Raw genomic sequence first — 72,089 nt, 5'->3', positions numbered from 1 at the left:
TCCCTTGTTTCTGAATATCAGTTAAAATAAATTTAATTTTTATATAATTAAGATTTTAATAATTTGATCTCTTTGATTAGCACATGAATTTATGAAATAATTTCAGACTTATCAATTTAAAAAATGATGAGAGATTTAATTAATTTTAGCTTTTGAGAAATTTAAGAAAAGAAAACAATAATCCAGCGCTGCAAAAAGCCGAAAATTGGATATTGAAAATTGAAATAATTTGCCGCTTGATTTATGTTTTTGGGAAAAAGATTACCTACTTTACTTATTTAATTAATTAAAGATTATTTGTTTCGCGGATTGAGTCTTTGTTTGATTGGTGTCGATATTGTTATTTGTGCATGAGGACATAGGTTAGAGTGTGTTGAAGCATATTATCCTCCTATTTAAGGATTAAGGAAAATCTATGGGTAATTCTAGATATTGTATAAAAAATTATAATTTAGTCCTTTTAATATCCTCAAGCTCATTCATATACTATAATTTGATCCCTCAATTTTTGTAATGTTTTAGACTAATTTAAATAATTATCATGGTTAATTGATTCAATTAAAAAGATAATGCAATTTTTGTCTTAAAATATTCTTTTCAACTCAATACACTGACATGATTTATTTTAGCCAAAAGTATAACAGTGTTAATTATTTGGTCCAACTAAAGATATTATAAACACGAAATATCAAATTATGTTAAATTTAAGCATAATAAAAATATCGAAATTTAATTTTTTTACAATAAAATATAACATATTTCAGTAGTTGTTTGGAAAATCAAAGTCCCAAAAGAAATTTATAAAAGATATTCTAATTTTGTACATTATTGACTTATTTGGGTGGACTTTATAGTATGGAATCAATATGCTATTTTTTTCCTTATATATAATTAAATTTATATATATTTATATATGGTAGTTAGTGAAAGATTTGCCTAACTTTTGTTTGATATTTTAATTCCCATTATAGTAAAAAAATCCCAAGTTGCCTTTACAAAACATTAAAAAGAATTATACTTAATAAGCATTTAGCTTTTGTTTGACATAGGCATAATATATTCTTACTAATTATTCAAATTCACAATCACTTTCTTTTACTTTATGTTAATCATTGGATTAATAATTTTTATTTTGCAATTAATAATCAATACAATAATATTATTTAAATAGTTATCAACATCGAATTTAAATAAAAAATTGGATAAATTTAAATAACATGTATTGGTTTGATGATTAGGGTGTTCACCATTTCAAGTGTAGTTTGAATTTGAGTCGCATTGATCACATTACTATTAAAGATTTACCATCTTCCTATAATAAAAAAAAAAAAAAGACAAATTTTACATGTTTAGTGCCCTATCTAACTAAGCCCCATGTGATTAAAGGCAAAAAACAAAAAGGAGTTGCAAGGCTTTGATATATGTTGTCGGGACACCATAAATTTTGCTAAAAATATCAACTTAATTTGTGGTTGTTAGTAGAGAATTGGGTAATATGGGAAAGTTGAATGTAGGGTAGTTTGATTTTATTTTATTTTTTTAAAGAAATTTTTGAAGAATAGTATATTGGGAATGAATCAGTTTTATTTGTAATTGGAGTTTTATTTTTCGATTTTTTGGAGAACTTGAGTGCTTAAGGCAATAGCATATTTTGCTCATTGTTGTTGTTTATGGGGCATAGGTCAAATCCTATCAAGCACGAATGCTCATATTATTTTGGTAGGTGATTGTGCACCACAGATGATTCGATCTAATGAAACACTCTTGTTTTATTGAACATGTCACCTCTTCAAATAGCCTCAGGCATTTGGGCTCTCCCAAAGTTAGGAGACAAAACCCCAATCGAAGACAATACCAACCTAATGAGGAGTTCGTTGGCTCACAATAGACGCCACTTTGAAAACTTCTCTAGAAAAAGTCGGTCTTCCCTCAATATACTTATACGTACCAATGTCTTATATTCAAATTTTTATGTATAAACCGCAAGTGTCCTCATCCATTTTAGTATAGTCTTATTTGAGCCGAAGGTGATATTCAGATAAAACTCTCTCTACAATGTAAAATAAGATACAACATAGTTTAATGTTTTGCTATGGCTAGACAAGGCACCAAATGAAAGGAAGAGAAAGAAGAAAAAAATAAAGCTAAAGATAGAGTAGTAGTAGTAGTAGAAAATATATGTATATGGGAGGGATCTACCTACATTAGTATAAAACTAATTGTATAGTTAATACCTTAATGAATCAACCACTGAATTTATCAATATAATTGTATTTGTCATCGATGTAAAATTTTAAATCATTCGATATTTCTATCATATCGATCTAAAATATTGCATATATTAATATTTATTGAATAGTTGATTTTTTTACGTTAACAAATAATTAATTATTTTAACTTTATATTAAATTTGGCATACATGATTTATATGAACGGATTATGAAATATAACAATTGAATAGTTAAATATTAATTATATAAAAATATATAAAAAATATAAAATTATTTTAATTTTAGACCAATGTAAATGAATCCCGATGAATAGTAGTAAAATGTATATTGCTATTCCCATGATAAAGCTTTCATTACATTAAAGTACAATGTTGATCGCATAATAGGGTATATAGACAAAACTAGGAAAACAAACAACTCAAGCTTGTCTTAAATGGTGGAGTAAAATAAGGTGAATTTCAATTCAGACCAGACATTGCTAGGCTCCAACAACACCATTATAGGTTTTCTAATTTTCACAATCAATGTCCTTGATTTTTGCAAATTATTACCATTTAAAAAGATGAAATATTGATGCAATAATATCAATTACTTCAACATGCCAAAAAACCAAGAACAAATCAACATTAAAAGCTTCCTACAAGAAAAAGAAAACATTAAATGATTGATTTGAAAATCAACAGCATTTTATATGGACGGTGAATTAGCAAAAATTAATAGCTCAACTCCTCGATCTTTGAAAAGTAGGGGACAAAATCACAATTAAACCAACAAAAAGAATTCAATTTATATGCAACAAATTAATTGGATTAGCTTCTTAGTTTTCGTAAAGTAAAAGACAAACCAAAGTAAAGTAGAGGGACTAAATCATAATTAAACCAAACTACCAAAAAAGCTTTTGATCTTTAATTTCTGTAGTAGGCATAACATGTATTATATACTGTCCTCAACAATACATAGATAAAGAAAAGAAGCAAAGATTGTACTAAGATTGTTAATGTTCACTGCTATAGAATCTATGAACATATATCTCCAAGAAAATTTATCTTAAAATTTTCCACTCAGATCCATTTTTTTTTCTCTATAAGTTCCATGGCATCATTGAAAGAAAAAATCTCAGCCCAGAAAAAGAAAATTATTGTTGAAAAAAACATATACTAATCATAATTTTTTAAGATTCTAAAGCAAAGGGTGTTTGTAGCAGATCATAAGGAGCCCATAAAGCATCTAAAGGACATGGTCGATTAGCATCAAGTCTCACCCATGGCTTCCCTTTACCACTCCAATGTAATAAACTAACCCGACCCGGATGTAAATTTCTGCATAATCCTCTATAATTGTCACCTCCAAGCCCGTGTTGGTTCCATCTATGATCAACAGGTGCTATGGTGCCTGCAAAGACGAGTAAAAATGGTGGCAATGAACCTAACTCGTAGATCCTTATTCTTTTTTGAAGCTCCATCCATTCGATGATTTTGGTGGTGTAATCACCCTCACGCCATTTTTGTAAGTCTATGACCATTACACCGGTGTTGAAGTAACAAGGTTTCCGGCCTGCGAAGGTTAGGGAAAGTGTGGGGTTGGACCAGAAGGTTGGGGTGAAGTATGAAGTGAAGTTGGCGTTGCAATATTCCGGGGCGGCGAGAACGGTGTTTTCGTCCAGTGGGGTGGCGGCGAGTTTGGCTATGTCGTCGACTAGGACGAGGTCGGAGTCTAGGTAAACGATGCGGTGTATGCAATGAGGGAGGAGGTCGGCGAGGTAGTTCCGGGCGTAGTTGAGTGGGGAGTCGAGTGCTGACCGGATGGATGTTGAGATAAGGCCGGACACGACGGAGGAGTCGTATGGGTAGATTTGGAACTTAAGGGAAGGGAAAGAGTGGGTGATTGTAAGGCGGAGGTGACGGTGGTCGGCGGTGGAGGTGGAGACGAAGTGGAAAAGGATGTTTTGAGGGCAAGAAGAGTGTTGCAGGATGGAAAAAATAGCTGCCATTGAACCACGCGAATAGGCGGCATCGAGGGTCATTGCTACATGAACAGCTTCATGGGAACACATTTCATTGGTGGTGCCATTAATGGAAGGACAAGTGGGTGCGTTATAAAATTGTGGAGCTTCTTTGAACTTTTGGTCATTATTAGTGGTGGTTGAAGCCAAGGAAGGGGCGGCATTTACGGCGGAGATGAGGAGGAAAAGGAGGAAGAGGTGGTGACGGTGGTGGTGGTGGTGGTGTCGGTGGAGTTGATTTGCTGGGATTACTAATGCAAATTTGGACATCTTTTGTTGGTGGGAGTTTAGATTTTTGGTTTTCTAAGCTTTTAATATAGGGGAAAAGGGAACACATCAATGATTTCTAATTTCTTTTGTGTTTTCAACTTTGAACCCAAAATAAAAAACCCCACGTTTGGGTTTAAAATTAAAAAAAACAGGTACTTCTAGGGACCAATGGTCAAGCTATTTTCGGGTGTGGACACTGAGAATTAATTACTGTAATGATAAAATTTAAAAAAATCGATGATGAATATGTATAGATATGTTAAAAATATTAAATTAAAATTATTAGAAATAAGTAAAATTGTAATTTTATAAATAATAATATTTTTATTGTTGTTCTTTATTATTGATTAATTTAAGCGTATTGATAATTACATTTTATGTATTTTAATGATATTCAACAAACAATTATGGAAATCCAAAAATTATGGGTTTGATATTCGTTTTTTTTTTCCCACTCAGTTGATACAAATTTATTAATAAGAGAAAGACATTGATAAAAAAATAAAAAAGATTATAAAAACTCTCAGAATAATTGTTCAAATTGAAACACTTTCGATCTGAGACTTCTAACTAGTTGAAAGATAGAATTCAGCCATCACCCTTTAACACAACATATAAACGCATAAGAGTGAAACAGGATAGAAAAACACTCATCACCAAGCAAAAATCATTTCACCACCAAGTTTTAAATAACGCAAGTCTCTTCACCTCTGCATTAGCAAGAGCATTAATCATTTCATTACCATGCCTATAAACAAATACGAAGTGTCGAACAAGTTGATTAATACTTAAATGTAAATCAAATCATTTATTAGCTTTTTATTTCTATCGCAACACAATAAACTTTACGTAAGTTAAGAATTGACTAATTATTAAATCTTGGGCGAAAATTTCTTTTACTTATTTCTTTTAATAGTCTTTTTTATTATTATAATTACAACAGTGTCAATTCATCTAAGATTTGATCGAAAATTTTAATATTTATTTAATTATTGTTTTAAAATTTTCTTTTTTTCTCTTTTTCTAACATGATCCATATCTTCCGTAGAACATTTAATGCAAGGGGCGTTGGTGTCTCGAAAATTTATGTGAAGGTATTTTAAAGAAAGAAAACCAAAATTTGTGTAAACGTGAATTGAAGGGTGACATTGACAAAATGAAAGTTGCCACATGGCTTCGACGAGTGGGACCATGAAGTGCCACGTAAGCTAGACATAAATAAGGAAGAAAAGTTGGGTCCCATTGGTGGAAAGTTTATTGTCCTAATAAAAGAGATAGAGACATGGAAAACAAGAAAATGGTGGGAGCTGCATCTTTAACTACACATTCGGTAAAATATGCCATAAACCCCTCTAATTTTATCAAATTTAAAATTTAATCCTCACAATTAAAAAAGTTGTAAAAGTAATTACTTTTACTCTTCTTTTTTTCGATGTTAAAATTTTAGTCCAATTAATCAGTGGCAGTGTTAGTATTTTTTATAAACATTTTCTTATTATCAAGTATGTTTACTGAATTTATAATAATTTACTTTCGACGATAAATTTTGAGAAAAATCATAATTGCATCAATGATTGGATTAATATTTTTAAATTGAACTAAAGGCAAAATTTGACCTCTTGAATTTTGATTATTCCACTGGCTCTTCATGGATATGGATCAAAATCGAATAATCAAAATTTTAATCCATTTTAATTTAATTTAAATTTCATTTGGGTTGGTATGAAATTCATCAATTAAATCATAATTTGATCTGAGCTGGATGAATATAAATTACAAATCTAAACTTGACATAATTCAAGCCATAATTCACTCTCTTGTCAATATGTTTAATTATAGTATAAAATTAATAAGTATTACTTTCATAATCATTTAGTCAAAACCATTGCTTTAATTAAAAATATCTTTTTTTAGACTCTCTACTATTCAGTAATCACATTTTTTTCTTAATTAAATCTCGAAATAAGCTGAATTTAACCCGAAGGCAAAACTTTTTCAGAACTATTTTCTATATTCACAATACTTAAACCCGAAATCTTATTTATAGAATATCAAACTTTTTATCACTTGATCTTACAGGCATCAGTGAAAATAACTAAATTTATGGATTAGTTAATTATAATCAAATTATATAACATCTTATATCTCAAAGAGTGGACTACACATGTTAAAAATGGGCACTTTAATATCATTATGATTTTAATTTCTCTTACAACATGCACGTTTTTTACTAGAATAAATCATTATCACATACACATCACAAATGGATAATTCCTGTAACTAGAATCCATGACATAAGTTGTGTGATGAACATCCAAGATCAATGCATATGTTTACTTGCATAATTATGTTTTACTCTTTCCAATATATATATATGTGTGCGTGTGTGTCATGGATTACTTAAGAGATTTTTAAAAAGTACTATTTTAAGTTTATTTTATGGTTCATGTTTGAAGTTTAGGATTGTTTTTCATATTCAACTTTTGAATATTCATCAAGTTTAAGAATTTTTTATTATCTTAAATTACAATTTTTATATAAAAATAATAAAAACGAATTATGAAAAAATAAATAGAGAAAACCATATTCAACCATATCATTGAATAACATGCACATAGAGAGACACATCACATGGTTCTCCAAGAAGTGATGTATGCTTACTAACTAAAATGATGGAGAAATGAAAGTATCCCTCTCTTTCCATTATTAGAGTTTGATTCAAGCAAAAATATGTTTAAACCAAAGGCATAAATGCATGTGCCACACTTGCCAAAAACTCCCCACACACACACCCTTTACCCTTTCAATTATAATACTTTTATTTTTTTTTTCAGTATACTCAATGCTCATTTTATGATTTATATTCAAGATTCGTAACTATTCATCTTAACAATATCATTCCTTCCTATTATGATTCTTTTCTTTTTCTTTTTTTAGTATGCTTCATATTCATTTCATGGTCCATGTTCGGAGTTTGTAGTTGTCCTTCTCAACAACGTCATCTCTAATGTTCGAATCTGTGTTTTATTATTAAGAATATGATGTCTCTTACCGATACACCCAAAACTTGTTGATATACTTTTTTTATTCAATAATCTCATTTTATTTTATTTTCTCTTTCTAAATTTTTATCATAGAAAAAATTATATAAACAAGAATTTGTATAAATTTATACCCTAATAATGAACTATAGCCGAGAGAGGTGAAGGCGAAGGAGACAAATAGAATTACATCATGAGTTTTCTAAAATAATTTTCTGACTTCATTCTTTGTAATTGACATCTATAATCTATACTATTTTTTTGAATTATGTGTAATTTTCATTTTTCAAATTTATTTTGATTAATTATTTTATAATACTAATAATTTCTTATATTGAAATTTATTTTACAATAAAATTTTAATATTTTATCAATAAATCACTTCGTTATCGACCAATTTCATTGATACTAATATCAAAGAAAGAACAACAAAACTCCATTATTAATCTTTTTTTTCCAACTCTTTTTCTCTTTTATTACTGACTTGGAACATGTTAACATGACTATAAAAAATTTTATAGGGTAAATTGCAGTCATGGTTACTCAATAGTTAGTGATTTTGTACTTTGGTCATCTAATTTTGATCACTTGAGTCACCATTTGTTAACTTGTGAATAGATGTCAACATGGACCATTAAGTCACTATTCTTCAAATATATTTGGGTAAGCTCCACTGTTAGTCACCCAATTATCAATAAGTTTTTGTTTTGGTCTCACTACCATGAAAACTTACAAAATGATCACTAATGGATTGAAGAAATGACATATTAACTTATAGTCTTAATAGCCAATTATTAGTAATCATTTTGAAACTTTTCATAGGCAGGTGATCACAACGAAAACATACTAATAATTAAGTGACTAACAATGTATTTGAGGAATAGTGACTTAACCATCCACGTTGACATCCATTAGCAAGTTAAGAGAGGAGTGACTTAAATGACCAATTTCGAATAATTAATGATCAGATCGTAACTTTTCATAATTAGTTGACCAAAGTGCAAACTTATTAATATTTGAGTGACCACGAGTGCAATTCACCCAAATTTTTTACCACCAACATCAGATAATAGGTAAAAACAGAACGAGTTGTAAAAGAAAAATCAAATTATTTGCTAGTTATTGACACTGCAAATTTCATATAGGCGGTATTCAAGATTTGTACAAGTTCAGATTTTGCATGTATATTATAGTTTGAGTGAGCTTCCATTCGAAAACATTGTTGCAGATAGCAGGAAACTTAATGCAACAATAATAAATTCAGCTAGGTCCCTCCTTTTTTGGAACTTATGTATCAGAAAATTATTAACAACCCTTTACAATCTAATAAAGATACATGCAGATACGACATTACATGGAAAGATATAATGTCTTGTTCCAATGTGAACCAGTTTACTCTTCTGGTCAAGAATTGTGACAGAACACGTAGTTATTGAAGCTTCATAGAAGCTTACCACAACAATGAAATTAGTTCAAAACAATAAATGCGAAGGGTCCAAATTGATTAAACTACTAAACCAACATCATCTATTATAAAATTTACAAGTGGAAGGAAGGTTGAGTGCTGAGCATTAAGGTGTGCATATTATCTTGTTAGAATTAGATCGAATCAGTTGGATCAGAAACAGGTCAGTATATCAATTCGGTTAAAGAATTGTTTAAAATGAGTTTTGAGTGAATTGCTCAAAAACAGTTGAGTTGAACTAAAAAAACTGGTTGAATAAGTGTTTAATTGGTTTTCTCTTCTTCTTATTTTACACAATGATAAATTGAACCATCAATGTTTATATATTTTGTTAATTTAACTCTTTCTTAGCTAAATTTTGTCATTAATATTTTGAAAAGAATCAAATCTCTTTTTTTACGAAAATATTGACTAAAACATTAATTTTTTAATGATATTAGTGTGACAATTCATGTGGCAATACATGTGTACTTCATGTTGACATACACTATTTGTCTTATATGCCATATTAAAATGTATAAAATTATTCAAAAAAGATTTTTAAAAATTCAAAGCCCAAAATTAAAAAAAAATCATAAAAATTCAAAAAAAAAAACATAAATTATATGTAGATTGTCATGTAAGTTGCCATGTTTAAAATTTTAATGTTTTATTCGATATGTCTGTTAAAAACATCAATTCAACTCTTCTCTAAAAACTAACAAATCACGACAACAAGATTACCGCCACTTGTTACTCAAACATCCAACAATCACATCCGTTTACGTGGCATTTCCAACCTCGATGAACCAATCATGCCCTTCGACTCTTGTCCTTGTCTGCAGCTCTTTTACTTCAAACCCTCATTTTACGACTCTCAACCCACTGAGTGAACTGTCTTACAAGTCCCCATCCTCCTCAATCCATCAACTCTTTTACTTCAAACCCTCACTTTATGGCTCTCAACCCACCGAGTGAATTATCTTACAATCCCCATCCTCCTCAGTCCATATGTCAGTTAGCTGAGGAGGAAAAGAATCAAGGGTTGCCTTGTTCTAAAGTTAAGAAAGATTAATCTAAAAAAAAAAAGAAAAAGGAAATAGTAAGACATTTTTCAGTTGAAAACATATGGTCCAAGAAAGCATATAACCCTTTGATGAAGGCAATTGAGACCTAAAACGCAGGGTACAAAATTCATTCATATTCCATCATGAGGTAGGAGCAATTACTTTTCTTGAGTTTAGTTGCATGATCAAACCAGAAGTACCCTATGACCAAGTTTCCATGGTATGATTAATGAATTCCCTACCCTACCATGTGGAACAAAACAAAAGGCATTATCTTTCCCATATGTTAACATCAGAACCATCCAACCAATGTAATTGATTCAACAAATAATGTGGTAAAAGTATCATAGAAACTCCTATAATAGGAGTAAGATTGTATTTTGACACCTCTATTTAAAAATGAGTAAATTAGTCCCTAACTCCCTATATATTCGATCAAAGAACAAATTAATCTTTCTATTAAAAATTCCATCTATTTCTACTGCTAAAAACTAATCCCTAAATATTAACATAAAGTACACGTAGCACACTAAGCATTACTGTCTAGTTATTCTATCAGCCACACCAATTTTTAACAATACAAAAAGATGAAATTTTTAATAGAAAGGACCAATCTTTTCTTTGATTTAAGATACAGGGACTAATTTGCTCATTTTTCAGTAGAGAGGGTAAAATACAATTTGATTCCTAGTTCAATGACCTCTATGGTATTTTCACCCAAATAGTGTTCAAAACTATCATTCGATAGCATGTTCCTATAGACAAAGCACCAAATGGAGCCTATATATGAATTTGTGTTTGTATATCAAACTCATGTTCCATATGGTTATGTAATAAAAATCCAAAGATGTTCAATAATTTAGCTTATGGGAGACGTATATAGCTATTACCACCATGATTGGATCACCAAGAAAAAGCAAAGAAATAAGAAAACAGCTGTTCTCTTTTTATGGTTCTAACATGATTGACACCAAATGACCATTCAAGAATCAACACAATGTTTCGATGTATAGGGGGGAAACGAGCTAATTCCTTTTTTTATTTTGAAAAGAACGAATTAAGACGAGTGTAAGTTGTTCCTGAAGCTACAAATGGCAAAGTATTATATTGACAACTTCTTCTCGAGCCAAAACAGAATCATCGATTCGGCTATAAGCATATATATACAGACACTAGATAACCAAGCTTTGTCTGAGCTTAAGCGGTTATACCTATTTCACCAATATAGCAGAGCAAGGACTACGAAGACCCCGATCAACAAAAGAAGATTCTTCAACACATTATCTGCTTGCTGTCCTCGAGTGGTTGGTGGCTGGGGAAACCCATGAGGATGACTGCCATGAACTGTATTGTATCCGAAAGGGAACCCCGAAGTTGTTCCGTAAACAGTAGCATCTGGGAATCCATGGGACTGGATGTTAAACAATGATGGCAATAAGCCTCCAAACCCCATTGTGAAGTTACCGATCCTGGTGGTTGCCATTGGAACGAAACCTCCCATTAGTCCAAACCTGTAATTGCCAAATGGATTGGCTTCTGGGGGAGGAGGAGGAGCGGTTGCCGGTCTTTGCCCTGTGGGACGGTTAGGGATTTCCATGCCGGGATACAATTTTGAACGTGGATCGGTATGGTTTTTGCCCCTACCATAAAGAGGAACGAGTTTTTCCTCTTGTATGAGGGCTTTGCAAACAGGGCATTCATGGCAATGACAGTGATGGTGTAACCATCTGTATAGACACGGCCAACAAAAGAGGTGACCGCAAAGTGTGACGATCGGGTCTTGAGCTAACTCGAAGCAGATATTGCATTCAAAACCACCGGCATCGTTAGCATTATCAGTACTACCCGAGCAAGGCGGACTTGGGGGTAGTCTGCTTGTTGATTCCCCAAAACCGCTCCCCATTCCTTAATTCACCCAACACAATAAATCAAAACAATCAAAATTCAAAAACATAATTTAAAGGGGAAAATAAGAAATCTAAAATTCAATGGAATCAAAGATTACAACTTTCAAATTCAATCAACCAAACACAAACCCAATTCCCAATTTTTTACCCAAAAATAAAAACCCAGAAAACTCGAAATGAAACTAACACCATAACGATTAAAATCCAAAAAAAAAAATTGAATCTATTTTAACAATAGTTCATCAAATTGTGCCATAAACGACATTAATTATAAACCAAACAACACCATTTTATTAATCCAACAAAAGAAAAGAAACCCTAACCTAAAATCAGAAGAAGACAACAAATTCAAATCATAATCAATTAAACCCAGTAAAAAAAAATCTAAAAACAAGATCTTAGACGTAATACATAATCCAAATTGGATAAAAATAAAACTAACCTGGGTATTGAAGGAACTGATTGGATCAATTTTTGTTAATTATTTCTGTTTATTTTTTTAGGGAGTCGAGGAAAGAGAGTTATTATTAATGGGAAGTTGGGCAAATTTAGGGAAGAATCGAGGGTTTTCAAATTTCTACATAATTTATTATTTATATATATTTTTAATAAATTGTAAATTGCAAAGCAGAAAATAAGTAATTGAGCAGTGGGGAAAACGTTGATTCTCACCTACCTTCCGCTTGGATTTAGTATTTGACTAATTACTTTGACATGCGAATATACAAGTCCCTGTATTTTGGATATTCAATTTCTCTATTTTTTGGATTTAAAACTTTTAAGTCTAATTAATAACATTGTTAATTTTTTATTAATTTTTTAGTATGACATTTTGAAATTAAAAATTTATTTGATGGCTATGTAAATAAAAAATGGGTTATAGTGGATTTTATTTAACAAAAGAAATTTAATGTGTTGATGATTGAATTTGTATCTTTAAATATAAAAATAGATGGACTAAATTTTTAAAAATAAAAATAGAGAGACTAATTCTAAATTTATGAAGAGTACAAGGATTTATAGCATATTTTAACAAAAAGTATTCTGATTACATGACACAATATTAGAGTACTATACCATCACCTAATTTATTTTTTTTTAGAAAACTTGTAATTTTTATGTGACGACATGACAAAATTTTAGAATGTCATGTCATTACATAGACCAAAGCTGAGAAAAAAATTTTGGACCAAAAAAAAAGATAGGAACTAAGTTGAGGGACTATTCGAACATAAACTCTAATCAAATTCAAAAAGTTTTATTTAAGTCATTAGGTTATTAAGTTTTTTTTTTAAGTCCGACTAGCAAGCTGCAAGTGACAATTCGACGATTGGTATGGTGGACCAGTACCTATTAGAAGAAAGTTGTTTAAATTTCGATTTACGCATTCATGAAGTTCAAAGTTGTTTCATGAAAAAAAATTAATTGTATAAAAGAACGGGAATAAGAGCTTTTGATTAGTACAGACATTGTGAACAAAAGAAACCATACAACAATAATTTTAACAGTCTAGTAAATTAAATGAAAATTTTCAAATACTTCAATAACCATTTTGCAATCTTTTGAAGTTGGGTGACCAAAGTATAAAATTACTAATAGTTCAGTGACTTTAGATATAATTTACCTTTTTATTTACTAACCGTGAGTTGGGCAAGATTGTTGGACTAGGAAACTCAAATGGGATTTAAGCTCATTTATATATAAAACCTAACAGGCAAAAGTTAGGCCAATTCTTGAGAGCCCATACTTAAGGCCCAACCCATGCAAATGAATCTCTTACACCAAGATAGCAATTCATCCAAGGTGGAATAGAGAATAATTAAAGTTTGAAATGACATAAAAAAGAAAAGAAAAGAAAAGAAAGTGACATGCACTATTTGAATGATTAAAATGCTTTTTAAAAGTAGGTTGAGTATTACTTCGATTATCATGAATATTATTATTAATATAAGAGGGTATGAGTTCGAGTGTCTAAAGCGTATTATCCTCCTATTTTTGAGTTGAAAAGGGATTATGCCTAGTTCTAGATATTGTATTAAAAAAAAGTAAATATATTGATCGAAAACTATCAGTTGACCTTGAGTTTTAATATTCAAGACTCGAGTTCTACTCAATCCAACCAATGTTTCCATTTTTAATATGTTAATTTTTATGTTATATAATTTATATCATATGAAAATTAAAAATATAATACTATAATGTAAAGGGTTATTATTATGTTCATTGTCGAAGAACATAAGATTAAATGAATGATGTGTATTTGTTTTAATTCTTTTTGAAGGCAATATGACAGTGATTTACCCCTGCAACTGGATCAAATAATTTTTCTAATATAAATATTAAAAAAAGTAATTATTCAATACATAATTTATGAAAATTTTGAACTTTATAAATTAAATTGACTAAAATTAAAATTTATATTTTACGTCCGACTAAAACAATTATATACAATATTAATATTATACTTAAACGCAATCCTACGTATCATAATTTATATTTTAGAAGCTAGCTAAATTACTTTATTGTTAAATTCTTATTATTGTCACATTATGGGTAGGTTTGGAAAAATTGATTGACTTCAAATGTAGAATAAATTATTTGGTCATAGACCTGTCCTATACTTATGCTTGTGTCATTACTTCCTTTTGATTTTTATTCAAAAATTTCAACATTCAAAATCTAAAGTAACAATTATAATTATAAAGTAAATTTGTTATAAAGTTTTTCCCTACTTAATTAAGTAGATAACATCTACCCTACTTAATTTTTTTATAAAGTTACATGTCGAGCAACGAATTATTCAAAAGTTACAATCACTAGTTTGTTAATTTGGTAACAGGCGTTTAAGTATGGAACAAGTAAATTTACAATTTGGTCATCTAATTATTTACAAGTTAATAATTTTACACTTTCGTCACTCAATCTTTGCACCATTACTCCTTAACTTTATAATCTAAATAGTATTAACAACAACTCAAACCCTAAACTCTAGCAAAACCATTATCAACCTCATGCCTCACCTCTAACCTAATTAACTTAGCTACCTTTCATTCTTAACCCACTCACTATTCTCCCTTCGGCCAAAATCATAATCCACAAAAATCCACACAATCAAACTATTCAACACACTCTTATCCCAAACCAGCACCTTTTTGAAAGCTGACAAGAATGGGAATAAGATGGCAGAGCCGTTGGCGGGTGCGAGTCTGAAAAGGCAGGGTATGTTCAAGTCATGGTAGTGATCTAAGGTGCATTTATTGTGTGGTGTTAGCAGGAGTTTTTTGTTGGCAGTATTGAGGTTTTCTAGGCATAGAGCAGGTTACTTTCTGTTTAGAGGTATGTTTATCAGATGGGATTAAGGGGGTTTATGGTAGATTGATTGTTATTTACTATCAGTGTTCGGGTTTTGTTTGGTTGGAACTGCTTGTACCTGCTATTTTGTTTCTGCCATGCAATAGTTATATGGCTGCTGTACTTTGATTAAGCGAAAAAAAAAAACAGCAACAAAATATCACCATAATCACAATAAAAGCAAACAAAAATACTGAAAAAGAAAGAAATAAAATAAGGAAGAACGTTGTTTAATTTTGCCAGTCTAAAACAAGATCTATAGAAGCAAAGGGACAATAAAATTAGAGAAAAGAGAATCAAAATGTAAAGAAGAAAAGGAAACTCAGGAAGAATAGATTCAATTAGGAGTTAGTTGAAGAGTTCCAGTAAGGAAGAAAGCCACTTAATTTTTGCGAGTCTTAGATAAAATCTATAAAAGCAAAGGGACAAAGAAGAAGAAGAATAAGAAGAAGAAAAGGAGACGCAAGAGGACTAGATTCAATTAGGAGTTAGTCATAAAGTTCCAGGCAAGAATGCTTAATTCAAAAGGTTAAGGAAAAAGTCTCATTAGGAAGAGAAACATATTGGAGTCAAGTGGTCATCCGATAGTGGATGGAGACTAAAGAGGTTCTTCGTTAGTGCTTCAAGTTTATATTAACAGAGTTTCGGGACATTTTAAGGAAAGTTAATCTATAAAGTTGAAAAAAGAGGAAAAAAGGTCTAGTTTGGCATGTTTCTTTGCCGGAGGAAGAGGCGAGGTGACAAGATTACTAGAATACAACTATGAAGGAGGTCCCTAAAACCCTAAAACTTTTAAATAATTTAGTGATAAACTTGTAATTTTTTTTAAATTGGATGACTAAAATGTAAATTTAATATCAAGCTCATTTTTCAGTCCATGATATTATCTCCAAAGTTTGAACTTAGATCTTCCCCTTAAGAGTCGAATATACCTTACCATTGCACTGAATCACTTATTGGTTATTTAATTTTTTTTAATAATATAGAGATTGAATTAATATATTTAATAGTATTCTCTTTCTATGCAATGAAGTTTCAGATCTGATTTGGTGATGGGTTGATATACGTTTTCAGTGATTTTATTTTGTGGTCCAAAGGCATTTAGTGACTATTTGTATTTGGGTACAAATTTGTAATTTTTAAAGTATTTAATATTTGTATAAATATATATTTAAATTTAAATTTAAAATATGATTTTATAAATTTATTTTTATTTAAAACTCTTGACAATATAAAATGGTTAAAACCACTATCTAAACTCAACTTGGCAACTATTTTCATATGATGATTGAGCTTTTCTTTTTTTGGGTTAATGTTAGTCTTTAAACTTGGTGAATATTCTCGTATTCGGGCCTAAATTAGATAATTGACATTGGGGCCTGGATTTTTTTTGTCCAAGTTAGTTTCTAAACTTGGCAATGTTCCCATAATAGTTCTAAACTTGGCAATTGTTTTCATGTTGGGAATTGAACTTTAGGGTTTTCAAGGAAATATCAAGAACTTAAAAAAAAAATTAGATCCAAATGTAGGAAAAATTGTCAAGTTCAAAAACTAACTTGGACCTAAAAAAAAAGTTTAAACTCCAATGTGGGAGTAGTTGTCAAGTTCAGGCCCCCAAAAGTGATTTAATCATATATAAAAATATTTATAACAAAACCCATTACAATAGGATTTAAATGTGGGAAAACACTCAAATCCGATCACCAACTCACTTCAATCTCCATCGAAACTTAGTACAAAAGTCTTTTCATTTTCGCGAAACTATCTAAACACATGTCTAAAGTATTAGCATTTTATAAAATAATTTACACCTAGAGGCATTCAAAATTTTTTTAGGGGATTGAGATTAAGTTCTATATTTTTATGAAAGTTAAAATGCAATTTCACCCTGACATTAACTTATATCTTTATAGTTTTCAAAATAATTAACTTAAAACTTTAACATTTTTGATGTGCTAAATTATAATTTTATCATATTTTAACTTAAAATTTTATAAATTTTGATTGACTAAAACAATAATTTTCCATTTTAGAAAGACCAGCGCGGTGCCTACACCACTCCCTTTGCCTCTACCTACACCATTCATCAATGATCAAACAACCCTTGGACCACATAATAAAACAAGGCAAAATCATCTCACCAAACAAAAAAACCATCAAAGAATAATCAATCAGCATCTCCTACAATCCAAAGGGCCACTCGACCTTTAATTTGAAATAGTTCAAATATTAAACTACGCATGCATACATACATACATATAGAAAGAGACATCGATCCGAATTTGTTAAGGAAAAATATTCCTTACTTGTAACCTTGTTCCTCTTCTATGATTTGCCTTTTAAATGTTGTAATTATAATTGGATTCCGATAATTCGATCATATTCGATCTTAAACTATAACAAATTTATAGTGATAATTTACAAATAATTTACACAAAATGAGATTAAAATCTAAAATATCAGAAATCTTAAAGTCTCAATCTTAACATTTATAAACATTATCTAAATTTACTCAGATTTATTTATCATATGTGAAACTTGTCCAAAATTATTATGGTTTAAATAAATTATATTCCAGGTTTAATTCTACCTCAAATAATTTAGATATAATAAATTTTTTCATCAATATAATTATAATTGTACCCATCTCAAACTTTGGATGAATACTCAAGATGATAAAATCTACAGCTAACCCATGATTCTAGCAAGAAATCAAAAGGTTAAAACAAAAAGAAAAAGAAAAGAAATTAGAATCATGGGTTACCTTTTGTTTTATATTTTAATTTCTAATTTTTACTTTTAATTAATTCAATTTTAATTTTAATTCATATTTTTAATTAATAACTCTATTATTTATGTAAATAAAATAATAAATATGTAATTATATAATTAATTATTATGTTAAATATATGTATAATTATATAATTAAAATTATATTTTAATATATATCATTATATTAAATATATTTTATTTTTAAAAACATCAACTAATTTTTAATATATTTTTATTTATAATTTTTATATGTCGACTATTTATAATTTTTAATATGTGTTTTAGGGCACATTGTTTTCTATTAAAATAGTGGTGGTTATTGTCCACTATGTTTTCTCTAAAAGTAATGGTAATTTTATTTTTAATTTTGGTTCTAGTTGTGTTTTGGCGTATACATGAAATTTATCAAGGTAAGGACATTACTAGATTCATTCGGAACCATTCTCAAAGGACTTTGTTATAATAAAGCACTATGATGGTGTTTGCAAAATTAACTTTAAGATAATCATGAATCGTTGATGTGATAGGTCTTTCAGGGTTATTGCCAATCATTTCTAGTTTAACCAAAAGTTCACTATCAAATTGATATAATAATGGTAGTATTAGAATGCAATTATCGATGATTTATCAAAAAAATACATTTTTTATTTGTTTCTAAATCCTTCTAATGTTATAATTACTATCGCTTTATCTTTCTCTTCCAAAAGACTCTTTTACAGATAACATTAATTTACACTATTTTATTTATAATTTATACTATCTTTCATATCTTTATATTCTTATGGTTGTTATTAATCACAATATCTTCCTTTAAAAAATATGTTGTTTTTAATTTACAATTATGTCATGCATGGACCGACTATAATATTTTTTAAAGTGTGGGTTGGCATGTAAAATATATAATTAAGTAAAACAAGAAAATGCAAATCATATTAGTAAAAAATGGAACACCAACATCATCAAACATAATAATTTATGTCAACATTTCTTACTTTCTAGGCTATGTTTAAAGCAAATTATTATTATTATTTTAATTATCTTTCTTTCTTTAAAAGTGGCACAATTGACTTTTAAAAGGTTGCCCAAGGCTCACTTCGTTATTTTGAAAATGTCATTTCAATTAAAAATTGGTATATATTCATTTAATTTTATATAATATTTAATATATTAAATTACTAATTGAATCGAGTTTCACTTTAAATAAATAAATAATTTTTCGATTAAGTCTTACCTCGATTAATATGAATATTGTTGTTAATGCAGGAGGATGTGGGTTCGAGTGCGTTAAAATGCATTATCCTCCTATTTATAAGTTAGAGAGGAACTATAAGTAGTTTTAGACATTATGTCAAAAAGAACAGATAATATTACGGATTATTAAAAAAAACCTTTAAAATTAAACTTTAAAAAGCATATGATAAATGTGCTAATTTATAATGGTCCATGTGAATTAAATTGAAAACTTTGAATTTAAACTTTAACAGAAGCATCATTATAATACTCAAGTAAAATTTGTACATGTGTTTACCTTTTTTTACTTTCTGCCTTTTTGACTGAGCAAATATGTCCATTGAAAATTCTAATTGAGCTAATTTCCCTTCAAATTATTATAAAAAATAGTTATTTATCACAATTAACATATGGGTTAATTGCATAAATGTCAACAAATTATTGCTCAAATTATAAACTCATATCTAAATTTTAAAACATTCTAACCGAGTCATCAAAATATCAATATTGTACCAATTAGGTTCTTTTGATAGTCTAGTGATTAATTTAAACGTCAAATGTTAGTTGGGATCTAACAGAAGGCATATTCAAAACATATTGATTAAATTATAAACATGTGTACCTGCCGTATGGGCAACTTGAATTTAATGTGTTTTAAAAAATAAAATAGTGTTAAATATTTTTTTCTCTAAACACATCAAATACAAGTTGTCCTTATGGTAGGGTAGCATCCGGTTTTCATGATCGATTTAGTTGTTTTTTTATTAAATCAACTTAAGTAACCATAATTTACGAAATCGACTCGATCAAATTATAGCTGAAGAACTTACATAATCGTATTAAATTTAGGTTGAACGGTTTGATAGGTTAACTGACTTAGTTGGTTCTTTATAATTGGGTTATTTTCAATTTAGGTATTACGCTTGAAAATTATCAAATTAAGTCTGTTTTTTTCTTTGGTTAGATTGATTTGGAAATTAAAAAACAGATATCTAATTGAAATAACCAACAAAACTAAAAATATTACCCAAATTGAAACCCACATCGATTTAACAAATTTAATCTATTTAAACTGAAAAATATTTTCTCTTACCTTACTGTAGACAACAAAACCTTTATAATTTAATCCATGTGTTTTAAACAGACTCTATTTCAAATTACGAAGTTCGAAAACCGATTTAAAACTCAAAACAATAATTTAATAATTAAACCTTAAAACAATTATTAAAATTAAAAAAAAACTATTTTTGTTTTTTCAACAACACATAGTGGTTAAGATAAAAAATCTTTTGACCAAGTAAAAAAAGTAGATTTTTTAATAATCACACGTGTAGGGAAAACAATTCACACGTGTAACAAATTGTTTCCCACCACCTCATCCAACAAAACAACCACCTTAATCTCCCAACATTGAGAACTATATGAGTATCAAAGTGTAATGGCAGCCAGACATTATAACGAACCCTTTCCCCTTTAATCTTTTAGCTTCTTCAAAACACATGTGGAAAAAAAATTAGAATTAAATTATCCATCACCGGAGCTCACGTCACCGTCGATCATAAGCCGTCGCCGTTGCTTTTCCATCGTCGTCGCTATGATCGCTGGCGTTACGTATTACCTTTCCCAACACCCATCAATTGTTGCTTTCCGTTGGAGTCATACTCAATCATGGGGTTCAACATGGTCGTTCCTAGTCACGTCTATAGCTTTTTACCTTATCGTCTCCGTCATGACGCATCTGTTTTTATGCCTCCTCGTCCGCCGTGGGAAACCGGTTTCTTTAGGTCCGATCCCGGCGTTGCATAGTTTGATGATGAGTGTTGTTTCGGCTATCATATTCGCCGGAATCCTCCTTTCCACCGCCGCAGAAATAAAAGAAACCAGATGGTTTTGGCGGAGAACAAAAACCCCATTTCAATGGCTTCTTTGTTTCCCACTCGGAACCCGTCCCTCTGGCCGTGTATTTTTCTGGTCATATATCTTTTACCTTTCTCGGTTCCTCCATATGTTCCGTACAATCTTCTCCATTTTTAAAACCAGAAAACTCACCTTCTTCCACCTTTTCAACAACTCCATTTTAACCATTATGTCTTTCATTTGGCTTGAATTCTCACAATCGTTTCAAGTATTGGCTATTTTATTCACCACCCTCGTTTACTCCGCCGTCTACGGCTACAGGTTCTGGACGGCGATCGGGCTGAGAAGTGCTTGTTTCCCTTTTGTCCTTAATTGTCAAATTGTGTTATTAAGCTGCAATTTGGTGTGTCATATTGGAGTTTTAACGTTACATTTTATGAAAGGTGGGTGTAATGGAATTGGAGCTTGGGTTTTAAACTCTGTTCTAAATGGGGTTATTTTGTTATTGTTTTTGAAATTTTATGTTCAGAGCAGAAGAAAAAAATTTGGCAGAAATGGTGAAATTGGGAAAGATAAAGATTTGTGATAAACAGTTTTATCTTTTAGGATTGGATTTTTATTTGTTTTTAAGGAATTTTGTAAAGATAATGGAAAAATAAGGACTTTAATTGTATCGTCTTCTTCTTCTTCATCTGATTTTGTTTCAATTGCTTTTGAATTTCGATCACCTTGAAACAGAGGAACCTTTCTCATCTATCTTTTCTCCTTTTCAGGCGGATCCTATCATTATATTTGGGATCTACTTAAAACCTTTTCAAATTTTAAGGGGTTTAATTAAAAGTTTGACAAAATTTTGGAGCTTAAATAAGAATCTTTAAAACTTCTGGGGTTTAATTAAAATTTTTTAAGTTTTGAGGGTATTAATGAAAATTTTTGAAAAGTTGAATTAATTTTTTAAGAAGATTTTTTAATTAAAAAGTTCTATGTTTAGAGCACAAGAAGAAAAAATGGCAAATGGTGAAATTGGGAAAGATAAATATTTGTGGTTGAAAAAGAGAGAATTCTTGGATTTTTATTTGATTTTAGGAAGGTGAAAAAAAAAACCATTTTTTTTTTCTTAATTTGTAAAGATAATGGAAAAATAAAGACTTCAATCATATGATATTCTTCCTCTTTTCTATCTTTCATTTTTCCCTAGAAATTAATTCATAGCACTTGTTTGTAGATTGAGTTTCTATTTATATGTTTTCGCATCGGGTAGAAATATTGAGTTTAGATTATGTTTGAAATTTAAGTCATGTCAAATTTAAAAATAAAAGAAGTTTTCTCACTTACGTTTTCTCTTTTTGAGTGATATTAGGTTTCATTTATTTTTGGATTTGAGTCAAGTGAGTTCTGAAACAAAGAAAATTTTTTCACTTATGTTTTCTCTTCACTAAGGGCAAAACTTGATAATTAAATTTAGGGTCTACTTAAAAATTTTCATATAATTTAGGGGTGCAATAAATTTTTTTAAAAATTTTGAAAAATTTAAATAAAAATTTTAAAACTTTTGAGAGACCTAATTAAAATTCTCAAAAATTTTAAAATGTATAATGAAAATTTTTCAAAATTTTAGAGTGCCAATGCTCTTCTAACTCCAACGATGCTCTATGACTCCTCCTTTCAAAAACTTGAATTTAAAATCTTTTAATTCGACTCGAATTTAAATTTTTTCTTAAAATAAGGGAATTGGTTTGTTTCACTGAATATTAAAATTTTTTAGGAATTTAGCGAAAATAAAATGTGATAAATAATAAAAAAATTTAAATTTTATACGATACATATGTAAATATGTATATTGAACTCCGATCACAAGCATGGATGAAATTTCTTCGACCAACATCATTTATTGTAGTAGACGGAGAATTGAGAAATGACAAAATTCATCAATTTTCGGCATCTTAAATCGAATAATTCTCCATCTTTTTATGATAGTATTAAAAGGGTCAACATCTTGAGGGACCATTGGATCATATCACTCTTTTATAAATGGGAAAGTGGTTTTGTTGGGACATCAATTTTGTTTGTTGTTCTCACGTTCAAAAAAGAAAATTGTTTGCTGTTCTCAGAATTTGTGGTACAGTGTTTTTTTCAGATGTTTATTGCCATTACAAGTTCCAATTTGCAGTGTGGAATTTAGGGATTTGATGATGATAACAGTTCATTTTTATTTTAAAGTAATTGAGCAGTTCAAGAACTGAGCATTTCCATAACAATTTTTATATATGGAGTGGCCTGCTGGTGGTTTCTTGAATCGGTAAATTAGACTTTGAATGTTGCACTAACGTGAGTCAAGAGATATCGGAGCTTTGTAACGAAGGAAACAATCTATAAACCCATAGAAAAGGACTAGTCTTTAGCTTATTCAAGGAGCTACCAACAGCTTGGCAATTCATGGTGATTTTACATTTCATGTACAATCAAATTCGAGTTTTACTATTGGTCTCTTTAATTATTGCTTATGAATCATTTTTTTAGAAATCATTAAGCTATCTCCATCTGTATTCATGGTGATTTGATATTTTTCATACAACTAAATCAAGTCTTACCATGTTTAATTATGAGGTGTGAGTCTCAAATAACAAAATAGAAGCATATTTTTTAGAAATTATTGGGCTTAATTAAGGAACTAAACTCATCTATATTCATAGTGATAGGACATTTTTTAAAATTCAAGTTTCGAGTTTTACTATATTTAATTATGAGGTATTGATCATGGGCTTGATTACAAAACAAAACCCCATCTATATTAATGATGATTTGACATTTTTCACACATCACAATTAAAGTCTTTTCATATTCAATTATGAGATATTGGTCTCAAATGGCAAAATAAAATTTGATTCTTGCTTATGAACCATATTTTTTAAAAACAATTGGGCTTAATTAAAAAACCTAAACCCATCTATCTATTATATGAATAGTTGAACTTTGCTTTGGATCCATCGCAATTTCAATTGCGCTCAGGCCATAGCAAAATAAAATCATAAATATTTACTAGAAGCGTTTCAACTAGTTTAAGAAAAGGTTATCGACAGGTTGAGTTGAATCTGATAATACTTTGTTAGTAGAATTAATATTAGTCAGTAACTCTATTTCTAGTTATATTGTAAAATTACAGGCTATTAATAAGATGTTATATAGAAATTGAAAAGTTCGTATCCGTCATATTTCCAGAGCTTATAATGAAGTTGTAAATTTTATGGCCAAACATACTGCTATAGGATTCACAAGTATCTAGGTGTTCTCCATACCTCTTTAAGTTGTGCGGGGTTTAATTCAAAAAGATATTTTGGGCTTTTGATTTTATGTTTTTTATTGTAATCACCTAGTGATGTTCTTGTTTACCAAAAAAAAAATTCTTTTAAGGATTAATATATTAATTGGTATTTGGATTTGATTTTAGTATTCAATTTGGTACTTAAACCAAATGACATTATATAATCTATGAATGTCGACATATGTGATCTAATAAAAGAACCTAGATACTTAATTAATCGAGATAAAAAACGTAGGTACTAAATTAAACATTGAAACTAAGTCCAAATACTTATTTAGAATAAAAACTCAAATATCAAATTGAAAAAAATTATGTACCAAATAGTATATTAATCCTTTTCTTAAAAGAAAATTAGGCAATGGAATATAATATTTTTCCCTAAAATCATTTGTTTAAGTAATGTAAACACTACAATTATACAAGTTAATTTTACAAGCAACCAACGGTAAGATATAAAATAATATCAATAAAGGTAAATTAGTCAATTACTTGAGGCTTCAATCTTAATCCAAATAATTCTATAAATTTGACAAAGCAATGTTTTATTAGTTATGTTGTTGTTTTCATTTAGTAAATCGTGTTTAAGGGTTTAATTCTCGTTTATGGGAATAGATAATATTTGGTGGTTAATTATTTACATCTTTAAAAAATACTCACGATAAAAGGGTTAGTCATTTTACTGGTAACCTTAATTTTGATAAAAAAATCAAAACAAATCAGGAAAAAATTATATTTTTGTTGTAGTTAAATTTATAATTTATAATTTTTACTTGTGAAAGTCATTAATTTTAATTGAAATAATAAATGTTTTTAATTTTCAAACTACTTGACATTTGATGCTGATATAGAGGTTGACATTTCTTTAGTATAATATGTGTTGTTTAAATAAATCAAAAACGGGAATCGACTATATGTATGACATTTTTTTTCAAACTTCATAATTTCTATATTTAACATCATAAAAAGAGCAACTAATGATGTAATGCTGGCCATTATAGTAGAAAATTTATAGCACATTGAATTTCACTTGTATCAAAATGTAATTTTAGAGTTTTAATTGTACTCTCTTATTATTTTTACTTAATTGAATGAAAATGTAATTATTAGAATATGAATTGTATTCTCTTGTAATTATAAATAATTGTAATTTCTTAAACGTGTTTAATTGGCATAGTGTAATTACATCGTAATTTTCCATGTCATGTGAAATCACACGGTTACATAATTTATGTTTTTAAAAATATTAATTATTACAAAAATTATTAGTATGATAAAAATAATTTCTAAAATTAAAATCAAATTATCATATATATTATGTTAGTCTAAAATGTAGTTGATAATATAATTATTAATAAAAATAACAAAAATAAATAAACATCATATGGAATTTTATCTAAATATTCTAGAGCATTTTTTTGGGTTATTCCCTTTTTAATATTTAATATATGCTACTTATCATCATTTGTTGGTCCTTAACCAAGTTCATCGTTATCATCATCTAAATTCGAATCTACATAATTAAGATTATTAAGATCTCATTCTTCCATGCACTCTTCAAAGTGCGGATCATTTCAATTTCATCTATGATTGGAGTTATGAAATATGCAACATGCTAGTACGACCCAACCTTATTTTTAATGCTATAATAAGGTGATGTTGTTAATATGAGAAATATTTTTTTACAACAATAAATGTCTTCTTAACCACATTTTGAAGTCTGTAATGTCTCAAATTAAAGAGTTCATGAGCTATCTATGGTGTTTGTATCTAGTACCACTCTCTCAAATGGTATCATATCTCACGATATGGTACAAAAAAACCTTTTCTATTTATATAATTAGTATCGACCTTATAATATTTAAGCTCACAGTAAAAATAATATGTAGTTTTAATTATAAAAATTATATAAATTTAATTTGGAGAAAGATTTATACTAAGTTATATCAGTTGAATTAAGTAAAAATAATATAAAATTTAAAATATATAACCTTTATTAAAAATGTTTTATAAATTGTCTAAAACTTTTTAACACTTTTTATAAATAATATAATTTTTTCCATAACTTTAGGAAGTTATATTTTTATAAATAAGTTATGATAAAAAATTAAAATAATTTTTTAACATAAACACATTTTCTGTTATAACTTTATAAAATATATAAATTATTTTTATAATATAATTTTTAAGGTTTAGAATATAAGAAATTTTTACCATCATGCTTATAATATAATTTTTTAAAATAAAATAAATTGGATTTGAGTGTAATTACCTATGTAATTACTCCAATTCTCATCCTCTCCCTAAGAATTGGAAAGTGTAATTGGGGTACTCCAATTACACTTAATTTAGTGGGATTCACTAATTACAATGGTTATCCAAACATACCATCTTTGTGTAATTACACTTATTAGATATTTTTCAAACACTACCTTAATTTTTATATATAATATTTATTTAAGGGTTGAGTTATAATATATAATATATAATAGTTTGGGAAAGGGTTATCGATAGATTGAACTTGAATTTAATAACGATCTGTTGGTAGAATTAATGTTAGCCAGTAACTCTATTGCTAGTCATATTGTAGAATTACAGGCTATTCATAAGATGTTGCATAGGAATTGGAAAGTTTGTATCCATCACGTTTCCAGAGCTCATAATGAAGTTGCAAATTTTATGGCCAAACATGCTGCTATAGGATTCACAAGTATCCGGGTGTTCTCCATACCTTCTCAAGTTGTAACACCCCAAACCCAGCCTAAACGTTATGATCGAATCCGGAGATGTCACAAAGAAAGGTTTTGAAAACGGTATTCATTTATATTTGTTGTTGAAAATGTTATTCAATTAATTTCTTTGCCAAAACGCAATTTACAGCGGTAGTTATAGTAATCGTTATTTTCTTAAAATCCCATTCGTAAGTTTGGAAAATCTTTGTTTTAGTAAAAACGTCACAAATAAAGTATAAAACGAAAAATCCAAATCCCAAAAATTAAATCAAATAGCCTGGAGAGTCCAATTAATACAAAACTCCCAGAAATAATTCTTAAATAAATAAATAAAACATTTATTTAAAGTCAGTTCATAGACTAGTGGTCACAGCGAGACTCCACCGCACCGATCCGCCTAAGTCTGTAGATTACCTGAACAATATAGACAAACATAAATGAGTTTACGTAAACTCAATGTGTAACCTAATAGAAATAAACATGCTCTACATATAGAAATCACATACACAGCTAGATTTAGATTCAGACTTAAGTCATTTACAGATTCAGATAACAGAAACAGATATACAGAATCCTACCCCCATCCTCTACACACCAACTCCGACCGTCCTATCATACCATGTGGGGTTAAAAACACTCACCGATCCCTACACACCATATTGTGTCGAGGCGACAAATTACGGATAATATGCAGTCAAACAGCCAGAATATAGGCGAAATGTTGCCATACAGATCACTTCCTCCACATATACAAACCCCACCCCAAATACAGATACAAAATACAGAAATAGTATACAGATACAGAAATATCATGCTTGACATGCTCGCATTCAGATATCAGATATATATAAGTAGCAGAATAATCAGACATACATATCAGTGTCCTACTCAGAGCAAACTATCAGAATATCAGGTCACATAAACTAGAGTTTGGTTAGCCTTTACTGGCCCTACGGTAGGCAGACAGTCGATCCAAACGACCCGTGCAATCCTAGAGAAAATTTCAGAATTATGGGCCCACACACCTAGATTGGCCTTGCCCGTGTGGTCCACATAGTTTGGCCCATAACCCACACGCCCCTGTAGGCCCACACGACCATACTCAAGCCACCACACGGTCGTGTCTTGCACATGGCCATGCCTTCGTCGACCACACGTTCGTGTCTCGCACACGACCAGCCACAATCCTGTGTGGCGTCAACAGAATAGTCTTTTGGCTTTTGCCGAAGTTTGATTTTTCTATGTTTCGAGTACACACCTGGTTCGTTTTTTGCAGCGAAGTAATCCTAAGACTCCTGAAACCTAAGAACAACACTAAAAACCCGATCAATTCCAATTATCGAAGCCAATCTATCCAAAACCCCAAATGACATACTTGAGAAACTACTTCAAAAGAAGGTTCGATCATTTACCAAAATGGATACGATAGCTCGAACACGCTACACCCTGGAAAACAAGTTTTAATCCCCTTGAGCAAATCCTATACAAGAAATCACCACATTACCAAACCCGAAATCAGTTCTCATTAGCCCAAAACTTCAAGAAGACTTACCTACTACAGACCGAACAGAGCTTACAGCATCCAAACGCGGTGATTTGAAAGATAAAAAAGCTAACAGAAATCAAAGAAGGAAGAAATCAAATAGAAAAGTTTGGAAGAGGAAAATTTGGAGAAGAACGTAAAAAATGGACAGAAATTTCGGCAAGAGAAAGAAACAAAATAAAAATTAATATTTTGAGAAAATCCCACTAAATCACTTTAGAATTCTAACTCCACCCAAACACTCTCAGACAATCGAAGCAAAAATAACACTCATGCTCACACAAGGATTCAAACACAGGACCTCCTACACACCAACTCCTTTATTACTCAAACCAATAGGCTCATTCTAATATAGATTAACAAGCATTTTTAAATAAGCCCACTAAATAAGGGTAAGGCTTGGATAGAAAAATGAAAAGAATTACTAGAAATAGGATTTGAACTCAAAACCTTTTATACATACCTAGAACACTTAGCCACTAAAATAGATACACATTAGTGACAAATATTTACAGAAACATAAATTAATTAATTTACCAGGATTATACACAAGCTGTACGGGGTTTAGTTCAAAAAGATATTTTGGGCTTTTGATTTAATATTTTTTTATTGTAATCACCTAGTGCTATTCTTGTTTACCAAAAAAGAATTTATTCTTTTAAGGATTAATATATTAATTTGTATTTGGATTTGATTTTAGTATTCAATTTGGTACTTAAACCAAACGACATTATATAATCTATGAATGTCGATATATGTGATATAATAAAAGAACCCAGATACTTAATTAATTGAGACAAAAAAACTTAGGTATTAAATTAAACATTGAAACTAATTCAAAATACTAGATTAGAATAAAAGAAAACTCAAATGTCAAATTGAAAAAACTCATATACCAAATAGTATATTAATCCTTTTCTTAAAGAAAATTAGACAATGGAATATAATATTTCTTCCCTAAAAATCATTTGTTAAAATAATATAAACACTACATTTATACAAGTTAATTTTACAAGCAACCAACGGTAAGATATAAAATAATATCAATAAAGGTAAATTAGTCAATTACTTGAGGCTTCAATCTTAATCCAAATAATTCTATAAATTTGACAAAGCAATGTTTTATTAGTTATGTTGTTGTTTTCATTTGGTAAATCGTGTTCAGGATTTCAATTCTCATTTATAGAACTAGAATATATTTTATGGTCAATCATTTATCTTTTTGAAGAACACCCACAGTAAAAGAATTAATCATTGCTACTAGTAACCTTAAATTCGATATGTTATAGGCCAATTTTGGCCCGATTATTTTTAAGATTCAGGAGTCCAATTACATTAAACCAGTTTACAACTAAAATCCAACAAATTAAACCCAAAATTTTACCCAAACCCGAATGGCCCACTAAAGCCTAAACCAACCTAAACCCAAAACCCCTAGCCCAACTATAAACTCTAAGCCCAAATCAGAAAAAAGAAAAAAGAGAAACCCTAAAACTAACCCTCAACCACCACTTGACCTTCGGCCACTTACCCCTCTGCCAAAAGCCTGCTCCGTTGCTCCACCGGTCACGTCTCCACCGCCTCTCCAACAACTTGCACCTGCAAGGGATTAGAAAGAAAAGACAAAAAATAAAAGAAAATAAAGTTGTATGGCTATATAAGCCGATTAAAAGCAAAATCTCAGGGTTTTTTTTTTGGGAACGATATTTTGGATAGATACAAAAGGGCATTCGATTCTTTTAAAGAAAATATATCAATTCCAACAATCAAAGTAAAAAGAATAGCATCAAGTTGAACACAAAATCTCAGAAATTGAAATTGAAGGCCTAAGGTGACTATTGTTTTCTTTTTTTTTTTCGTTTCTGTTTTATAGTCGAATCTACTTCTCCTATATTCATATATACATAAATATATAACATAAATAAAGAAAAAATAAATACAAAAAATATATATAAAAAATACGTACTTTTGAATTCATGACGGCCGATTTAACCATGGTGGGCTTGGATCGATCCCACCAGAGAGAGGATGACTTGAGAGGATTTTAAGAGAAAGTTTCAGTTTTTTTTTTTGAAGGAAGGAAGGAAATGAAATTTTTCACAAAAACTTGACTTTTATAGCATAGCAAAACGGCACCGTTTCAAGGTGTCCTGAAGAACCCCCAAAACGACGTCGTTTTAGGGGAACCGACCCGACCCGACTTGCCCCGGCCAAGGATCTGCGTGTTTTCATACGGAAGGGCTAATTGCGCCTTTAGCCCTTCCGTTTCTTTATTACTTTGCAATTAAGTCATTTTTTATTTTTTAATTTGGCCCCGAAATTTGTTACGATTTTCAATTTAGTCCCCGTTGATGTGCTGCGTTTTGATGGGAAGGAATATTTGTTGTTTTGGCCCCCTACTGTTTCCGCGCGTGTTCAAGATAGTCCTTTTCTTTTATTTTTATTTCAATTTCGCCCCAAATATTTTGCTTTTTAGCTCAATTTAATCCTTTTTAGTTATTTTACTATTTAAATTAATTATTTTAGTATTATTGTTATATTTTATTTACTTATGTAGTGTGTTAATATTTTTTATCATTTCCAATATGTATATATATTATATGTATTTTATATATATTATGTATATATTTTTAATTCCATTAGTTATATATTTCTTATACTATTCCATGTATGTATTTTATATCATCTTATGTATATATTCTTAAATACTATTATATATATATATATATATATTTTAATACCATATTGTGTATATATTATTATTACTAATTATTATTGCTAGTATTGTTATTAGTATTATTATATTAGTGTATATTTTATGTACGTGTGTATATATATATGTAGCAATGTTTTTATTACTTTATTTTAACATTTTTATTATAGTAGCTTTTGTATTTTAATATTATTATTATATCATTATTATTTATTATTTTTGTATATATTATTCATACTATCATTATTATATTATTATCACTAGCACATTTATTATATTAGTATTATTATTGCTATCATTATCAATATTAGTATTATTGTGTGTTTTCATTATATGTATGTCGCTTATATTTATAGTATTCTTTTAATATTGTGTTTACTATATATATTTACCCTTTTACTATTATTACCTATTATTTTTTATATTATTAGGTTATATTTTTATATATTCTTTTATTATTATCATTATCATTATTAACTTATATATGCATATATATATGTATATATATATTTTGTGTACATATCATTATTTTATATCATTGTTGTAAATATTTTATATATATATATATATTTTTGTATGCTTCCTAGTATTTTCGTAAATATTATTATTATTATTATTATTATTATTATTATTATTATATACTCTTATTAATACATATATATGAGTATCCTTTATGTACATATTATTTTATATTATTATTACCAAATATATCATTTTTCTTATTATTAGCACATGATTTGTTTTTATTTTCTTTTTTTTTTGTAAATATCATTATTATTGTTATTCTAATTTCTAGTATTCCATGTTAATATTTTCATTAATGATATCATTGTTTATGCTGTTTATCTATTTTTAAATTCTCACTTTAGAAATATTTTTTCTCATGTTTTAATTAATTTCAAAAAATAAGGTAATGTACCGATTTAACATTAAGCCATCGATTTCATCGCTATGTTGGGTGAAATTCTTCGGCTCGTGTTAAAAACGGGACACCCTTCAAAAAACCGAAAACTAAAGATTCTTATCTCTCAAACGGATCACGATTAAATATCAAATTGAATTCGTATTTTTGAAAATCAAGACAACACGTGTTTAATCAAGATACCAATTTTGGGCGTCGCGAGGGTGCTAATACCTTCCTCGCACGTAACTGACTCCCGAACCCAACTTTACTTTGGTTTTTGACGTAGACCTAAACTCGGCTTTCTTTTTATTTAAAAAATGAACTTTCTTTTAAAAGAAGATGATTTATTAGGTGTCCGATCACACCTAGAAAAAAGATCGGTGGCGACTTCCTTTTTTTTTTAAAAAACGAAATTCCATTTTCAAATTTTCCAATAAATCACCTCCATTAGCGACCGAAAGCAAAGCGAATTTTTTACGTCGCTACACGATAAATAAACTAAAACAAAAAAGAAAAGAAAAATAAACCTTTATGTTTTTTGTTGTAGTTAAATTTATAATTTATAATTTTTACTTGTGAGAGTCATTAATTTTAATTGAAATAATAAATGTTTTTAATTTTCAAACTACTTGACATTTGATGTATAGGTTAACATTTATTTAGTATAATATGTGTGATTATTTGTTTTACAATATAAAATCAATTTTATTCATATTTAAAGGTGATATTCAAATAAAATTGACTTTTTTTCAAACTTCATAATTTCTAAAGTTAACAACATAAAAGTGAGCAACTAATGATGTAATGTTAACCATTATAGTAGAAAATTTATAGCACATTGAATTTCACTTTCATCCACATTTACATAATTGAATGAAAACGTAATTATTAGACTATTATTTGTACTTTTTTATAATTATAAATAATTATAATGTTTTAGATGTGTTTAGTTGATATAGTATGATTATATCGTAATTCTCTATGTCATGTGAAATCACACGGTTACATAATTTATATTTTTAAAAAATATTAATTACTACAAAAATTATTAGTATGATAAAATAATTTCTAAAATTAAAATCAAATCATCATATATATTATGTTAGTCTAAAAAGTAGTTGATAATACAATTATTAATAAAAATAACAAGAAAAATAAACTTGTTGGGTTATTCCCTCTTCAATATTTAACAAATGCTCATTATCATCATTTCTTGGTCTTTAACCAAGTTCATCATTATCATCATCTAAATTCGAATATACATAATTAAGATTATCAAGATTTCGTTCTTCCATGCACTCTTCAAAGTGCGGATCATCTCAATTTCACCTATGATTGGAGTTATGAAATATGCAACATGCTAATATGACCTAACCTTATTTTTAATGTTATACTAAGGTGATGTTAAAATGAGAAATATTTTTTTACAACAACAAATGTCTTCTCAACCACATTTTGAAGTCTGTAATTGTCGTAACCATTTTTTTGAAAAACGAAAATCGACTTAGATTTTGAAAATGAAAACGAACAGAGGAGTCGCGGCCAATCTTTTTTGATGAGGTGTGATCGGGTCACCTCGTAAACGTGGTTATTTTTAATAAATGATTTGATTTATTTAAACAACGATTTTGGTCTGCGAAATTTAGAAAAACGAGTTCGGGAGTCAGTTACGTACGAGGAAGGATTAGCACCCTCATAACGCCCAAAATTGGTACCTAGCTAATTAATTAGTGTCTTAAGATCGAAGATTGAAAACTTGAAAGACTTTTGAAATACGATCCTTCTTTATATAAATGCTCAAGTGTTCAAGACCTTCTCGTCTCAAAATATAAAATGTCACATCCAGTAAGTTAGGACACGACATCTTGAATTTTCGAGAGCGAGCTTGCCTTTTATATAAAGTTTGTGTATTTTAATTTATTAAAAGGGGATTCAATTATTTAGAGTAAACGAGAGAAATCGAAACCCAATAAGTTAGGGCACGTTTTCTCGAATTCTCAAACACCGAATGTTGCCTTTATTTTAAAACAAATTCTTATTTCGAGGTGACGAAATGTCATACCAGGTAAGTTAGGGCACAACACTTCGTATTTTCGAGAATAAGCATTTTTCAAAACTCGTATAGCAATTTAAAAGAGTATTTTGTTATTTAGGTTAAATGAGAAAAATCGAAACCCAGTAAGTTAGGGCATGATTGTCTCGAATTACCGAATACGGAATATCACTTTTATGAAAGGATTATTTTAAGGCATCGAGTAAAAAACATAATGTGATTTATAGAAAAACATAAAAGCAAATTATGGTGCTAATATGTAATAATAAGCGTGACAGTGTCAAACATAATAATGCGAGCAATTATGAAAGGTGAAATAATAGCAAGGCTAGTAAACAAGCGCATGAGGAAAATGAAATGATTGAATACATAAGTAAATTAACGAATAAATAAAATGAATAAAACATGGAACAAAAAAAAAGGGCAATGATAATGAAAACGATAATAATAAAAATATAAATAATAATAGTAGTGATAAAAGGATAATAATACGTACGGTATTAAAATAGAAATAAAAGTATATATAACATTAAAAATATATGTACGGGATACATATGTGACATACGTACATAATAGTTATAAAATATACATAATAGAATGTATGAATAACATGATATTTAAAATATATTATACATAATATATATAAAAATATAATAATAATAATAATAAATGATATGCATGGTATAATATTAATATACGTGTGCATAATATGGAGTATAATATATATATGTATATTAAAGGGATGTATTTGACACACGAATGTATTAACAAAACAATAATATCGAAAATTATTAATAATAAAATATATACGTGACGTATACGTATATGTTAAAGATATATAACCGTGGTATTAAAAATATGTATATAATATAGTATTTAAATATGCATATAAAATATATATTAGGAATAATAATAGTATATATATAAAAAAACTATGAATATGTATATAAGATATATGTATGTACGAATATTGATTGAAACTAAAAAACAATTCTAATAGTAGTAAAATATGCTAAAAACAATGATGATAACAATAATAAATAGATTAGTAAATAATATTAAAAATAAAAATGGTAAAACAATATAAAACCAACCTAAATCTAAAAAGGGGACTAAATTCGAATCAAAAGTGAGGTTTTGGGGCCAATTTAAGAAGAAATATAAAATAGGGGACCTATTTGAACACGCGTGCTACTGCAGAGGGCCAAGAGGGCAATTTTTCCGAACCCTTAAAATGCAAACGTGATAAACTTCAGGGCTAATTTAAAAGAAATGAAAACCTGATTGCAAAAAAAAAAAAAAAGCGGAAGGACCGCGCGTGCAATTAGACCAATTAACGAAAACACACGGATCCCAGGGTAAGACGAGTCGGGTCTTCGGGTCGACACCTAAACGGCGCTGTTTTAGTGTTTTAAAGAGGCTGGGCAAAACGGTGCGTATAAACCATATATTTTTCTTCCCCTTTTATATTTTTTTTTGTTTTTAATGTATATTTGTATATGAATGGTTAAAAAAAAGATTAATGGATATATGTATAAACAACTTCGAATAAAGAAAGACAATAAAAAGGAAAATCGACCTTAAGGCGTTTGAACTTTCTTTTTTCCTCGTCTGCTTGTTGTTCACTATTGATTATCTTTGTATGCTTGAATCTATGTTTTTGTATTTGAAAAATGTCTGAACCTACAATGGTTTTGGATTTGGCTTTAAATAGCCGTTTACATGCCTCTATTCTTGCTTTCTGTCTATTCTCATTAATGTTTGCAGGTACCAGTGGCGGTGGATTTGACGAGGGCGGTGCTGCAGGTGTCGTCAGAGGCAAGTGGGGCAAAAGGGGGGTTGACCGAACAGCTAGGGTTTCCTTTTTTCTGATTTTTTATTGGGCTAGGGCTCTTTTGGGCTTGGGGTATTTGGGCTGTAATTTAATGGGTTTAGTGAGTTATTTGGGCCCGCAAATTAGGCTTGTACAGTAATGTCTCAAATTAAAGAGTTCACAAGCTGTCTATGGTGTTTGTATCTAGTACCACTCTCTCAAATAGTAACATATCCCACGATATGGTACAAAAAAACTTTTTCTATTTGTATAATTAGTATCGACCTTATAATATTTAGGCTCACTGTCCAAATAATATGTAGTTTTAATTACAAAACTTATATAAATTTAATTTGGAGAAATATTTATATTAAGTTATATCACTTTTTATAATACGTAAATTAAAAAAATAATATAAAATTTAAAATATATAACCTTTATTAGAAGGATTTTATAAATGGTTCAAATCCATTTTAACACTTTTTATAGATAATATAATTTTTTCATAAGTTTAGGAATTTATTTTTTATAAATAAGTTATGATAATAAAAAAATTAAAATATTTTTTATGAATAAGTATATTATTTATATATATAACATGAACACATTTTCTGTTATAACTTTATAAATTATATAAATTATTTTTATAATATTATTTTTAGGGTTTAGAATATAAGAAATTTGTTAGTATAACAATCCCAAATACTCTTAAGTGTTCATGCTTATAATATAATTTTTATAAAATAAAATACATTGGATTTGAGTGTAATTACCTGTATAATTACTTCAATTCTCACCCTCTCCTTAAGAATTGAAAAGTGTAATTGGGGTACACCAATTACATCCAATTCAGTGAAATTCACCAATTACAATAGTTACTCAAACATACCATCTTTGTGTAATTACAAGTAATTACACTCAAATTTAATAATTAGATGATTTTTCAAACACTACCTTAATCATTTTAATAGTATGGCTACAATTCGACTTTATGCCAAACTTTTCATTGGATGAGAGATGAACCAAGTCTAATAACTAGAGCTTTAGCCACAAATGCATTCGATCAACGTACTTGTGTGTTGATCCCATCAGCAACAACCTCTCTGTCATTATAAATAACTGCAACAATTCCAGCACATTAATGTTGTATTCGCTGATGTAGGAAGCATCACAATTGATCTTTGATGAAGTGATCCGAAGGAGGAGACCAAGAAATGGCCCATGGATTGCTAGGATTCAAAGTAGATCACGGTGAAAAATTGTAATATTATTTCCCATAAAAGTAGAACTCGAGCTTAATTAACCCTAAGTTTAATTATCAAGTTTAAGCTTGAATTTAAGTATAAAAATTGATAAACGAATTTAATCGAACTTAAAAGTAGATGTTCGATCAAGCTTAAATAGTATTCAAACTTAATTCGATTTACTTACAACCTTAATTGAATGGATGATATGGTAGAAAGGATAATACTTTTTTGTTGCGGAAAGAAATAAAGGACAATGCTTTAAACGAGTAATCAATTTGTTTAAAAGTTTAAAAGCACTGAAAATTTCATGTATTTGAAACGTATATTTCTCGTACATTACATCACACATTTATTTCTTAATTTAAAATGTTTGTAAATGAGTCAAAACCCTCTATTAATGTTTCACGTTTTTATTATTATTTTGAAGGGTTGAGTTGAAATTAAGCACGTTGACTAAATTAGTCGGCAAGACATTGGCAAATTAACGAAGTCCCAAAAATGAACTCCATCCAAGCCGACATACACGTGGGGTGAGACCAGAAAATTACGCTAGGGGTTAAAAGTAAATTACAAAATTTTGAAAGTCAGAATACAATTTTATTTTTATATTATTATATAATTTACAAAAATTTTAAGGGTTTAATTAATGATTTTACCTTCTTTTTGGGGTGAGGTCATTGTTACTCTCACGGTGTCTTTGCCTCTACACACTGTTGTTTCCATCATGCCACTAATTTCGTTCGTTGAGTATTCATTAACATTAGATGAGATAATATTAGATAATTTATAAGTGCGGATGTTAGCTCACTCGAAAATGCTTTGAGAAACACTAATATTTAAATTTCATTGGTAATTTTAATTGAATTAAAAAGGAATTAAAATTTTAATTTTACTATTTTTAATTTAGTATTTAACTATTTTAACTATTTTTTATTGTATTAAAATTTTAAAACAGTGAAATCAACATATGTTTACATTATGTCCTATATATTATTTCAGATTTAATTTTGATGTGATATAAACTACATACTATATTACAATATTAAAAATAAAATGTTAGAATCCAAGTTCTAACCCATATTTTAAATAAGTCTAATTTTCTTACCTAAACTCATATTTCTGGGCTTGATATTATTTTTCAAACCCTTCCAAATACCAGGTCGGGCTTTGAATTTTAATAGATATAACTAATACCATACATAAGCATGACTTGTTGTTTACCTAAGCCGGCCCTGAACACTTCTATTATATATACTACTCTTCAACCGACCTCCTTATTTATACATATATATATATATATACAAATGCTTAGAACTATTCATAATCCCTTCCCAATCTTTCAATAGAAAGATAAAACTACCCATAATCCTTTCCCAATCTCTCTCAATCTCTCAATAGAAAGATAAAATTACCCATAATCCCTTCCCAATAAAGATAAATGTGCTTCTATGTGTTTGATCCCACGTTCTTCTGCATAAATAATAATGTCAATGTCAACCAAACTAAAATTTAATTGGCCCTTAATTGCATTTTCTAATTCCCCTATGATAAATAAAATCCCCAAAACATTTTTGTACTTTCTAAATATTTAATACAATTAAAGCCATTATAATTTAGTAGAGAAGATATCATTAGAACTCAAACCCTAAATTTTAAAGTATTAACACAAAGCTTTAACCATTCCTTCCATTGAGGCATAAAATGAAAGATGTTGATAATTATGATTTTAATAGGTTAGAAATCTCGTGCCATGGTTGGAAAATTATAGGGAGAGAGTAGTTGCCAGATTCTAATTTTATGAGGCTGCCATTTGTGACACGGTTTTACAGGGTCCCAAAAGCTTTGGACACCTAACGCTAACATAAACTCAAAGCATCAACCTGTCCGGTTAAAACCTTCCCTAGTAATGCACTCACAAAGAAAGAAAGGTGAATTTTCGTAACTGACTTAGCTAAAAATTGTTCATTCGTAAAATTTATAGAGTTTTTAAGGAGGTAAGTGATAGCGTTTTAGACATAATGTGCATGTTTGTGCATATATGAATAGTATCCCTAATTCAGAGAAAATATTATTAGTGATATATAATAAGGATAATTACATGTTATTATTTATTATCATGATAGGTTAGTTCAAATTAAGAGTGATCTAATTTGATTAAAGTTTATTGAGTTTTAATTATTAAATAAAGCATGGGTCAAATATACGTAGATTAATGATGTGCTAATTAGAAATTAGGACTATATATATTAGGGTTATGGTCCCCAATTTACACGCAAGATAATTTTTTTAATATCTCATCCTTAGCTTTGAATATCAAATTCCCAAAATTTGAAAAACTTCAAGGAATTCATAAATTCAGGTGCACTTCCGCATCTAATTTTATTCTTGTTTTGTTTATGATGTTATATCATATATTAGTTTACGATTCTAACAAATCATTCATTTTAAGTCTTTTAATGATTTAAATTAATTATATAATTTAACTTTTTAAATAATTTTAATTTTAATTTTTTTTAAATTTTAAAATTTTTTCTCGATTCCATTATATTCTAAAAAGGAATGCAGGAAGGAGCTGGTGAAGTTTTAATGAGATAGGGTAATTTGCAGCTTTTATGACAACTTGATGAGGTTGTCATGTGGTAGTGAAATTGGCCACTAATATATAGAGTTGGAAGGAAATCTGGTTCACCTAACTCGTTGCCGTAAGAATATAAAATTACAGTAATATAAACACCCAAGAAATGTCTTTTAGGGTAAATTGAGTAAGGTTATTGTTTATTATAATTTGGTTTGATTTAATTTGAATTTTACTTATAAATTAAATAAAAAATAAAATCTCGATTCAGTTAAATTTTTTAGTTTGAATTTTATAAATCATCTAAATATTTTATTTTGGGTCAAATTTTTTATTTTTATTTTACTCAAATTAATGTCTTATTGATTAAGAAATGGTTTAAATGTTCAAATTACGATTACTTTTTTTCAAGAGACTTTTAAAATGTTGTATATCATGTTCTAAAGTAATATCAAAGTCATTCATCATATGTTGTATTTTAAACATGTTAGCAGTCACCTAAATTTGTATTATAAATTGGTGTGACGAGCATGAAAATTACTTTAAAAAATGTTTGACTTCTATTTGATCATTCTTAAAATGCTAAAAAACGATAATATTTACATGGGATAAACTACAGTGGTAGTCACCCATATTAATAAGTTTCGTTTCTGGTCATCCAATTATATTATCTTTTTTTGTCACTTTTCGTTAAATAGTTAACGGGAAGAAGATGTGACCATTTTTAGAATTGATATATTAGTAATTTCAGCACTCAACATTTATACATTGTTTCAATTTAGTTTTATTTTTGTGTAAAAAATAAGATAAAATTAGATTATTGTAAACATTTATGTTTGGTTACTAGTGTAATAACTTGAGGACAAAGCTTATTAAACACATATGTTCTAAAATAGTTAGACATAAAATAAAGAATAATTAGTACAAATTCAATCATACAATTAGAAAGATGAGTAATAGTTCTTGTAAAAATAAAACTTCTTTAAAATAAGCGAAAAGTTTTCCTTCTCTTTACCACAAACAAGTTATGTGAGTGGCTAAAATTACTAAATTGTGGTTAACTTATAGATAACTAATGATTAAAACATATGTAAAATTAATACTTCAACCAAACCTTGAAGCGTAGAATAAGGGTTAATTTTAAAAAATATATAAACATTAATAACTAAATTTATTATTATACTGATATTAAAAAAACTGTTTAACGATTAACAATAAAAATGGTTTTATCTATGTAATTTACTACTAAATAGGTAATTATCAATATAATTAAACCTGTATATGGGTGGAAATTATTTTATGCATTATCTATAAAAATTTTAGACTCCATAAATAGAATAAAGGGTCAAGAAAGGTTGTAAATACTCTCCATATATAATAAAAAAATTCCAAATTTATAAATCTAACTGTGGAAATGGCTATAACGTGCACTCTACTTGGATTTGTCTTTCATTTTTGGTACTTATTGGGATTTGTTCAAACTTTGTTAGTGCATGTGGGGACTCCATTATTGACCCAATTTTTCAAATGGCATAAAGGGTACAAAAGATGGTTTAATTACCATTACACTTCATATTTTTTTGGGCACTGATTGAAGTATATAAAAGATGCCATTTTCTATAATGGATAAAGTAAAAAATTGAGGTATTCCAATTCAAATATTAAAAAGTTGAACCTAAAAGATTATTGATTTTTAAATGATTTCATAAGTCAATTTATCTAATTTCGTATTTGGATTAACTTTCAATCCCAATATTTCATATGGGAGAAATAAAAAAAGGAGGGACTCCTTAAAGACTATTACACAAAAGCCGCACCCTAGAATCCTAAAAACAAAATTGTATTATTTCTTGTTTCTATTTTATTCGGAATGATCAAATGATGCCGTTTTAAAGGTTTGTTGGGAAGATGAATCCGGGTAAAATATTTCTTTTAGTTGATTATATCTTCGGATATCAAAGCCTTGAGACTCGATAAGTTTCTTTTGTTTGGCGTTGAACCTGCTTTGATAGAATCCTTCGAAAGAAGGTTCTTTGGACGTTCTAAGGAAAAATGCATATCCGGCCATGAAGTACATGGAAGTGACGTAGAAGCAAATAGGTTCCATCACATCCCATGAGAGTTCCCAAAAGGTTAGTCTCATGAACCCGGCGGTTTGAACCACCAAGTAAGCTAAACCGAGCCAGAGTTCACGACGGACCAAGGAATCAGCTTTCGTATCGATCGCGGCTTTTTGTTGCTCCAACTCGATTAATTCTTTTCTTCTCGGGTCACTCGGACCGGGTTCGGGTAAAGGAATTAGACCACCAAGTGCTTTTGCTACCTGTAATAAGAAAAAAAATGAAACAAAAACACTTTTGGGTAAAACATGGCTCAATTTCATCTTTCCTTTGAATGTTTCCATGTATGACAGCTCAAAAACAACATGAAAAACCAATCAAATAATCAAAAAAGAATTTAAAAAAAATTAAGGGTTTTTTTGTAAAATACAAAAAATTGTAAAAAAAAAAAACCAATAAAATAAACAAAACATTGAGTATAAGAAAAAAAAAGGTTATATCAAGTTGAAGCCTTTAAAGTCTATCCTTATCAAATGCTATTCCTTTGGTCAATAAAATTACACAAATTGAACACCAATCAAAAACCCTAATTCCCAATTATCCTTATCAAAGGCTACTCCTTTGGTCAATATAATTACACAAATTGAACTCCAATTAAAAACCCTAATCGCAAATATCCTTATCAAAGGCTATTCCTTTGGTCAATATAACTACACAAATTGAACTCCGATCAAAAACCCTAATTCTCAGTTATCGTTATCAAAGGCTATTCCTTTGGTCAATATAATTACACAAATTGAACTCCAAATAAAAAACCCTAATTCCCAATTCCCCGAATCAGTCCCTTTCATTTTCTTTTTCTTGTTCCTCACTTTTCTTATTCACCGTTCTTTTCCACTTGCACCACACAAATCAGAAAAAAGGTATTTAAAAACGGGCCAACGAACCAAGTGTCTCACTTTCCCACCGTCATCCAATTTTTCTATGAATTAACAGTAAAGTTTCTATTTTTTTAATAAATAAATGGGGTGGGGGTAAAGGACTAAAGGCAATGGCTTTATCTTTACCCCTTAAACCCCACTGAAAAAAAAATGTGATCTTTGTAATCACAGTGTCGAAGCATGGAAGGTTTTTTTTTTTTTTTTGGGGGGGGGGGGGGGTTTAAATGCTTAATTTGAATTTATATTATTTGAAGCTCTAAGTGAATTAAAATCAAACTTAACAAAATAATCAATTAAGTACTTAATTGATAACTTTGAAAAGTTTGTTCTTAATTCACTAATAGCATCAGAAATAATTTAACACAAATTAAGCATTTAATTTTTATTTTTTGGTTGTTTTTGGGTCCTTCAGTTCTCAGAAACCATCTCAAACCTGGGAAACCTTTAACACTGTGCGTAAAAAATCCTGTGAAAAAAGAGAAAAAAAGAAGCCACAAAAATACCCACAAAAAAAACCATATCAGTCTTCGGTAGATTCTAATTTCTAATTTAAAAAATATAAAAAAAGATTAAATAATTAAATTTGTGTTGAACCTATGTTTTTTTTCTTATTTTTTTCTATTTTTTTTAATTTCCATCCACCATATGCATAAATCTGTTGTTATCTGTAAGCCAAAAACAAGAACAAAATCTTATCTGCAAAAAAGAGGGATATTTTTCAAAGAGATAATTATTAAAGGGGGGAAATTAGTTATGTACCTGATCGGGTCGTAAAACGACGACGTTTCCCAGCACGATGACGTTTCCAGATTCATCTAACGATTTAGCGAACTGCAATCCTTGTTCTGGATCCGAACAGCTTTCACCGCAGATCCGAATGAAATCCGAATACGAAATCCAGGTTTTACCTGTCTTCATCAACCTCGTTTTCACCGCTTCCAACTGCGCCACCCTTAATAACTTCTTCAATTCCTGAACCGACAACGAAGTCACCTCCGGCACCACCGGTTTAGCCGTCAAGACCGGGTTCAAGTTCAACCCGTCTAAACGGATCCGATCCTTCGACATATCAATCTCCTTCAACTTCTCAATCAAATCTTTCCCCCTCGGTAACGTCCTCATTGCCGGTGAAACCGCAGATCCTTTATGAAGAAACCGCTTGAACACACCATTACCGGCACCGTTAAGATCTCCCGGATCCGGTGCCATTTCGGCCGTACCTTTCCCGGCATTCTTCGAGATTCGATTTTGAATCGTCGTTGATGAAATCCGGCAATTGGTAACAGCTTGTGATGAAATTTTCGAAATATTGAAAAGCTTCTCCACCAAAGTTTTCTTCAACGCCATTGATGAAATTTAAAGAAAATAATAAAAAAAAGCTCTTTTTTTTCCTGTATTTCTGGGAAAGAGAGTAAAGATTTCAAAGCTTTTGCTTTGCTTGATGATGATGGCAAATCAATAGAGGGTTTAATCCCTTTTTATAGTATCCAACAATGGAGGAAGACGAATAGAAGAAAGAAAAATTATTTTTTAAAATTATTTAAAATAATTAAAAATAACGCGATAATTTAAGAGATTTTGGAGATGGTATTTTAGAAAGGAGATTATTGAGGCTATTTTTTTATTTTTCTTTTTATTTTATTAATTAAATAGTTTTTTATTAAAAAAATTTTAAAAAAATAAAAAAAAATATTTTCTTGTACTTTTAAGTTGCTACCTCCCCTAGGATGTAAATTAAATATATCGGAGGGGGAGACGAGAAATTGGAGGATGTGGTTTTCACGAGATAAAATATTGAAGCGCGTGATTTATTAAGTCATAACACGTGGATGGCTAAGCTTGAACCAACAAACACCGTCCGAACCGTCTGATCATATGAATATTTATAGTTCGCATCTCTTTTAGATGTTGACTTCCTTAGGTAATCTCATTTCCATAATTTTTGATAAATTTAGTTTTAAATGTTTTTATATTTTATTTTATTTTTAAATTAAATTTAATCATCAATTTTTAAAAAATTAAATCACTTTTTAACAGAAATTTAATTAGAACATTAATTTTTAATAATATTGAGTAATAATTAGTATAGTAGCTCACAAAATAATTTTATTATAAGTTATAATCATATCTCGTTTTTTAAGACAATATATTTATAGTCTTTTCTTAATTCATAAATACAAAAATAATATATTTCGCATATTTAAACTTACGTCTTTCTGTATTAATAATAATATTCATACTGTTATAATTTCGAATTAATTAAAACAGAAACCAAAAAAAGATTCTTTTTGTGTTTATTAGTTCAAGAGAAACGTTCCCGCAAACGTGTCGCCACATAGGTTTTCAGATTTCTTTCTTGACGGTTGTTTGGTAGTCGCGAAAATTCCTCAACGAATTTTCTTTCTCATTGGGTGAGAAAATTTTTCATTAATGACTACACTCAGCTACTGCCCACGTGGAAACATGCAAAATAGAAGTATATTTACCTATATTAAACAGTCTTATCCATACATGCATGTTGATTTTATTTTATTTTTGAATAAAACTCGAGCTGTTATAAAATAATTAATGGTTATATCATTAAATCAAATAAAAGAATTTTACTTTATCATATAAAATTCTAACTTCTAGCATTTTCAAATTTAGGTGCTTTGATTTTTTAAAAATAAAATTATATCGATTTGAATTTATTTGAATAATTTCATTATATGTTCGATTATATATGTGTTTTTTTACACAATGCTTAAAACTATCTATAATCTCTCCTCGCACCGGAACCCGCATCTTCCTACATTAACAATAATACTTATGTTAATCAAGCGAAAACTCAATCGGCATTTATGATTTGGATTTTAAATATGTACTAGATCTTTTTTCAAAAAAAACCTAATATTTAATTATTAAAATAATATCATTAATTACAATAAAATTTAAACGAGATTTTTCCGGTATCATTCATTACCATTTATATTATGAATGGTGATTAAATTTGCATTGAACAAAGGGGGACCTGAATCTATTTTTCAGACTTTTTTTTATTCTAGAAAAACCATTCTTAAAAATGTTTCGAAGCCACCACAATTAATTTTCACTTGAATAAAAAATTTGAATTGATCAATCTAATTTTAAACCTAACTTAAAATAAACTTGACGAAAACTCAAATCGATCCAAATCTGAAATAGTATGAACATTAAATGATCCAAACAAATAATTAAAAATGATTTAAACTTGAAATAATCCGAACTCATAATAACTTGACTCGAAACCTTTGAATAATCTAAACCCTACATAACTTGATGGCTCTGACACTATCTTTATTTAAAATTGACACAAATCAAAAAATTTAGTTAATTAAAAAAATTCCTAGGGCCATTAGTGGTTATGTCAACAATCTCATCAATCACCTTGGTGGTTTAAAACCATACATACCACCCCATTGATATTCCTATCTTTACTTGTATGTCTTAATTTACAATCACACAATTATGGATTTAGCTTTGCAGCCGTCCATTTAAAATCTTAAAGGCACATTAATGTTTATTTTCCTTTTACTAGGTCCATGTGCCATAAAAATCCACTTGTTTTTATAAGGATTTGGAAGAGAAAAGCACATGATGAGAAGTTTGTAATTTGTTAATGAGTTTACTTAATTTTCATTTCATTTACATTTTCTAAATTACTCGTCATTTTTTGAAAAATAGGTTTAAATATTTCACATCCTCTAAATTGTTACAACAGTAACAAACTAAAAATTAGTTCGTTATATTAGGAGTTAGATTTCCAAACTAAAAAATGAGTAAATTCGTCAATATACATTAGTTCAAAGAGTAAATTGATCATTTATGTTAAAAGTTTCATCCATTTATATTATTAAAAATCAGCATGATTAACAAAATAACCAGACAATGAAGCATGGTGTGTCATATACAGCTCATATTGATGTATAAGAACTATTTTTTAACAGTAAAAATTGATGTAATTTTTAACAGAATAATTAATTTACTCTTTTATCTAATATGCAAAAACTAATTTACTCAATTTTTTAAATACGAAAACATGAATGTAGGGTATATATTAAAAGGTAGATGTGAAGTTATTCTTTTGAAAGTTTGGACCCAAGCATCTTAAGTTAACATCACAAACTTCCATGACTTAGAATTTCATTTATCCTCACATCAATCCATTCATATTCCTTTTTTTTTTTCTTGAAGCACATAATTAAATAATATTAGTGGTGGAAGATGTTCATTGTTTGCAAATCTAGTATGGGTTATACAATATTGGATGCTCAAAAGCTAAGATTTTTTGTCTCTCATGCTTATGGCAATTGCTTGATTAGAGGGTTTCGATTCTAATTCCCACTTCCCAAAATTACAAAAGAGTGTTTAGCTTATGAAAAGTAATATGAGATTCCAGCATAATATCTCTTGGGTCAAACTTCAATAAAGACATTAAGATGTTATTAATTCTATTAATATATCATTTGAGTTTTGAATATACAAAATAAAAATTATATATTCAATTATGAGAGTTAGGTGAGATGGTAAAAGTCTTTCGAACCCTTAACTAGTGTTTAAGGGTTCGATCCTCACCCTAAGTATGAAGCAGTTTTGAAACTCATGACTAGCATCTACCTCATAATGGACTTACAAAAAACGGAAGATTAATTATTAAACTCGCTTCAATAAATATATTGAGAAATCAAAACAATTATGTCTTTAATGAAAGACATTAATGTCCATTAAATAGATTCAATTTTTTTATGGAAAAACATTATTATTATGTTATATATACATAAATCGTGAATAAGTCCCTAAGCTTTAGAGATTTAATTTCATTTAAAGATTTCTACCAATTGGTATTGGAGGTAATATTTGCCTTTGTCTTTATATATTATATTGAAATATAATCAAGTTAGTGAAATATAATCAAGTTAGTAAAATTATATTGAAATTGAGTTGAGTCGACTCGAGTTAAAGGGTAAAGGTGAAGATAAATAATATTTTTTTCTTAATCTATCTAAAGTAATTATATAAAAAATCTAATAGTTCATCGTAAAGTTTAATAGGCATAATGCTAAATTTAGCCTATAATATTTACATCTTTTATCAATTTAGTTTTTACTCTCTTTTTTAGTTAAATTTGGTTCTCAACCTTTTAAAAGAGTTAAATTTGACTATCAACTTTTAAAAAAATGGTTGAATTATTATTTTTAAAAGAAATACTTGACTAAAACACGAAAATTTTTAAACATGAGAGCCCAGTATACAATTCTCATGTACTTCATGCTCAATTTTGAAGTTTTATGAAATTCTTTTATCTTTTTTAATACTTTATTTTTTAAATATTTTTATAATTTTTAAATTATTTGTTGATCTAACATATCAAAAAAATGATGTCATGTCAGCAAGAAATACACTTGAACTACCTAGTAGGTTATAATGCCAAAATTATTTAAAAAAAACTAAGGCTTTAGCTGACATTTTCATTAAAAAAGCGATTTGACTCTTTTTAATAGGTTGAAAATTAAATTTAATTTAAAAAATGCATGCTTAGTTTCCTCAATATTTTTGTGAAGTTTCCTCAATATTTTTGTGACATAAATATATATCTTATTTTATGTAGTAATAAAATCTGTAAATTTTTCTCATATCATATGTGACATAGTCGTTTTAACTAGTGATAACTATAAAATTTGAAAGGAGTTGATTCTTCTCCATTTTGGGTGGATGAACATTACTTACACTAGTCATAAAGATGAACCACTTGCACCTATTGATATTAGCTCTTAACCTAAAATTCCTCTTTATGAATGACTGGAGCTATCAGATCGCTTTAATGTGATGTTTCTAAAGATTAAACTTTTTACTAATATACATGATTTAATTGGAAAGTGTAAACATGTCAGTAATTTATTAAATGTCATTGGTGAACAATTTGAATCTTTATATAAAACCCTAGATAGCACCATAATAAGAAAAATATCATCAATGAAGTTCACTTGTTTAATGTCATCATGGAAATGATGGATATTACAGCTTAACTAAAGGCTATTGAAGTTGACGTGCCTAATTATTTCCTTGTGCACTTTATTTAACAAGACACCATTGATGAATAATTTGAATCTTCAGATAAAACTTTAGATAGCACCATAATGAGAAAAATATCATCAATGAAGTTCACTAGTTTAATGTCATCATGGAAATGAGAGATATTAGGGCTTAACTAAAGGCTATTGTGCAGTTTATTTAACAACACTTTCTAGAAAGGTATGGGACTGATACTTAGCAAGAAAATACCGATACTTATCAGGAATGTATTAATACATTTGAAGTAAAAAAGCTAAAATGCATGTTGATACATGAAATACAATACTCATTTTCAAAGGACTACTTGTGATATTTTATGTATTTTATTTTCCCTTTAGAATAAGCTTTGAAAGGTTTTGTGTATAATTGTAAATATATACATACGAAGTGAGAGAATGTCTTTACATCCATCATTAATACCATGACTACACCTTAGAGACCTCATTCTCATGCCCTAAAGAATAGAATTACTTACATTTAGTCATTGTATCTAATCAAATATTACAATCAAAGTGGAATCCAAATTATATTTTTCTTGGTTTTTTTTTTCTCAATTGGTCAATTTCAGCTCAAAATACAATTATGCAAGTGCTGTACACATTTGAAATTTTCAAGAAAACGAAATTAAAAAGCAAAATGCAAACATGGAATCCACTAATGTCTAAGAATGAAGAAATTCCCATCAAATGTGTATGCTAAAATAGTAATTTTGGTGGAATTTTTTTTTATACAAATTGTTCTAAATGTATTTTAACGCGTTTAAACCTATATCCTCTTATACATACAACAATATCAATGTCATATGTAAAAACCTAATCACATTAAAAAAACATATTTGATATTAATCGAAAATATATATATCAAATCGATGTTGTAGCCATTTGTGAAAAACCCTAATCACATTCACCAAAAAAACCATGGAAAGATATTTGAAATTTAATTAATTAAGTTTAAGATATGCTTTTTATTCAAATACGTATATAATATATGAAAAAATTGAATATTGAAACATGCATGATTTAGATGACTATAAAGTTGATTACGTGTTCGTAATTTATTAGCGTTGCTTAATATTAAGAATTGCGACTGCCTTTCTTAATTAATTAGTTAAGCACGCCAAGAACAGAAAAAAGAAATATTGTATTTGTTATTAATTAAGTAATTAATTATGTAACCGTTAAAATTAAGTCAAAATGTTGGGCTTTTTATCAAAATAATATATAAAAACAATTAATTACGAAAATGATGTTTTCTATAGTGTTTTTAGATGATACTAATGTGTCAGGCGGCATTTAAAATTATAAAATATTTTTCTTAAATACAGAATGAATATTATACAGAAAGGACAAAATTATTTTTTTTAAGGTGGTGCCACCAATATATATCAGGTTACACCGGTTTGAATTTGTTTTAGAAAATGGTTGTTATAAAAAAAAAAGGTCAGTTATTGCAGAAACTAAAGTTGGGCTTTCACTAGTTCAACATGGTTATTGGTAGTGTGCGCAACGCCTCTTTTACCAAGTGATGGTTAAGGCAACTCAAGGCACATATAACAATGTTGTACCTAAAGCTGAAATATGTCTTTGGGAAGAGCAATGGCTTTCCCGTGCCAGTCAAATTAGTTAGCGGGATGCGTTGGTATAATTTTTTTTTTTTTAAAATTCAAACGGGTGTCACTTGACACATTAATGTCACCACTTTAAAAAATGATTTTTTTTCTTCCCGTATGATATCTATTTTGTATTTAAGGAAAATATTTGTATATTTTTGGGTGTTGCCAGACACATTGGCGGCACCACTTAAAAAAATTTCTCCTCGATAATGATTGACAAATAAGTGAGTAGAATTTAGGGTGGTGCCACCTGACAGGTTGGCGGCACCCAATAACACTATAGAAAACAACTCATTTTTATAATTAATATACAACTTATACTACTTTCGTAATTATTATTTTTATATTATTTTGATTGAAAAACCTCGAATGTTTTTAAGGAAAAAACTGTTTTAAATAACTAATTCAAATAACTAATTCAAGCTTATTTAACTGTTGTTCATATTATTTTTATTTTTATTTAAATATAATTGTTTTCATTTAATATTGGGTGATTATATATACTTTTACTATCATTATATATATATTTTATTATATTATATTTTAAACATTTTAAAATATTTACATTATAATATATAGTATTTTTAATTTTCATAATATATAAATTACAATATATATAAGAAAAGAAAAAGAAACATATTACTAACATGAAAATAAATCGGGTCGGACGAAGCTCAGGCTTAGAATATTGAAGTTCAAACTCGATTCATATTTTAAACGAGCTTATTCTTTTGTCAAAGCCTATTTTGTGGACTTAATAATTTTTTTCAAAACCCTTCCAAACATTAATCGGGTCTAGATTCAAATAATAAATTTTTTTTATTTTATGAATCGAAAACCAAACCAATCTAAACTGAATTTAATAAAAGTAACCCAAAACTGAACCAAATATTATGAGTCGAAACAATTTTCGAGTTTCTCAAATTTTTTTCTTAAGGTAAAAAAATCAACGAGAGGATTAGTAGGTTGTTCAACAAATTTGGGGTAATCTTTGCTTAAAATGCCTACTAATTTATTCGAAAGCGTGCTTTTTGGGTTAGTGTTAGCCCTTTAGAGCATTTTCTTTTATATGGGATATAGCTCTTTGCTTATATTCATTTTAGGACTTAGATTGATATAACTCAAAATTATTAGAGTCTAAATTAAATCCGTAATTTAACCGGTTCGGTTTATATAATCATCTTTAAGAGTTGATATTCAACATATTTATGGCATGTGATCTCATTAGTACAAAATTGTTGTTCGGTTTAAAAAACATTCATGCCCAAATTTGAATTAAATTTGACTTGATCGAATAATATCTATTTGTATTAATCATATAATATAAAAGAGAAAATATTTTGTATACTTGTCAAATAAATTTTTAGATTCTACAAATAAAGTTAAGGGGTTGATAAGTATTGTATAGAGGTATAGTAAAATATTAAAAATAAACATTTCAATTATTCAATCATTATTTATATTTATAAACTCCTTCGATATGTATCTTTATGATTGAAAATCTAGAAAATTAAGATTGTATATATAAATTTAAATAATTGAAGAGTTTTTTTTTTTTTTGCTTCATTCGATCTGTTCTGTTGTAAAAAATAAACACAACAACGTTCAAAAGTTTAACATTACAGTATTCCAAAAGAAAACACATTTAATCACTAATATGCCTACTCTTCGAATAAAGCAATAGCTCATCACCAAGCTTTAAACATTTCCTCACGATTTGTACCTGCAATCATCAAGGAAGCTCTCATTTCGTTTCTATTCTTTTCTTCCATCGAAAAAATAACATTTCCTACCTTCTCAATGTCTTTTTCAATATTTGCGAAAGTTGCTTGAAGAGACCATGGTCTCATTGACTTATTTGCACACTAATTAAACACTACTATTGAACCAAGTTCTATAAATAGAGAATCATTTAGCTTCTATGTCATAGCTAAAAATACTTCCAATGCTACCATCATTGCGCCAATCTCCACCAAATCAGTATCAATTGTTGCTACAGAACCTGAAAATAAAGCTCTTGTGACTCCCTCCTTATCTCTCAAGGCACCTCCATAACCTACTCTATCCTCCTTTGCAATCCCATAAACATTAAACTTTAAACATTCATGTGAAGGAGGGCACCATATCAACAAGTGATATTACCTGAAAATATATATATCAAATCGATGTTGGAGCCATATGTGAAAAACTCTAATCACATTAAAAAACCATGGAATGATATTTGAAATTTAATTAATTAAGTTCAAGATATGCTTTTTTATTCAAATTTGTATATATAATATATGAAAAAAAAATTTAATGAAACATGCATGATTTAGATGACTTTAAAGTTGATTACGTGCTCGTAATTTATTAGCGTTGCTTAACATTAAGAATTGCAACTGCCTTTCTTAATTAATTAATTAAGCACGCCAAAAACAGGAAAAAAATTATTGTATTTGTTATTGATTAAGTAATTAATTATTTAAAGTTAAAATTAAGTCAAATGTTTGACTTTTTATCAAAATAATATATAAAAAATTTAATTACGAAAATGATTTTTATAGTGTTTTGGATGATACCAATATGTCAAGGGGCATTTAAAATTATATGAGTATTTTTCTTAAATACAAAATAAATATCATACAGAAAGAACAAAATTATTTTTTAAGGTGATGCCGCCAATGTATCAGATGACACCGGTTTAAATTTATTTTAAAAAAAATAGTTGTTATAAAAAAAAGTTAGTCACTGCAAAAACCAAAGTTGGGCTTTCATTAGTTCAACATGATTACTGGTAGTGTACGCAGCACTTCTTTTACCAAGCGATGGTTAAGGCAACTCAAAACCTAAAGTTGAAATATGTCTTTGGGAAGAGAAATGGCTTTCCTGTGCTAGTTAGGCACCACTTTAAAAAAATAAATTTTTTTCTTCTTGTCTGGTATTTATTTTTATTTAAGAAAAATACTTGTATATTTTTAGGTGTTGGCTGACACATTGGCGGCACCACTTAAAAAATGTTTCCCCCCAATAATAATTGACAAATGAGTGAGTGGAATTTAGGGTGGTGCCACTTGATAGGTTGGCGGCACCCAATAACACTGTAGAAAACAACTCATTTTTATAATTAATATACAACTTATACTATTTTCGTAATTATTATTTTTATATTATTTTGATTAAAAAAAACCTCAAATGTTTTTTAAGAAAAAAACTATTTTGAGCATGGGTATGTCATTCAAAGAATTTTATCTTAGGCCGCTTATATTTTTAAATACCTAACTCAAGCCTATTTAACTATCCGTTCATATTATTTTTTATTTTTAAAAATAATTGTTTTCATTAATATTTAGTGACTATATATACTTTTACTATTATTTTATTTTATTATATTTTGAACATTTTAAAATATTTACATATTATATAAATTACAATATATATATATATATATAAAAGAAAAGAAAAATATAGCATATTATGAACATGAAAACAAACCGGGTCAGACAAAGCTCAACCTTAAAATATTAAAGCTCAAACTCGATTCATATTTTAAATGAGCTTATTCTTTTGTTAGAGCTCATTTTAGGGACTTAATTAATAAAAATTTTCAAAACCCTTCCAAATATCAATCTGGTTTAGATTCAAATAATAAATATTTTATTTTATGAATCGAAAATCAAACCAACCTGAGCTGAATTTAATAAAAGTAACCCAAAACTGAACCAAATATTATGAGTTGAAACAATTTTCGAGTTTCTCAATTTGTTTTTCTCAAGGTATAAAAATCAACGAGAAGATTAGTAGGTTGTTCAATAGATTTGGGGTAATCTTTGCTTAAAATGCCTACTAATGTATTCGAAAGGGTACTTTTAGGGTTAGTGTTAGCCCTTTAGAGCATTTTCTTTTATATGGATGAAAGTTCAAGTATGGTCTTTTTCCTTATAGCTCTTTGCTTACTTGCATTTTAGGTCTAAGATTGATATAACTAACAAATCAAATCCTTAATTTAGCTGGTTTGGTTTATATAATCATCTTTAAGAGTTGATATTCAACATATTTATGGCATGTGGTCTCATTAGTACGAAATTGTGGTTCAGTTTAAATAAAATTCATGCCCAAATTTGAATTAAATTTGACTTGGTCGAATAATATATATATTTGTATTAATCATATATTATAAAAGGGGAAAATATTTTGTACACTATCAGTGAAATTTTTAGTTTCCACAAGTAAAGTTAAGAGGTTGATAAGTATTGTATAGAGATATAGTAAAATATTAAAAAATAAACATTTAAAAGAAGAGAGATACGTCAATTTTTTAAAACTACTTGTGAAATATAAAAAATAGTATACTACTACTGTACCAAAGACTCACTCTTATAAAAATATTAAAATGTTTTTATCTAAGAATTTCAACGTGCTGCCAACAACCTCTTGATCCAATGATTAGAACATTATATTGTAGGCATAAGAGTTTAAATTCAATGCGTTGTGTACATTGAGAGGTCTAGAGTTGTGTTTGCTGATTTTCTGCTAAATCTTTCAGCAAAAACAGGCTCATCTATCTCCCTCTTTTCATGGTCAAACAAGTGGCTTACAACATGGAGATATATTATATATAATTATATAAAAAATATAATATATACACCCTTCTTAGAGCTGGCACAACATAATTGTATATGTTTAATCTATCCTCATTTTTGGGTACAAATAATTTAATTTTTACAGATCTAAAATAGCATTTGTTTGGGAATATTGTCTAGATTATTTCCATACCTCTCAAAATTCATTATATATATATAATGATCTCGTGTCGACAACCTTATCCAACATTATTTTTATATGTAAAATTATTAATTGTAGCCATTGAATAAGGACATGGTATCATCTCAATTTCTCTTTATTTTTCTTAGATATTCTATCTATTTTTATAGTTAAAAATTGGTTATTGCATGTCAGAATAACATATACATAGCACACCACATGTTATTGTTTAGTTATTTATTAATCACGCTAGGTTTTAACAATACAAATGAATGAAATGTTTAACACGAAGAACCGGATTGCTCTTTAAACTAACGTGCATAGACTAATTTATTCATTTTTAATAGAATAAATAAAATATAATCTAACTTTTAATATAGTAACCTTTATAATATTTTTAACACTCTCGATTTTTATTATTGTGTACTAATATCTTGTCTCTCATAACACATACATTATTATTATTATACATGCATACATACATAGATAGTGTATATGTTATGCATATGGGGAAACTGAAAATGCTTAAAACAAGGTTTTCAGGGAATATATACCTAATGCACCCTTAATTGAAGACATTTGGTCTTTTTTTTTTTTTTGTGAAAATTGAGAAAGTAAATGTGATTGCAAAATATTATATGCCACTGAATTTCTTAACACTTTTATTCAGTCATGTCTATAAAACATGTGTGATGTGCACTACATTGTTGAACTGATTGGTTGTGTCTTCTAAGCCATACATGCCTTACTTAAAATCACATTCATATACCAATCATTTAGTATATAATCATAGATTTTGAGAAAGCATCAAACCAACTAGATTATAATCATAGATTGATTGGTCCAATCAATTGAATCGAGAATTGACGGATACATTGATCTGAATAGAGACATTAAATCAAATTTTGAGTAAATCGTTCAGAAAAGTCATTATATTGAGAATTGGAACTAGTTGAACTGACGAAAAAAAGTAATGGAACAAGATTGTTTTTTTATTAGCAAGTTGATTGTATCAAATATCCCCAAACTATGAACATCATTTTAAATTGGTCCCTAAACTTAAAAATATTCTAATTACATCCCTAAACTATCAATGTTATATCATTCAGACCCTTCCATTATTAAAACTGTTAATTTAACCACTAAATGACATGTAAAATCTTGTGTGACATAATTTACAGTGATAATTTTAAAGAAAAGTAAAATGTTGCCATATAAATTTTAAAATTTAAAACTAAAACCTCAAAATCAAGATTTTTACATCTATTTTTCTTTAAAAATTTCATTTTAAATTATGCCACATAAGATCTTATTTATCATTTAACAATTAACTTAACGAGTTTAGTAAAAGAAGTACCTTATTTATATAACATTGATAATTTAAAGATGTAATTAGAACATTTTAAACTTTGAAGACCAATTTAGAAGGAGGGTCATAGTTTGAGAATGTTCGATGCAATTAACTCATTATTATCCCAATAATATATTTATTTGCCCGAGCTATAAAATCGGGTCCATACTGGTAAACCCAAATAAAATAAAACGCCCAAAATAAAAACCTGCCCCAAAATCTAAATAGGACCCAACCAAAAAAATAAATAAAATTTGGCCCAAAATCTAAATAAAACCCAATATAAAAAATAAAACAATGTAAAAAAAAATGGTTTAAGGGAATAAAAATCCCTCAAGCTTTTACAGAAAAAGTAGTTAAGTCTCTTCTTTTTCTTTTTCACTCAATTCTATACTTAAAATTTCATAATACATAAAAAATGTCCTCAAACTTTTAAAAAAAGCAATTATACCTTAGTGTTTTTTTTTTGCACTCAATTGGCACTTGAATTGCCAAAATGTAGCAAAAATGTCCTTTGACCGTTAACTTTAACAATTGACTATAAAAGTCAATCACCCCTAATTTTTTCAGTTAAGTCACCCAAGAGCACAACTATGGTGTGACATGTGACAAAAAGAATAAAAATAAAATAAATAAAATTTATAAAATTATTAAATTTTAATAAAAATATAAAATTATAAAATTATATAAAATTGTAAAAAATATAAAATATAAAAAATTATAAAGTCATAAGAAAATTCTAAAAAATATAAAGAAATATAAAATTTATAAAAAGATTATAAAAATATTGTACCAAAAGAACAAAAAAGTATTTTATAATTTTTCTATAACTTTTATTAATTTTTATTTTATCACCTTTTGCCACATGTCATGCTATGTTGCGACACATTATGGCTTTAATTGAAAAAATTGAGTCATTAACTTTAACACTCAATAGTTAAAGGGCCTTTTGATACATTTTATAAATATTTTTCTTCTAATTTTAAATATTTTTATAATTTTTTATTAAAATTTAATAATTTTTAATTTTTTATCCTTTTTTGTTACATGTCGTGACATGGAGTGGCTTTAACTAAAAAAATTAGGGACAGTTAATTTTAACGGTCAAAGGGCATTTTTGATAAATTTGACGGTTTAAGTACTATTTGAGTGCCAAAAAAAAGAGCTTAATTGCTTTTTTTTTTATTTTTTTTATTTTAAGTTTGAGGCTATTTTTATGTATTTTAAAAGTTCAATACCCAATTAAGTGAAAAAATTCAATAATTTATAATTATAAAATTTATAGATTTTTTTTCTTTTTTGTTCCCAAAATTTTCCTTTTTCCGATTAATTATTTTACTCCAAAAAACTCATACATGAAATCAGAATGTAGAATAGGAGCATCATATCATACATGTAATCACAAAACTGAATGCAAATATCATATTCTCTCTTCAACACATTTACTTTTATAAAATGAAGTGAACTAAAACAATTACTATACAAGGTCGAATTTCTATACACTCGCTTGATGAGTAGAAGTGAAATTTCGTTAGTCCGAACGTAAAACCGACGTAAACACATTGCTAGAGTTCCGTATACATAGTTAAAAATTAATTATTGTATGTCAATATAACGTATACATAGCACACCACGTGTCATTGTTTAATTATTCCATTAATCACGCTAGGTTTTAACAGTACAAATGAATGAAATGTTTAACAAGAAGAACCGATTTGCTCTTTAAACTAACGTGCATAGACTAATTTATTCATTTTTAATAAAATAAATAAAATATAATCTGACTTTTAATATAGTAACATTTATAATATTTTTAACACTCTAATATCTTGTCTCTCATAACAAATACATTATTATACATGCATACATACATAGATAGTGTATATGTTATGCATATGGGGAACCTGAAAATGCTTAAAACAAGGTTTTCAGGGAATATATACCTAATGCACCCTTAATTGAAGACATTTGGTCTCTTTTTTTTTTTTTTGAAAATTGAGAAAGTAAATGTGATTGCAAAATATCATATGCCAGTGAATTTCTTAACACTTTTATTCAGTCATGTCTATAAAACATGTGTGATGTGCACTGCATTGTTGAACTGATTGGTTGTGTCTTCTAAGCCATAACATGCCTTACTTAAAATCACATTCATATACCAATAATTTAGTATATAATCATAGATTTTGATAAAGCATCAAACGAACTAGATTATAATCATAGATTGATTGGTCCAATCAATTGAATCGAGAACTGACGGATACACTGATCTGAATAGAGACATTAAATCATATTTTGAATAAACCGTTCAGAAACGTCATTGTATCGAGAATTAGAACTAGTTGAACTGACCAAAAAAGTAGTGGAACAAGATTGTTTTATTTATTAGCAAGTTGATTGTATCAAATATCCCCAAACTATGAACATCATTTTAAATTGGTGCCTAAACTTAAAAATATTATAATTACATCCCTAAACTATCGATGTTATATCACTCAGACCCTTCCATTAAATTTTTAAGTGAACCATTAAATGACATGTAAATTCTTGTGTGACATAATTTAAAGTGAAAACTTTTAAGAAAAGTAAAATGTTGCCATATAAAATTAAAATTAAAAATAAAGTAAAACAAACAAAGAAGAGAGAGAATGAACGATAGTTTATGTAAAAGATTTGAAAACCTCAAAATCAAGATTTTTACATCTATTTTTCTTTAAAATTTCATTTTAAATTATGCCACATAAGATCTTATGTATCATTTAACAATTAAATTAACGATTTTAGTAAAAGAAGTACCTTATTTATATAACATTGATAATTTGAGAATGTAATTAGAATGTTTTAAACTTTGGAGACCAATTTAGAAGGAGAGTCATAGTTTGGGGATGTTTGGTGCAATTAACTCTTTATTATCCCAATTATATATTTATTTGCCCGATCTATAAAATCTGGCCCATACAGGAACCCAAATAAAATAAAACCCCCAAAATAAAAACCTGCCCCAAAATCTAAATAGAGCTCAACATAAAAAATAAAACAATGTAAAAAAAAATGATTTAAGGGTCCTCAATTTTTTTCAAAAAAGTACTTAAGCTCTTTTTTTCTTTTTCACTCAATTTCATAATACATCAAAAAGGTCCCCAAACTTAAAAAGAAAAAGCAATTATGCCTCAATTTTTTTTTTTGCATTCAATTGAGTACTTGAACTACCAAAATATATAAAAAAATACCCTTTGACCGTTAACTTTAACAATTGATTGTAAAAGCTAACCGCCCCTAATTTTTTTAGTTAAAGCCACCCCTTGGCACAATCATGGTGTGACATGTGGCAAAAAGAATAAAAATAAAAATCAATAAAAGTTATAAAATTATAATTTTGATGAATTTTATAATTTTTTTATGGTTAATGGTTAAAGGACATTTTTGATGCATTTTATATTTTTTCTAATTTTTAATAAATTTAAAATAGTTTTATAATTTTTATTAAAATTTAATAATTTTTATAACTTTTATTGTTTTTTATTTTATCCTTTTTTGTCACATGTCACGCTGTGACACTGGGTGGCTTTAACTAAAAAAATTATGGACAGTTAATTTTAATGGTCAAATGGCCTTTTTGATATATTTTGACAGTTTAAGTACCCAATTGAGTGCCAAAAAAAAAGAGAAAAACTTAATTGCTTTTTTGAAAAAGTTTGAGGACTATTTTATGCATTTTGAAAGTTCAATACTCAATTAAGTGAAAAAATTCAATAATTTATAATTATAAAATTTCTAGATTTTTTTCTTTTTTTTCCCAAAATTTTCCTTTTTTCCCATTAATTATTTTACTCCAAAAAATATCATACATGAAATCACAATGGAAAATAGGAGCATCATATCATACGTGTAATCACAAAACTCAATGCAAATATCATATAAATTAGTAACAATGATTTATTATTAAAAGATCGAGCACTAAATTGAGGTGAACCATACACCTATTAGATAAGCTAGAAATTTCCTTTTTCACTTTCTTACAATACATTATTTTATTCTGCAATGCTTCGTCTCTATTAAAGAAACCTCTACAGTCTCATAATAAGCTAATGATTCAATCGACCCAAAAACATAGCAACTTTGCATCATACACTTTTATATATATATATATATATATATCATAAATGTTATCGTATAGCATTAAATACAATAATATCAATATTATATCATACAAGATCAAATCTATATAATCACATAGAACCATAGAAGCATTTTATCATATATGTAATCACAAACTTAAATGCACATAAATAGAAATGTAAAACCTATACGACATAAATATGGTGAGGTATGTCAATGTTAGAGTTCCTAGTGGATTGTCTTTGCTCTCCAATTGATGTTGGGGGATAAACTTGATTAAACAACAAACAAGTAAAATAATAAAAAATTGAAAAGATCGAACACAAATATTTTACGTGGAAAAACCCCTCCGAAGAGGATAAAAAACCACAGGAAAAGATAATTTTATTAAAATGGTAAAAAAGAAGGGTATAAAAGATGTGATAAAACTAAACCCTGAAACCCGAAATAAAATCCCTCAAGACATAACCACTAAATTTTCTGAAAGCTTGTAAAAAATAATACCTAAATGAATTATGGGTTATTTTTCTAAAGTTGAAAAAAAATCGCTAAATTTTTTATATCAAATAATATTTAAAATAATTCCACAGATGTGCTACAGCGTGTCCATCATCCGCTTCAAAATCTCTTGCCAATCCATCATTGTTTCACGGTCAAGGTCATCCGCCCGTCGAAGCACATCCGGGATGGTGTCCGTAACATCTTTCAAATCTTTTTTGATCTTATCCATCGCGACCTTCAAAGCATATCCTTCTGTGAACACAGAATCAACGGAGTGCAACAGTGACTTGAATTTAACTTCCAATCGGTCAACAAGCACCCTTATGATGAGTGTATGAGCAGCATAGAACTCCGTTATAGTTGTTAATTTCAGCTTCTTTTTCACCTTTTCCTTGTCTCGCTTCCAACGCTCGTTGCACCATGTCCCGACCGGAACTATAGCAACCGTCAACGCACTACCCAAAGCTGTTATGACATGCTTTACGGACTTGGTTGCCGCCACCACGGAAAAAATCAACACGGAAAAAAAAGCGACAACAAAAAGGGCCAACGACACCCTCCTCCATGTTTCCAGTGATGCCAATTTCTTTTCAAGCGTTCCCTTCCGAGCATTACACTTCCGTTGCAACGATTCTTGTTGCAGATGGACCCTGCCTGCTAGTACATGTAACTTCTCAAAGAAAGGCTCTTCGGCTGCTTTGAACCTTTTCAGTTCCTCCAAGGTCTTACCGGATTTCTTCTCGTCGGTCCCAACTTCTTCATCGAAACACTTAACCGCCAACCGAATAATTTCGTGATTGTTTTGAGCACGTGTGAGGCAATCCCTTGTGGCAGTACAGAGCTCTAAAGTATTTTTTGAGTTGTCAAAGTAATCCTTAGCTAAAGAATTAAAGTCCGAATCGGCCGGGAGAGAGTTGATAACACGGTCAGTACGATACTGGAGAGTACCAGTATCACTAGCAACCCTGTTCCAGCTCGATTCAGCTTCGGATCGGGAATCCGGTGGCACTTCAATTCGCACTGACAGTTCAGAACTACTAGATGATGCCATCGGTACTGATAATAGATCCAATTACTCACAAAGAAGTCAATCTTAAAAAAGAAAAAACAAGAAGCATAATGATTTTATATGCTTCAATAATAGGGTGAAGACAGAACAATCTTTTAAGAGCTGGAATATTAATTTTTTATAGTATATATTTTCAAAATTTTAAAAATTAAATCAAATTTTATAATTTTAAGAGGATTAAAGTATAATTTTATTTTTATTAATTTAAAATTTTTAAAAAATTTAAAGGCTTAAATATCAATTTTACATTTTAGGCCCATGCCATGCCAGCCACCTCTAACTGCACACAATACGTTATTGGTTCAACAAATGAACGAAGTAAGCAACATCTTCAAAAACCCAGAAATTGTTTTCAAGTTAGGATCAAAACTTTGAGAGATTATATAAATGTATGAGATTTAGAGTACCTGAAATTTCAGCTGATGACCAAAAAGGGAACCTTTTCTATAATGAAGTGAGTTAATGCAAGTGATAAGAGAGAGAAAATTTTGCATTACCGTCCGGGATAGTATCATCCCAATTTTGCAGAGTTGAACCATGTCCATAATCAGCCCTATTCAAGTTCAATTTGAATCCGGACAGGGAAGCGGGTCCCGGTTCTACTTCCAATGACAGTTCAGAACAACTAGATGGTGCCATCGATACTGATAAAAGATCCAAATACTAATAAAGAAGTAATCTTAAAAAAACAAAAAACCAAGAAGCATATTGGTTTTACATGCTTAAATAATCCATACAATGCGTTCTTGAAGTTCAACAAATGAACAAAATAAGCAAGATGTTAAAAAACCCAGAAATAGTTTTCAAGTATAGAAACTAAAAACATCAAATCTTTGAGAGATTGGGCAAATATATGAGCCTTAAAGTACCTGAACTTTCAGCTGATGACTAAAAAGGGAACTTTCAGTTGATTTTTTTTTTTTCGTTTGGTGTATTTATATAATCTTAGAGAGATTCTATAAATGTATAGGCTTCAAAGAACCTGCACTTTCTGCTGATGGCCAACAAGGGAGCTGCTTTTATAATGAATCAAGTCCATGCAAGAGATAAGAGCAAGAAAACTGAAGGAAAGTGTAGCGGACAATTTAGAGTTGATTTTTTTGGTACATTGTTGATGGTCATGAAATTAATTAAAAATATGATAAAGGTAAGTTCACTTATCCATAAATAATATAGTTATGGTTAGTAAAGATATCGTATTCACGCGAATTAAAAGTACTAGTAATTACCGTTCTTCTATTATTTAATTGACAAATTGGAGTGATTGGTTTAAACTAAAATTTACTAAATTAATCAATTAAAGAACTCAACAAAGAATAAATCAGGAACACAATTGAATAATAACCAAGAAGTGAACAATACCCATGAAAGAATTCACCTAGACTTCATCTATCATTATGAATCTGACTTAAACGATTTATTTACTTGATATCTTAATCCGTAGAAATCCCTAAATTATGTTGATATTCCTTTCGAGACTAAGAGCAACTAACTCTAGGTTGATTAATTGAAATTTATTTCTTATTAAAACTCATATCATCACATTAACTCGATCTATAGATTCCCCTATTAGATTTGACTCTAATCTAGTAGATTTATGTCATACTGTTTCTAGGATTGCATGTAACTTCACTCAATTATGCCAGATCTACTATTAAACAGGGATTTTTCCTCTTCTGATCTTTTGATTTAAGCACATTAAACATTAATTAATATTCTGAAAATATTAAAATAAGAGATAAGCACACATAACTGAGAATAAGGTTCAAGTACTTATCGCGTAAAATAGAAATCAAATAATAGAATTTATCATAGGGTTCATCTCCTCTAGGTATCTAAAGAATTAGTTCATAATTGCAGATAAAAAAATCTCAAAAACAGTATAACCACAAGAAATAAAGAAACTTATAAAAAATTTAAAGAAATTAAAAGGAGGTCTTCAATCTTGATGGGAATCTGCTTCAGAGTCGGCTTAATGAAGTTCTTCGCGTTGTTTTCTTCAATACTCTCTGATGGCTCCCTATTCTCTTCTTCTATATGGTATTTATAGGTCTTAAAATGCCCTGAAAGCCTAAAAATTGCATTTTCCGCATGTTTGGAATGCGACTCGCGAAATCGACACTGTAACAGGCCTATTTTGCCCGGCCTGAGCAAAATCACCAAAAACTAAAATCCAAAAAATAATAACAAAGGTCCATTATTACAAGGTCCAAATTACAAAACAGCTACAGGCCCGATACCCAAGTTACAAGCATGGACCCAATGCACTATCCAATTCACAAACCCAATCTAGCCCAACAAGCTAAACCATAGCCCAAAAACTAAAACACTTTCAGCCAAAAGAGGGAAGCAGAAACCCTAGGCGCCGTTTTCCCCCACGTGCCTCAAGCGCACTGTCCGCGTCTAGCCCTGAGGCCTGACCCCTTCTGCTCGACCTTGCACCAACCACGTTGACCTCCTAGCAACTCGCGAAAGAAAAAGTAAAAGCGAAACACGATGTAAGCAACGCAACACGTAAACAAATTGTACAACTGATAACAGTAGCAAACAGTGATGGGAAACAATGTATTTCGACTATAAAGCTATGATAAAATCATTGTAAAAGGGGAGATTTTGGGGAATAAAAAGTAGAGAAGAAAAAATACAAAAAAAGATTTGAAATACAAAAATTGAAATAGCAAAAAGAGATTCATTTTCGAAGGTATATTTCCATGTTTTTTAGCCTACACGCATCAAATATAATACGTATACATATAGATATACAGAGGGTACCATTTCTTACCTTTTTGAGCGATCGGAGAGAAGGAAACCGATTGGTTTTCTCGTTCTTTTTCACCAGCCGTGGGTTTTTTTTGGCGTTTGAGACTCAGATCTGAGGTGGGGAGAGCCGAAGTTTTAAAATGAGCCATTTTTACACCTCTGGCCGCCGTGCACGGCGGTCGCCGGCGACGGACGGGCGGTGGTCCAATTGCCGAAGGTGGGACGCCCAGAGAGAATTTCTCCCCCCCCCCCCTTTTCTTTTTTTTGGAAAGCATGAAGAACTGTGTTTTTAAAAAAAATTGGGATTTTATAGCATGATTAAAACGGCGCCGTTTTAGGCCGTTTCAATGGCCCTCAAAACGGCGTCGTTCCATGGTCATGACCCGCAACCCAACCCGCTTCGCAAAAGGATCCGCGTGTTTCCTTCCCTAAAAGGAATATTTACATATTTGGTCCTTCCATTTTTCGCCTGTTTTTGATTTAAGCCTATTTCTTTTTTAATTTCGCCTTACGACTTTGGTTTGGTTTCTTTTTAGTCCTTCGACTATTTGACCACCTGAAATAGTGCGTTTTAAAAAAGGGAATCTAGGGAATAATTTCCCATTTGATCCTTGTTCTTTGTTCGCGCGTTCAATTTAGGTCCTCTCCTATTTTTATTTTTTACGATTTATCCCCTTTAGCCTCATTTGGTTTCGATTCAGTCCTTATTTGTTATTTTTATTATACTCTAGCCTTTAAATTTCATCTTTACTTTGATTTAATCTTTTTTCGTTTAATTTCCACCCTTATAGATTATTGTATATTATTTTAATTGTTTACGCATGTGTCTATTCATTTATTTGTTTCTTTATACTTTTATTTCATATTTTAAATTCATATCATTATTCTGCCATACGCATGTTTCATTATTGATATTATTATTATTATTATTTTATTTCTACTCTTGTTATTATTATTATTACTATTGTATTACTATTATTATCAGCATTATTATATTTTCTTTTCTACATACAAGTCATTATTATTATATTAAATAATTTAATATTATTTTTAACATATTTATTTTATTTTATTCTTATTATTACCGTTTTATTATTCATTTTGTTTATATCTTTTAAATAATTTTGAACTTTAAAATATTTATTATTACTATTATTATTATTATTATTGTTATGTAATCATTCATTTACTTGTTACCCATTCTTTGTATACTTTTATAAATCAAATTATTTAGACTTTCACTTATGATATTATTACTGTCATTCCCATTATTATATATGATCGTCACATTATTATGTTTTTTTACATATGTCTTATTACAAATTGTGCCTTTAATTTCATTTATCTTTTGATTTGATTCTTTACTTTCAATATTTTTATAAACTATTTTCCTTACATTCATTTTGTCCTTATTTTAGTCATTTCTTTATCTTTATTATATTTCAAAATCGGTATTGTCATTTCATGTGCATGTTTTATCATTAGTGTTATTTTATTATTATTATTATTGTTCGTTGATGATTATCGTTACCGCTTTCCATTATCATTATTATTATTATCCATGCATATTAATTGGTTAGTTTATTGATATCAATGTTATATATTATATTGTATTATGTATGTTACGTTATTATTGTGCCAAATTTGTCACACTACTATTATTCGTCAATTATAACACCATTCATGTTTCAAATAAATTTTCTTTAAAACATTATCAATTACACGTGTATCATTTTTAAATATTTCATCCAAATTCATACAAGAAACAATTTTGAAAAATAAAGGCAATATTTGTGTTTTGGAAATTCGAGAAATCGTGCCCTAATGTGCTGGGTTTCGATTTTTTTTGACCAAACGACCAAATATCCTTTTAAAATTTCGTCCGTGTTTTCTAAATTTCAAAACAAGGCAATATTCCGTGTTCGGAAATTCGAGGGATCGTGCGCCAATGTGTTGGGTTTCGCTTTTCTTCGTTGGACCTAAATGACCGAATAACCTTCTGAAATTAAAACGCATGAGTTTTGAAAATTAAAAGACAAGCTTATTCTCGAGGTTTTAAAATATTGTGTCCTAACGTATTGGATGTGGCATTTTATTGCTTCGAAACGAGAAGGTCTTTAGCATCCGTTTTGATTTACTCAAGCAAATTCTTCGTAAAAATCAACATAAAAAAGAGAGGATCGTATTCTAAATTCTTTTCGAGTTTTTTTAAACTTCGACATTAAGACATTAATTAATCAATTAGGTACCAATTTTGGGCGTTACTAGGGTGCTAATCCTTCCTTGTAGTAACCGACTCCCAAACCCGTTTTCTCAAATTTCGTAGACCAAAATCGTTGTTTTAGTAAATCAAAATATTTTATTAAAATGACCAAATTTTTAGGTAATTCGATCACACCTAATAAAGATCGGTGGCGACTCACATGTTCGTTTTCGTTTTCAAAACTAAAGCCGATCCCCGTTTTTCAAAAAATGGTTTCGACAGACACGGTTTGGCACATGGTCGTGTGTCCAGTCTGTGTGGCTCACACGATCCTGTGTCCAGCCCATATGGCTCCTGAAATCTGCTCTATTTGTCTGATTTTCGCTCGTTTTTCGCTTATTTTGTTCCCAAATGCTCTCCTAAGTATATAAATATGAATTTAAAGGTTTAAGAGCATAAAATTCACCAATTTGCACAAATAATCATCCCAAAATGCAATAAGAACGGAATTGAAAGATGTTATTTTTATCACTTATCAATTGTTTGTTTCAACATGTGGGGCAGAGGGTTAAATGGCCCTGACTTTTTTTTGGTAGAAAAATAGAACCAATTAGAATCAAATAAAGGCAACATTAGAATTAAATAGTATAGAAAGATTTTGTAGTCGGAGTTGATCAGCAACTTTAGTAAGGGCATTATGAAACACACAAGACACAAGCAGAAACTCTTTCATTAGACTTGCCAAAATATGAGGGCAAAATTCACTTATATTGATATCTACTTAATAACTACTTGCCAGTCACGCCTGCATAATTCTTGGATACGTAGTGTCAAGTCTTTATTCGTTTGTCCTTTTAAACCCCCATGAATACCTTTAATAGCCCGAGCATAGTCAGCATCAAGAATAATCTCCTTTCATTGCAAGATGAAGGCCATTATAAATAGCCCAAAGTTCAACTTGATTAATGCTGCATCTTCTTATATTTCTCCCAATCCCCCAAAGCCACCTACCATGTACATCTCTTGCCACTACTGCCGAAGAAGTAAGGCCTGAAGACGGACTGCAGGCACCATCAACATTTAATTTGATAGAACTAGTAAGTGGTAGGATCCACCTACAATTTTCACATCGATTACTTGTAACACCCCCTAACCCCATCCCGTCGCCAGAACAGAACTACGGAACGTTACTGATCAAATACAATGAAACAGTAACATTTACTAATAAAATAGTGTATATATGATCATATAAGCCCTTATATAGGCTTTACGAGGCCCAAATAGGAGTTAGGAATAAACCGAGACTCATAAATTTTTTTGTAAAACTTCAAAATTTCACCTAATGAACAGTACCACACGCCCGTGTGGCCTAAGGGACGCGCCCGTGTAGCCTAAGGGACACGCCCGCGTGCCCTCGTAACACGCCCATGTTGGGCAACCGTGTAGCTCCCACGGCCTAGACACGCCCGTGTCCGATACCCATGTAACTCTTTGACTTGATTTGCTTAACAAAACATTTTCACACGGCCAAGGCACAAGCCTGTGTGTTTAGCCCGTGTGGATTTATTTTTTTATTCAAACAACATGCAGTTTTCACACGGCCAGGGCACATGCCCGTGGATCATGGTTGTGTGCCTCACAAGGCTGAGACATACACCCGTGTCTCTTACCCGTGTGGCATCCTGAGCATACTAACTTGAATACATTTTAAGTGCAGGGGATACACGGCCTAACAACATGCCCGTGTGTAAGCCTTGTGTCTCATATGGTCTAGTCACACACCCGTGTGGCTTGGCCGTGTGGACCACTATGAACCTTAAAACTACATACAAGCCACCCTGCACATTTTGAAACACAACCAATTTCAACTCCTAAACTTTAATCCACTAAAAATACGAGTAACTACTTCTAAAATATGTCTAGCTAAACAACATAACCATGCAACCAATGTACCCTCATTGGTACCACAATTTATATCAAGAATTCTACACTAAACAACCTTGAACTTCAATAACTCAAAACATGTATATTTCATACCATATTTAAGGTTTTTGTAGCATTTACATAACATACCAAAATGACCATATACAACACAGGTACAATACCATTAACAACTTAGGTACATGCCACATAACCAAAAAGAGAGGAACTTCACCACTTTGAGTTCAGGGATTGGCTTGGATGTTGAATCCTTAACCTTTTGTACCTAGTCTGCGCACGGGAACAGACCGCACGCTGAGAATACACTTAGTGATATTTCTATAAACAATAGCTTAATCAACTTTAAAAACATGGCAATTCAATAAAATTCATTGCTATAATTTAATATCAATCAATATTGCAATAACAGTAAATCATTCAATACTTTATTTACTTCACTCTTATTAACATAACTCGGACACTGACGGATACAAGGATCCAACCCACACTCCAGGATTGCACATAGTGCTTCATCGGCTGTAGCCGGAATTTTAACAGTATGGTACACAAAGTACCTCATCGGAACAAAATTCGAAACGGTAACATTAGTCGACACATAGTGTCTTATCGACTCAAAGTCGGAATATCCCATAACCTTCCAATTCCTATGAAATGTCAACTATATCCAACTAGCCTAACACTGTTAATAGGGTATTCAAATCACATTCACATTTCCATGCAATATAATATCAATTATAGCAATAAAGATTAAGCTCGGTTTATAGAAATATAAACCAATATTTATCGAATTTAATCGATATCTTTAGTTACTTTCTCTTTTCCTTTCTTCGTTGACTTTGCCGGTGCTACGCTAGCTACGGACAATTATGCAATTAAGAATCATCAATACACTAATTCATAAATCACATTATATCAAACTTTTATAAAAATTCCAATTTCGTCCTTTCTCCATAACCAATCTTTTTCTTTAACTTAATCTTCATATTTTCATTTAATCAACTCACTAATAATTTCTAGCTCATAAAATTAATCATAAAATATAAATTTTGAGCTCTTTTCAATTTAGTCCCTACTTTAACCTAACTTAAAATTCTTTTAACAAATCACTCATTTTTCATTTCTAACTTAAATTTCTATCAAATTAACCCATAAATCCTCAAATTATTCAACTTAATAAACATCTAAAATTCATTATCTTTCTTCATTTTAACCTCATACATGTAGAACTTTGAATTAGGATTCCATAAACATAAAAATCATAAGAAAATGAGCTAAAACAACTTACCAATCAACTCTTAAGTCCTTAAACCTCAAATTTCCCTTTTTCTTTTTCTTTCTTCTTTCTTTCTCTCTTTCACGTTGGCTGCTCTGTTACTTTTTCTATTCCTTTTTCTATTATTTCATTTCTTTATTCTTTATTCATTATTTCATTTTTATTATAATAATATTATTAATATTATACTCATAAAATAAAAATTTACTTAAACATTAAGAAATATTATTATAACATATATTATATATTTTCACCAACTATTACACATGTTATTCATAATATCACACACTTGTCACTTAGGAATAAATATTAGATTAGTCCTTTTACTTTTCTTTAATCTATAATTAGACTTTTATGTCTTATGCACTTTAGTCCTTTATTCTAAATTCAAACTATTTAACTTAATTAAACACTAATTAATCATTCAACTATAATTCATAAATATTTCTAATAAATATTCATGAATTCAATTCACAGAAACAGTGCTCGAGACTCGATTTTCGATACTAGAAACATTCAGTTTATTACAATTCTCTCCCCCTTAATAAATTTCGTCCTCAAAATTTACCTGAAAAGAGATGGGGGTACTGAGATCTCATCATATCTTCCGGTTCCCAAGTGGCTTCTTCCACACTATGACTTCTCCATAACACTTTCACTAAGGGGATACGTTTATTACGTAATTCCTTTACCCCTCGTGCCAGAATTTCAACCGGTTCTTCTTCGTACGATAAATAAGGTCGAATCTCTATATTCTCAGTCGTAATCACATGTGAATGATCCGATCTATATCTTCTTGACATAGAAACATGGAAGACATCGTACATTTTCTATAACTCAGGAGGCAAGGCCAAACGATACGCTACTAGTTCGATTCTCTCTATAACTTCATATGGTCTAATAAAACGAGGACTTAACTTCCCTTTTTAACCAAATCTCATGATTTTCTTCCAAGGTGAAACCTTCATAAACACTTTATCTCTGACTGAATATTCAGTTTACTATCGTTTCAGATCTGCATACGATTTCTGTCTGTCAAAAGCAGTCTTCAATCTTTCTTGAATCTTTTTAACTGCAACTTCAGTCTCTTGAATTAATTCGGGCCCAATCATTTTTCTTTCATTCAGCTCTGTCCAACATACGGGTGATCGACATTTCTGTCCATATAAAGCTTCATACGGTGCCATTTGTATACTTGTCTGGAAACTATTATTATACACAAACTCAGCGAACGATAAATAATGTTCCCAACTAGCTTCAAAATCAATCATACAGGCCCGAAGCATATCTTCTAAAATTTGTATTACCCGTTCAGATTGTCCGTCAGTTTGTGGATGAAAAGCCGTGCTAAAATG

The 72,089-nt window shown here is 29.2% G+C and overlaps 5 protein-coding genes and 2 long non-coding RNA genes across 9 annotated transcripts; 1 reads left to right on the top strand and 6 right to left on the bottom strand.

Moving 5' to 3' along the window:
• Nucleotides 1-3,115: 3,115 nt before the first annotated feature.
• On the bottom strand, nucleotides 3,116-4,631 carry LOC108459486 (probable galacturonosyltransferase-like 1). Its single transcript, XM_017758865.2, has one exon. It carries the CDS (start codon nucleotides 4,501-4,503, stop codon nucleotides 3,403-3,405), a length of 1,101 nt encoding a protein of 366 aa, XP_017614354.1. The 5' UTR covers nucleotides 4,504-4,631; the 3' UTR covers nucleotides 3,116-3,402.
• A 4,979-nt stretch (nucleotides 4,632-9,610) lies between these two features.
• Nucleotides 9,611-12,722, bottom strand: LOC108459496 (uncharacterized). 3 transcript variants are annotated; one of them, XM_053023538.1, is made up of 3 exons: nucleotides 12,635-12,722; nucleotides 10,218-11,960; nucleotides 9,611-10,064 (listed from the first exon to the last, which is right to left on the bottom strand). In XM_053023538.1, the coding sequence occupies exon 2, from the start codon at nucleotides 11,956-11,958 to the stop codon at nucleotides 11,272-11,274; it is 687 nt and encodes a 228-aa protein (XP_052879498.1). In that variant the 5' UTR covers nucleotides 11,959-11,960; nucleotides 12,635-12,722; the 3' UTR covers nucleotides 9,611-10,064; nucleotides 10,218-11,271. The 3 variants fall into 3 exon arrangements, with proteins under 3 accessions (XP_052879498.1, XP_052879499.1, XP_017614367.1); XM_053023539.1 differs by having other exon boundaries at nucleotides 12,639-12,722; XM_017758878.2 differs by having other exon boundaries at nucleotides 12,405-12,653.
• An 8,005-nt stretch (nucleotides 12,723-20,727) lies between these two features.
• Nucleotides 20,728-21,863, top strand: LOC108483846 (elongation of fatty acids protein 3-like). The gene has a single exon (XM_017787431.2). It carries the CDS (start codon nucleotides 20,910-20,912, stop codon nucleotides 21,756-21,758), a length of 849 nt encoding a protein of 282 aa, XP_017642920.1. The 5' UTR covers nucleotides 20,728-20,909; the 3' UTR covers nucleotides 21,759-21,863.
• Nucleotides 21,864-41,785: 19,922 nt separating this feature from the next.
• Nucleotides 41,786-44,553, bottom strand: LOC108456968 (calcium uniporter protein 2, mitochondrial). Its single transcript, XM_017755745.2, has 2 exons — nucleotides 43,832-44,553; nucleotides 41,786-42,394 (listed from the first exon to the last, which is right to left on the bottom strand). Exons 1-2 carry the CDS (start codon nucleotides 44,417-44,419, stop codon nucleotides 41,933-41,935), a joined length of 1,050 nt encoding a protein of 349 aa, XP_017611234.1. The 5' UTR covers nucleotides 44,420-44,553; the 3' UTR covers nucleotides 41,786-41,932.
• Nucleotides 44,554-52,349: 7,796 nt separating this feature from the next.
• Nucleotides 52,350-52,622, bottom strand: LOC128285545 (uncharacterized). The gene is made up of 2 exons (XR_008275971.1): nucleotides 52,568-52,622; nucleotides 52,350-52,497 (listed from the first exon to the last, which is right to left on the bottom strand). It is a non-coding gene; the product is annotated as an uncharacterized LOC128285545 (long non-coding RNA).
• Nucleotides 52,623-61,316: 8,694 nt separating this feature from the next.
• On the bottom strand, nucleotides 61,317-62,681 carry LOC108479857 (UPF0496 protein At2g18630-like). Its single transcript, XM_017782684.2, has one exon. It carries the CDS (start codon nucleotides 62,537-62,539, stop codon nucleotides 61,583-61,585), a length of 957 nt encoding a protein of 318 aa, XP_017638173.1. The 5' UTR covers nucleotides 62,540-62,681; the 3' UTR covers nucleotides 61,317-61,582.
• Nucleotides 62,682-62,821: 140 nt separating this feature from the next.
• LOC128289421 (uncharacterized) lies at nucleotides 62,822-63,679 on the bottom strand. The gene is made up of 2 exons (XR_008279066.1): nucleotides 63,427-63,679; nucleotides 62,822-63,201 (listed from the first exon to the last, which is right to left on the bottom strand). It is a non-coding gene; the product is annotated as an uncharacterized LOC128289421 (long non-coding RNA).
• Between the last annotated feature and the right edge of the window lie 8,410 nt (nucleotides 63,680-72,089).

Source organism: Gossypium arboreum, chromosome 2, assembly GCF_025698485.1.
Source record: "Gossypium arboreum isolate Shixiya-1 chromosome 2, ASM2569848v2, whole genome shotgun sequence".
Taxonomy (NCBI): domain Eukaryota; kingdom Viridiplantae; phylum Streptophyta; class Magnoliopsida; order Malvales; family Malvaceae; genus Gossypium; species Gossypium arboreum.
The sequence above is the reverse complement of the archived record's forward strand: the minus strand, read 5'-3'. Positions and strand labels throughout refer to the sequence as shown.

Coding starts and splice junctions, on each gene's coding strand:
- LOC108456968 (XM_017755745.2), bottom strand. CDS start 44,419: ATGGCGTTGAAGAAAACTTTGGTGGAGAAGCTTTTCAATATTTCGAAA. Junction 42,395..43,831: donor TCGTTTTACGACCCGATCAG/GTACATAACTAA, acceptor TTCTTATTACAG/GTAGCAAAAGCACTTGGTGG.
- LOC108483846 (XM_017787431.2), top strand. CDS start 20,910: ATGATCGCTGGCGTTACGTATTACCTTTCCCAACACCCATCAATTGTT.
- LOC108479857 (XM_017782684.2), bottom strand. CDS start 62,539: ATGGCATCATCTAGTAGTTCTGAACTGTCAGTGCGAATTGAAGTGCCA.
- LOC108459496 (XM_053023538.1), bottom strand. CDS start 11,958: ATGGGGAGCGGTTTTGGGGAATCAACAAGCAGACTACCCCCAAGTCCG.
- LOC108459486 (XM_017758865.2), bottom strand. CDS start 4,503: ATGTCCAAATTTGCATTAGTAATCCCAGCAAATCAACTCCACCGACAC.